Source organism: Oncorhynchus gorbuscha, linkage group LG08 (genome assembly GCF_021184085.1).
Source record: "Oncorhynchus gorbuscha isolate QuinsamMale2020 ecotype Even-year linkage group LG08, OgorEven_v1.0, whole genome shotgun sequence".
In the NCBI taxonomy this organism is placed as follows: Eukaryota; Metazoa; Chordata; class Actinopteri; order Salmoniformes; family Salmonidae; genus Oncorhynchus; species Oncorhynchus gorbuscha.
The window spans coordinates 25,122,104-25,194,192 of NC_060180.1; the positions used below are offsets into that span (position 1 = coordinate 25,122,104).

General features: G+C 42.5%; 1 protein-coding gene across 1 annotated transcript; it reads left to right on the forward strand.

The window, feature by feature from the left end:
• The first annotated feature begins 42,389 nt into the window (after positions 1-42,389).
• Positions 42,390-59,589, forward strand: LOC124041398 (vertebrate ancient opsin). Its single transcript, XM_046358925.1, has 5 exons — positions 42,390-43,268; positions 45,082-45,292; positions 45,587-45,704; positions 45,902-46,135; positions 57,171-59,589. The coding sequence occupies exons 1-5, from the start codon at positions 42,902-42,904 to the stop codon at positions 57,405-57,407; spliced, it is 1,167 nt and encodes a 388-aa protein (XP_046214881.1). The 5' UTR covers positions 42,390-42,901; the 3' UTR covers positions 57,408-59,589.
• Positions 59,590-72,089: the final 12,500 nt, after the last annotated feature.

Here is a 72,089-nt window from a genome sequence, read left to right on the forward strand (position 1 = left end):
GCACAATTAGACCCAACCAAATCAAGAGAAAACAAGAAGATAATTACTTGACACATTGGAAAGAATTAACAAATAAACAGAGCAAACTAGAATGCTATTTGGCCCTAAACAGAAAGAACACAGTGGCAGAATACCTGACCACTGACTGACCCAAACGTAAGGAAAGCTTTGACTATGTACAGACTCAGTGAGCAATAGCCTTGCTATTGAGAAAGGCCGCCGTAGGCAGACATGGCTCTCAAGAGAAGACAGGCTATGTGCTCACTGCCCACAAAATGAGGTGGAAACTGAGCTGCACTTCCTAACCTCCTGCCCAATGTATGACCATATTAGAGATACATATTTCCCTCAGATTACACAGATCCACAAAGAATTCGAAAACAAATCAAATTTTGATAAACTCCCTTACCTACTGGGTGAAATTCCACAGTGTGCCATCACAGCAGCAAGATTTGTGACCTGTTGCCACAAGAAAAGGGCAACCAGTGAAGAACAAACACCATTGTAAATACAACCCATATTTATGCTTATTTATTTTCCCCTGTGTACTTTAACCATTTGTACATTGTTACAACACTTTATATATATATATATATATATATATATATATATATATATATATATATATATATATAATAATAATAATAATATATGCCATTTAGCAGACGCTTTTATCCAAAGCGACTTACAGTCATGTGTGCATACATTCTACGTATGGGTGGTCCCGGGGATCGAACCCACTACCCTGGCGTTACAAGCGCCATGCTCTACCAACTGAGCTTATATATATATATTTGACATTTGTAATGTTTTTATTGTTTTGAAACTTCTGTATGTGTAATGTTTACTGTTCATTTTTATTGTTTAATTGAATTTAAATGTATTTTGCTTCCCTCCAGGACTGAGAACCACTAACTTTCCTATAAGGCTTAGATTGAAGAGATATCAAATAGGAGTGGCAGTGTCGTTCGTTATCATCCTCAGTCATTTTCCATCCAATTTGTCAGACCTGGTGGCTTGTCATTGTTAATAGACAACAATACTTTTTTCACCTCTTCCATACTCCCTTTATGGAATTCAAAATTACAATGCTTGTCTTTAATAATTTGGTCATTTATGCATGGTTGTGTAGGTTCATCATTTGTTTTTGGTATGTCATGCTTAAGTTTGTTAATCTTGCCAATGAAAAAAATAATTAAAGTAGTTGGCAATATCAGTTGGTTTTGTGGCTCCATTGAAAGATGGAGCCAAATTCATCTTTTTCCCTAACATTTCATTTAAGGTGCTCCAAAGTTTTATACTATCATTCTTTATATAATTTATATTTGTTTCACAGTACAGTTTATTCTTCTTTTTGTTAAGTTTAGTCACATGATTTCTCAATTTACAGTACTTTTGCCAATCGGGTGTTCAGCCAGACTTATTTGCCATTCCTTTTGCCTCATTCTTCTAAACCATACAGTGGGGCAAAAAAGTATTTAGTCAGCCACCAATTGTGCAAGTTCTCCCACTTAAAAAGATGAGAGAGGCCTGTAATTGTCATCATAGGTACACTTCAACTATGACGGACAAAATGTAAAAAAATTTAACAGAAAATCACATTGTAGGATTTTTTATGAATTTATTTACAAATTATGGTGGAAAATAAGTATTTGGTAAATAACAAAAGTTTATCTCAATACTTTGTTATATACCCTCGGTTGGCAATTACAGAGGTGAAACGTTTTCTGTAAGTCTTCTCAAGGTTTTCACACACTGCTGCTGGTATTTTGGCCCATTCCTCCATGCAGATATCCTCTAGAGCAGTGATGTTTTGGGGCTGTTGCTGGGCAACACGGACTTTCAACTCCCTCCAAAGATTTTCTATGGGGTTGAGATCTGGAGACTGGCTAGGCCACTCCATGACCTTGAAATGCTTCTTACGAAGCCACTCCTTCGTTGCCCAGGCGGTGTGTTTGGGATCATTGTCATGCTGAAAGACCGAGCCACGTTTCATCTTCAATGCCCTTGCTGATGGAAGGAGGTTTTCACTCAAAATCTCACGATACATGGCCCCATTCATTCTTCCCTTTACACGGATCAGACGTCCTGGTCCCTTTGCAGAAAAACAGCCCTAAAGCATGATGTTTCCACCCCCATGCTTCACAGTAGGTATGTTGTTCTTTGGATGCAACTCAGCATTCTTTGTCCTCCAAACACGACGAGTTGAGTTTTTACCAAAAAGTTATATTTTGGTTTCATCTGACCATATGACATTCTCCCAATCTTCTTCTGGATCATCCAAATGCTCTCTAGCAAACTTCAAACGGGACATGTACTGGCTTAAGCAGGAGGACACATCTGGCACTGCAGGATTTGAGTCCCTGGTGGCGTAATGTGTTACTAATGGTAGGCTTTGTTATTTTGGACCTAGCTCTCTGTAGGTCATTCACTAGGTCCCCCCGTGTGGTTCTGGGATTTTTGCTCACCGTTCTTGTGATCATTTTGACCCCACGGGGAGAGATCTTGTGTGGAGCCCCATATCGAGGGAGATTATCAGTGGTCTTGTATGTCTTCCATTTCCTAAAAATTGCTCCTACAGTCGATTTCTTCAAACCAAGCTGCTTACCTATCGCAGATTCAGTCTTCCCAGCCTGGTGACGGTCTACAATTTTGTTTCTGGTGTCCTTTGACAGCTCTTTGGTATTGGCCATAGTGGAGTTTGGAGTGTGACTGTTTGAGGTTGTGGACAGGTGTCTTTTATACTGATAACAAGTTCAAACAGGTGCCATTAATACAGGTAATGAGTGGAGGACAGAGGAGCATCTTAAAGAAGAAGTTACAGGTCTGTGAGAGCCAGAAATCTTGCTTGTTTGTAGGTGACCAAATACTTATTTTCCACCATAATTTGCAAATAAATTCATTGAAAATCCTACAATGTGATTTTCTGGATTTTTTTTCTCTCATTTTGTCTGTCATAGTTGAAGTGTACCTATGATGAAAATTACAGGCCTCTCTCATCTTTTTAAGTGGGAGAACATACACAATTGGTGGCTGACTAAATACTTTTTTGCCCCACTGTAATTACTGCATACAATAGCTATAGGGTTGACAGAGGTATTCTGTGGAGTTATAAATCAAATCAAAATCAAATCAAATTTTATTTGTCACATACACATGGTTAGCAGATGTTAATGCGAGTGTAGCTAAATGCTTGTGCTTCTAGTTCCGACAATGCAGTGATAACCAACAAGTAATCTAACTAACAATTCCAAAACTACTGTCTTATACACAGTGTAAGGGTATAAAGAATATGTACATAAGGATATATGAATGAGTGATGGTACAGAGCAGCATACAGTAGATGGTATCGAGTACAGTATATACATATGAGATGAGTATGTAGACAAAGTAAACAAAGTGGCATAGTTAAAGTGGCTAGTGATACATGTATTACATAAGGATGCAGTCGATGATGTAGAGTACAGTATATACGTATGCATATGAGATGAATAATGTAGAGTAAGTAACATTATATAAGGTAGCATTGTTTAAAGTGGCTAGTGATATATTTAAATCATTTCCCATCAATTCCCATTATTAAAGTGGCTGGAGTTGGGTCAGTGTCAATGACAGTGTGTTGGCAGCAGCCACTCAATGTTAGTGGTGGCTGTTTAACAGTCTGATGGCCTTGAGATAGAAGCTGTTTTTCATTCTCTCGGTCCCAGCTTTGATGCACCTGTACTGACCTCGCCTTCTGGATGATAGCGGGGTGAACAGGCAGTGGTTCGGGTGGTTGATGTCCTTGATGATCTTTATGGCCTTCCTGTAACATCGTGTGGTGTAGGTGTCCTGGAGGGCAGGTAGTTTGCCCCCGGTGATGCGTTGTGCAGACCTCACTACCCTCTGGAGAGCCTTACGGTTGAGGGCGGAGCAGTTGCCGTACCAGGCGGTGATACAGCCCGCCAGGATGCTCTCGATTGTGCATCTGTAGAAGTTTGTGAGTGCTTTTGGTATAGGGACACGAATTAGGATACTTACATAATGACTGCCAATGCACATGGGACAATCTACATTTGCAGTAGTGCTACGACAACTCAGCGACACAATGCAGGGATTGTGTTAGACAGGTCCACCAAACAAAGTGTTAGACAGGTCCAGTTCCTGTCATGTTTTGTCATATATTGTCTTGTCATTATGCTTTCCCTTCTGTTCGTTTTCCCCCTGCTGGTCTTTTTAGGTTCGTTCCCCTTTTTCTCTCTCCCTTCCTCTCTCTCTTCTCTCTATCGTTCCGTTCCTGCTCCCAGCTGTTCCTATTCCCCTAATCAATCATTTAGTCTTCCCACACCTGTTCCTTATCTTTTCCCCTGATTAGAGTCCCTATTTCTTCCCTTGTTTTCCGTTCCTGTCCTGTCGGATCATTGTCTATTGTTCACCGTGCTGTGTTTGTGTATCGCCCTGTCGTGTCGTGTTTCCCTCAGATGCTGCGTGGTGAGCAGGTGTCTGAGTCTGCTAAGTTCAAGTGCCTTCCCGAGGCAACCTGCAGTTCAAGATCAAGTCTCCAGTCGGTTCTCGTCATTACGAGTGGAAATTGTTTTATTTGATTGTATTTTTACTTTACTGGATTAAAGACTCTGTTTTCGCCAAGTCGCTTTTGGGTCCTCATTCACCTGCATAACAGAATGATCCGACCAAGAATGGACCCAGCGACTATGGATTCTCTCTACTCTACTCTCGAGTTCCAGGGAGCGATGCTCGGCAGACACGAGCAGGAATTGTCTGCTGCTCGACATACCGTTGAGACCCTGGCCGCTCAGGTCTCCGACCTCTCAGGACAGTATCAGAGTCTTCGTCTCGTGCCACCAGCTACTTCCGGGTCTTCCGAGCCTCCGGAACCTAGGGTTAATAACCCACCATGTTATTCTGGGCAGCCCACTGAGTGCCGCTCCTTTCTCACCCAGTGTGATATCGTGTTCTCTCTCCAACCCAACACATACTCAAGAGAGAGAGCTCGGATTGCCTACGTCATATCACTCCTTACTGGTCGGGCTCGGCAGTGGGGCACAGCTATCTGGGAGGCAAGCGCTGAGTGTACTAACAATTATCTGAACTTTAAAGAGGAGATGATAAGGGTTTTTGATTGCTCAGTTTTTGGGAAAGAAGCTTCCTGGTCCCTGTCTTCCCTATGTCAAGGTAATCGATCCATAACGGATTACTCTATAGAGTTAAGCACTCTTGCTGCCTCCAGTAACTGGAACGAGCAGGCGTTGCTCGCTCGTTTTCTGGAGGGACTCCACGCTAAGGTTAAGGATGAGATTCTCTCTCGGGAGGTTCCATCCAGCGTGGATTCTTTGATTGAACTCGCTATTCGCATTGAACGACGGGTAGATCTTCGTCACCGAGCTCATAGAAGAGAGCTCGCGTTAACTGTGTCTCCCCTCTCTCCGACACTACCGTCTTTCCCCACTGACTCAGGTGTTGAGCCCATGCAGCTGGGGGGTATTCGCATCTCGACTAAGGAGAGGGAACGGAGAATCACCAACCGCCTCTGTCTCTATTGCGGTTCCGCTGGTCATTTTGTCATTTCATGTCCAGTTAAAGGCCAGAGCTCATCAGTAAGCGGAGGGCGACTGATAAGCGCTACTAGACGGTCCTCTCCGTCAAGTACCTGTACTACCTTACCGGTCCATCTACGCTGGACCGGATCGGCAACTTCCTGCAGTGCATTAATAGACTCTGGGGCAGAGGGCTGTTTTATGGACGAAGCCTGGGCGCGGGAACATGACATTCCTCTCAGACAGTTAGGGAGCCCACGGTCATGTTTGCCTTGGATGGTAGTCCTCTCCCCAGTATATTATGTGAAACACTACCTTTAACCCTCACTGTATCTGGTAACCATAGTGAGACCATTTCTTTTTTGATTTTTTGTTCACCTTTTACACCTGTTGTTTTGGGTCATCCCTGGCTAGTGTGTCATAATCCTTCTTTTGATTGGTCTAGTAATTCTATCCTTTCCTGGAACGTTTCTTGTCATGTGAAGTGTTTAATGTCTGCTATTTCTCCTGTTTGTTCTGTCCCCTCTTCTCAGGAGGAACCTGGTGATTTGACAGGAGTGCCGGAGGAATATCATGGTCTGCGCACGGTCTTCAGTCGGTCCAGAACCAACTCCCTTCCTCCTCACCGGTCGTATGATTGTTGTCCTGTTCTCTTCAAGAAGCGTTTTGCATCCGCTCCTATCCTTGTTGCACCTGACGTCACTAAACCGTTTATTGTTGAGGTTGACGCGTCGGGGTGGGCGTGGGAGCCATTCTGTCCCAGCGCTCCGATACTGACGATGGGGTCCACCCTTGTGCGTATTTTTCTCATCGCCTGTCACCGTCGGAACGTAACTATGATGTGGCTAACCGCGAACTGCTCGCCATCCGTTTAGCCCTAGGCAAATGGCGACAGTGGTTGGAGGGGCGACCGTTCCTTTTGTCGTTTGGACTGACCAAAAGAATTTTGAGTACATCCGTTATGCCAAACGACTGAATGCGCGTCATGCTCGTTGGGCGTTGTTTTTCGCTCGTTTCGAGTTCGTTATTTCTTATTGCCCGGGTACTAAGAACACCAAGCCTCATGCTTTATCCCGTCTCTTTAGTTCTTCTGTGGCTTCTACCGATCCCGAGGGGATCCTTCCTGTTGGGCGTGTTGTCGGGTTGACTGTCTGGGAATTGAGAGACAGGTTAAGCAAGCACTCACGCACACTGCGTCGCGCGCGCTTGTCCTAGTAACCTTCTTTTCGTTCCTGTTTCTACTCGTCTGGCTGTTCTTCAGTGGGCTCACTCTGCCAAGTTAGCTGGCCATCCCGGCGTTCGGGGTACGCTTGCTTCTATTCGCCAGCGGTTTTGGTGGCCTACTCAGGAGCGTGACACGCGCCGTTTCGTGGCTGCGTGTTCAGACTGCGCGCAGAAGAAGTCTGGTATTTTTTTTTCTGCTTCTGCTCCTGGTCTTGCTGGGTCTCAGTCTGTTCCCTGCCATCGCATCTCTCCTGTTCTTGTTCCTGCCCTTGCTGTGTCTCAGTCTGTCCCTAGTTGTTACTCTCCTGGCCTGTTTGGTCCTGTTTGCTCTAAAGTTTTCAGTTCTCTACCCGTGTCTCATTTTTTTTAGAGTAGTACCCTAGTTTCCCTTTTTATCGTTTTCGTTACGGTCCTGAGGAGAGGAGTTGGGTTCTTTCTCGGGACGTGCTGGACCGTTTGATCTATGATTTCCTCCGTTGCCGCCAGTGTTCCTCCTCGAGAGCGCCAGGAGGCGCTCGGTGAGTGGGGGGGTACTGTCATGTTTTGTCATATATTGTCTTGTCATTATGCTTTCCCTTCTGTTCGTTTTCCCCTGCTGGTCTTTTTAGGTTCGTTCCCCTTTTTCTCTCTCCCTTCCTCTCTCTCTTCTCTCTCTCGTTCCGTTCCTGCTCCCAGCTGTTCCTATTCCCTAATCAATCATTTAGTCTTCCCACACCTGTTCCTTATCTTTTCCCCTGATTAGAGTCCCTATTTCTTCCCTTGTTTTCCGTTCCTGTCCTGTCGGATCATTGTCTATTGTTCACCGTGCTGTGTTTGTGTATCGCCCTGTCGTGTCGTGTTTCCCTCAGATGCTGCGTGGTGAGCAGGTGTCTGAGTCTGCTAAGTTCAAGTGCCTTCCCGAGGCAACCTGCAGTTCAAGATCAAGTCTCCAGTCGGTTCTCGTCATTACGAGTGGAAATTGTTTTATTTGATTGTATTTTTACTTTACTGGATTAAAGACTCTGTTTTCGCCAAGTCGCTTTTGGGTCCTCATTCACCTGCATAACAGTTCCTGCTTGAAGTGCAGTGCAGGGAAAATCTCAAGTTTATCCATTTGGGTATAGTTTTAGAGCTTCATTGCAAGTCGCCAGAGTTAGATTTTCATCCTCAGAAACTTCTAGAAGCGACTGACTAACATTGGCATAATTGAGGCATAATGCTTTTGTGGCTTGTTCATGGGCAGACCACCTCATACCGGAAAGAGTTTTGAGAGTTTCAATTCGACTGTTTTCATTTGGTTGTAAACCAAATGTAACAATCTGCCATTGCCAAGTGGTTTTGGTGGAAAATGTTGTATTTGTATTTATTATGGTCCCTCTTCCAGGTCCAGCATAAGGGGTCCAGAGTCAGAGCAGACTGTTGACACGGTCCCAGAACCCATGGGACTAAGTGTCTTTAATTTATCAAGCCCTGCCCATGTCTCCTTGCTTAATACAGGATTGTCTTTTGTGCCTACAACTCAGTGTAATGATTTCGATGTTAAGGTGGGCACGTAAAAAACAAAATTAAACATCCGTTTAAGGGAATATTTTAGCTCCCCCTAATCCTGACATTTCAACTGAAGATGTAGTCTTCACTCCTGCATGTACTTCGACTCCTTTTTTAGAAGTAAGAGTTATTTTGTACCTCCAGCCAATCACAATCACTCTATTGAGACGTATTGTAGACTTGTTGAAAAATATGTTGGTAATCTCCTTAATAAGAACAAACATGCGTACATATCTTTCCATCATTTACCTAAGGAAGATAAACAAGCTTTGCTTGATTTACAATCCGATACGTCAGTCGTTACCTGATAAGGGTGGGTCGGTTGTACTCATGGATAGGACAGTTTATGTAAATGAGTGTCAGACTACTGCTGGACATCGCCTTTTATAAGAAACTCAGAAGTGACCCCCTTTGCCAATTTCAAAACCCTTTCTTCACTGTCCTAGATGTGTATTTAAGTTCTGGTCAAACCACCTAAAAAAATAACACAACTTTTTGGATATACAACGGCCTAAAAGTTCTACTTTCAAAATGACATAAGAATGTTACAAAACCTCCAGGGCGCCCTATTGCTATTGTAGTGGGCATTGATGCAGTAACGGCCCCTTCATCGACTTGTTGAATCTTTTATTAGACCACTTGCAGAACAGCTCTCCTCCTTTGTAAAGGACACCAGCAGTATGATCGCTTCTTATTTAATCCCTTGATCATCTCCCTGAGAATACTTTGTTAGTTGTGGGTTACAAATAGAAACAGTCATTTCTAAATCCTCAACCCAACATTATGTTTTGCCTAACATTATTTCTGCAGAAAAATTACACCAAATAAACTTCAGTTCGTGCTAAATACGGCTGCTAGAATCCTGACTAGAACCAATGTATTTTTATCATATTACTCCAGTGCTAGCCTCCCTACACTGGCTTCCTGTTAAGGCAAGGGCTGATTTCAAGGTTTTACTGCTAACCTACAAAGCATTACATGGGCTTGCTCCTACCTATCTTTCCAATTTGGTCCTGCCGTACATACCTTCACGTACGCTATGGTCACAAGACACAGGCCTCCTAATTGTTCCTAGAATTTCTAAGCAAACAGCTGGAGGCAGGGCTTTCTCCTATATTGCTCCATTTTTATGGAATGGTCTGCCTATCCATGTGAGAGACGCAGACTCGGTCTCAACCTTTAAGTCTTTATTGAAGACTCATCTCTTCAGTAGGTCCTATGATTGAGTTTAGTCTGGCCCAGGAGTGTGAAGGTGAACGGAAGAGCATTGGAGCAACGAACCGCCCTTGCTGTCTCTGCCTGTCCGGTTCCCCTCTTTCCACTGGGATTCTCTGCCTCTAACCCTATTACAGGGGCTGAGTCACTGGCTTACTGGTGCTCTTCCATGCCATCCCCAGGAGGGGTGCGTCACTTGAGTGGGTTGAGTCACTGATGTGGTCTTCCTGTCTGGGTTGATGCCCCCCCTTGGGTTGTGCCGTGGCGGAGATCTTTGTGGGCTGTACTCAGCCTTGTCTTAGGATGGTAAGTTAGTGGTTGAAGATATCCCTCTAGTGGTGGTGGGGGGGGGGGCTGTGCATGGCAAAGTGGGTGGGGTTATATCCTTCCTGTTTGGCCCTGTCCGGGAGTATCATCGGATGGGGCCACAGTGTCTCCTGTCCCCTCCTGTCTCGGACTCCAGTATTTATGCTGCAGTAGTTTGTGTCGGGGGGCTAAGGTCAGGTTGTTATATCTGTCTCCTGTCTTATCCGGTGTCCTGTGTGAATTTAAGTATGCTCTCTAATTCTCTCTTTCTTTCTTTCTTTCTTTCTTTCTTTCTTTCTTTCTTTCTTTCTTTCTTTCTTTCTTTCTTTCTTTCTTTCTTTCTCTCTCTCAGGGGACCTGAGCCCTAGGACCATGCCTCAGGACTACCTGGCATGATGACTCCTTGCAGTGCCCAGTCCACCTGGCCGTGCTGCTGCTCCAGTTTCAACTGTTCTGCCTGCGGCTATGGAACCCTGACCTGTTCACCGGACGTGCTACCTGTCCCAGACCTGCTGTTTTCAACTCTCTAGAGACAGCAGGAGCAGTAGAGATACTCTTAATGATCGGTTATGAAAAGCCAACGGACATTTACTCCTGATGTGCTGACCTGTTGCACCCTCGACAACTACTGTGATTATTATTATTTGACCATGCTGGTCATTTATGAACATTTGAACATCTTGGCCATGTTCTGTTATAATCTCCACCTGGCACAGCCAGAAGAGAACTGGCCACCCCTCATAGCATGGTTCCTCTCTAGGTTTCTCCCTAGGTTTTGGCCTTTCTAGGGAGTTTTTCCTAGCCACCGTGCTTCTACACCTGCATTGCTTGCTGTTTGGGGTTTTAGGCTGGGTTTCTGTACAGCACTTTGAGATATCAGCTGATGCAAGAAGGGCTATATAAATCAATTTGATGATCCTCAAAAAGTTTTACAGCTGCACCATCGAGAGCATCGAGTGGTTGCACCACTGCCTGATATGGCAACTGCTCGGCCTCCGACCCCAAGGCACTTCATAGGGTAGTGCGTACAGCCCAGTACATCCCTGGGGCCAAGTTTCCTGCCATCCAGGACCTCTATACCAGGTGGTGTCAGAGGAAGGCCCTAAGGACTCCAGCCACTCTAGCCATACTGTTCTCTTTGCTACCTTACGGCAAGCGGTACTAGAGTGCCAAGTCTAGGTCCAAATGGTTTCGTAACAGTTTCTAACCCCACGCCATAAGACTCCTGAAATACTAATCAATACAACTTTTTTCCCAGACTATTTGCATTAAACCCCCCCCAACCTACATGTACATATTATCTCAATTACCTCGACTAAGCTGTGCCTCCACATTGACTCTGTACCAGTACCCTCTGTATATTGCCTCACTAGTGTTATTTTATTGTTGCTCCCTATTTTCTTATTTTTTATTTAAAAAATATATTTTATTCATTTTTTACCTCTGTTTATTTGAGTAAATACTTTAACTTATTTTTTCTTAACTGCATTGATGGATAAGGGCTTGCAATGTGTCAAATACATTTAGATTTGATTTAATCCCATCAGCTCTAGCTAAGTGTTCATATGGTGGAGGAGAGCATCCGAGTGAGAGGGGGAAATAGGCAGACTTCCTCCGCACAAAGAGCGTGATAGAAATCCTGATGAGAGTGCTGAAAGGGCAGCAGAGTGAGGTAGGAATTATGGTCCCTTTGGTCTTATTCCTATTGTAGTGAGTCAACAGTTGAAGGTTGGGACCAGAGAAACACAGTGTATGTTTGTTTTTTTTTGTCCAAGGTACACCAATGTTGCTTTTGCAAAACAAATGTAAAAAAATAAATGGTGAAACAAACTGAAATATTCGTTGCACATCTTAAACGTGGCCCTTTTCAGTTCAGTTGATACAGTAAACACGCCTTCGCAGAGAAAAGAGACCTGAACATGACATGTTTAAAGGACATACGCTTGACTGCTTCATTAGCCTTTCATATGGTGTCTACTCTCAAACTCCAAGACTGGGGTTGTCAATGAGTTACACCATTTAGCTTCTTCTCCTTCCTTCAAATTGTCCATTGGCTCTGATATCATGTGAGAAACATCTTTAAAGGTCATCAATTTGATCAGATTTTGTCTTAGCTGTAGGATGGCATTTAGGAGATTGACTTATTATTGTTGACCGAGTGTTGATCATGTAGGGAGTAAAGGACACTGCCATGCGATGGAGCAGACCTCGGTTCAAATTAGAATGAATTTAAAATACTTTATCTATGCTTGACTGAACTTGCCTGGCGCAATGAAACCAATATAATAATTGCAAATACGCAAACCGTGCCTATCTGACACTCCAGGCAAGCTAAAGTTAACTAAACAATGTCAAATAGTATTTGTGATAGAGGGAGATCGGACATACAATACAGTACTGAGAATCCTGTCTGATTTGATCCCCATGTGGCATCAGTGGGATGACAGGGGAGGGTCTGAGGTGCCATAAGGGTGAAATCAACAGAAACACGTCAACATCTCCTGAACCCATCTTTAAAGTCTCCAGGCTAACAGCTGGGACTGTCCTGATTTTCCGGAATCGGTCTTCACTGCCCGTCCCTATGCCTTCTGTGTCATTGCTCATATTGCATCTCAAGCTGTGTTTTCAATATAGTTTAACAAGGTGATGCATGTTGGAATAGCTTTCAGTGTCTGGAGTCTGAATGGTTCTCAAATGCAGCATCAGTATTTGTCAGGGGATTCAACATTTCAGAAAGTGGAAGCATATGATGTGTTTGCTACTATTCAAAGTCACAGGAAAAGTTAATATACATTTCCTACATGATTAGATACCTATCAGTGGACTGTGTCCTCAATAGGACACATGCGCACACACACACACGCACACAAACAAAAACTCTCTGGGAGCATGTTTGTGGGCAGGATTTGCATTCGAGGGCATACGGCTGTGATTCCAATGGCTGTGAAGGTCCCTACAGACAGCCAGCTGCTCCTCAGCCTCACCCAAGGCCATTCTCATTTACCAACAATTAGAGCTGCCCCAGACACACACGGCTCTCTGTAAAAAATAAAATAAGGCCATGATGATACTTCGCCTTCCTGGATAGGATCATGATGGGTCACCAAGACCCAGGCACGTGCACAGATAGAGCCCTAGGGTTACTGGAGCACCTGCCCGTTTGCCCTCCTATGAAAAAAAGTCCCCTTTTTATTGGTGGTGTTTAAAAATAAAATAAAATACTTTTTATTGTATTTTTTAAAATCGCATGCAGGAGGTGAGTTTTAAATGAATACCGCCATTATGTTACTTTGGAGTTGCCAGCATGTGTTGTCTCACGGTCAGGGTAGGAGGCAACTGCAGTTTGACTTTGTCCGTAGCGGAACAAATTCAAATCAAGTGTAGACTAGTTAGCTTGTCAAGATGGAATAGCCTAGCTAACTAGCTGATTCATCGGCCCTTAACCCCAAATGATTTTCTCCTGATTATTGTTGACTAACCTCATTCTGCACATATTTGAACAACCGAGACAATCAAATGAGGCTGCAATGAAACCTAATGGGACTATGGGGACTGTGTTGGCAGCCAAATCTGGGGTGTGAACTACGTTTGTATTGAAGCGTTAATTGACATGGTAATGGCCCGATAGAATTGGAGAGATGTTTTTTTTAAACTGACCCCTCTGACGCTGTACGTTAAATTGTGACGTGTCATGGCGTAACGTACAGCACGCATAATGCAACTCATTCTGTGTCGTACAGCCTCTCTCCACCACGTGTAGCGCTTCTCTCTCGGTTTAAAAACAAGAAAGGGGACAGGGATAGGGTAAGGGGGGATACCTAGTCAATTGTACAACTGAATGCATTCATTTTTGCGTCATCACTGACGTTGCTTCTGAAGATAACTTTAGCGCTGCCCTAAAAATCTGATTCAAATTCGACACAAACCTTCAAATAGGTATGTAATGACACATTATATGAATTCTTTATCATGTTTTCTTTACATTTTAGAAGTGACGTTGGAAAGATGGAGTGAAAAAAGCCGTTTCCCCACACGGCTAATTTCCGTATCGCACATTAGGTTTCGCTTCCCCATCTGACAGCGCTCATCGCCTTCTTAAATCATTTAGAGATGGGCAGCATCAATGTCTCATCATTGATTTTTCTGGAAAGGGGAGAAATTGTGCTTTACAATGGTATTCATATTACAGTTGACCTGGAAGTGTTACGTTTTTGGAGCACTAAAATAAGGTCAAATGTACATTACAGCGCGATATACAAAAGTGCGTTAGCTAACTATAACCTGTCAATGGGAGCTCTTGCTCATATTCTTTTATCATTTGCCCTTGTTTTTGAACAGGTAAGTTGACTGAGAACACATTCTCTCTTTAGAGCAACTCTCACCATCTCAAACGTTCACATCAGCTGACACAAACAAAAAGTTCAGTAAAGGTGCGAGATTAAACCAAGTCTGCAACATTATATGATATAAAACCAATTTCCAAAATCCAAGGAATTAGATGGTAGAGATGAACAAGATACCAATAAAAAGAAGCGAGGCGACATTTGCTTGAGTACAAGCAGCATGGAGCTCTTTGGAAAGGTTAAGCCACTATGGGTGTCAGAGCATCCTTCCAATGAGAAAGGCTGTGCGATTGTCATTTTATACCAAATGAACAGTTTAGCACAGAAGGATCCATTCCAGCATGATCATTAAAGGTTATAACAAATGAACAGTTTAACGCCAAAGCTCCAGTCCAGTGTGCTCATAAAAGTTACTACAGCTTCTATGGGACGTTTGCATGTTATCAGTATGTCAAGGCACGTAGTTGTATCAGATCACAGAGAAGTAATTAGCATACATATAGGCCATGAATAGCATGGAATAGCATTCAGATGACTTCCATTGAAGCACCATTGTTACTGGGAAGTGTGAAGACAGACCTATGATTACTTCTGGCATGGGTGGTTCATGGTGTGTCCCGATTATCTCTTATATCTACCGTAGTGTGCACTTGCTCACTTCCATTCACGGATTTGAAAGGAAATGACTAGTAGTATGTATTGAAACTCCCATTAGACCATGCCAACACCAATCAACACGATTTAAAATTTGTGGAGAGTAGTGAACGAGTGCACACTTCAGAAGAAAGGAGATTATTGGGACACACCCATGAAAGCATTTAATCATCATTCATTTTGTCCATGGTCTCTCCAAAAGAAAAAGACATACAGTGCCTTCAGAAAGTATTCACATCCCTCGACTTCTTACACATTTTGTTGTGTTACAACAAATTGTCATTTTTGGTCAACAATCGACACCATTTTTTTTCTCAATAATTATGAAAAATACAACACCACTATATCTTGATTAAAGAAGTATTCAAACCCCTGGGTCAATATACATGTTGGAATGACCTTTGGCAGCGATTACAGCTGTGTGTCTTTTTGGGTAAGTCTCTAAGAGCTTTCCACAACTACAGTGAGGCAGGTAGCCTAGTGTTTAAAAGCGTTGGGCCAGTAACTGAAAGGTTGTTGGTTTGAATCCCCAAGAGGGCTAGGTGAAAAGTCAGTTGATGTGCCCTTGAATAAGGCACTTCACCCTAATTGCTCCTGTAAGTTGCTCTGGATAAGTGTGTCTGCTAAATGACTAAAATGTAAATGATTGTGCAACATTTTCCCATTATTCTTCAAGTTCTGTCAAATTGGTTGTTGATCATTGCTAGACAACCAATTTCAGGTCTTGCCGCAGATTTAAGTCAAAACCAACTCGGACAACCAGGAACATTCACTGTCTTCTTGGTAAGTAACTACAGTGTAAATCTGGCCTTGTGTTTTAGGTTATTGTCCTGCTGAAAGATTAATTATTCTCCCAGTGTCTGGGGAAAAGCAGACTGAACAGATTTTCCTCCAGGATTTTGCCTGTGCGTAGCTCCATTCAGTTTTGATTTTATTCTGAAAAACTCCCCAGTCCTAATCAATAACAAACATACCCATAACTTAATGCAGCCACCAATATACTTGAAAATATGGAGAGTAGTACTCAGTAATGTGTTGTATTGGATTTGCCCCAAACATAACACTTTGTATTTTGGACAAAAAGTTAATTGTTTTGCAACATTTTTTTTCTAGTATTACTGTAGTGCATTAGCTGTCAGAGCAGCTTACATAGCCCATCTGTAAATAGCCCATCCAACTACATACCTCATCCCCATATTTGCTTTTAGTTTTTTTGCTCTTTTGCACACCAATATTTCTACTTGCACATCCTCATCTGCACATTATTACTCCAGTGTTAATTGCTAAATTGTAATTACTTCCCAACTATGGCCTATTTATTGCCTTACCTCCTTACTTAATTTGCAAACACTGTATACAGATTTTTCTATTGTGTTATGGACTGTACGTTTGTTTATTCCATGTGTAACTCTGTGTTGTTGTTTTTGTCGCACTGCTTTGCTTTATCTTGGCCAGGTCGCAGTTGTAAATGATAACTTCTTCTCAACTGGCCTACCTGGTTAAATAAAGGTAAATAAAAAATCCAAATAAAAAAGTGCCTTGTTGCAAACAGGATGCATGTTTTGGAATATTTGTTCTTTGAACTCTGTCAATAAGGTTAGTATTGTGGAGTAACTATAATGTTGTTGATCCATCCTCAGTTTTCTACTATCACAGCCATTAAACTCTGTAACTGTTTAAAGTCCCCATTGGCCTCATGGGGAAATCCCTGAGCGGTTTCCTTCCTCTCCATCAACTGAGTTAGGAAGGATGCCTGTATCTTTGTAGTGACTGGGTGTATTGATACACCATCCAAAGTGTAATTGATAACTTCACCATGCTCAAAGGGATATTCACTGTCAGAGTTTTGTTTTATCTTTTACCCATCTACCAATAGGTGCCCTTCTTGGCGATGCATTGTGGAACCTCTGTAGTTTTTGTGGTTGAATCTGTGTTGGAAATTCACTGCTCGACTGAGGGATCTTACAGATAATTGATTGTGGTGTAAAGAGATGTGGTAGTCATTCAAAAATCATGTCAAACACTATTATTGCACACACGGTCCATGCAACTTATGTGACTTGTTAAGTCAATTTTTCCTCCTGAACGTAGTTAGGGTTGCCATAACAAAATAGTAGAATACTTATTGACTCAAGACATTTCAGCTTTTCGATTTTTATCATTTGTATACATAAAAAAAAAAACATAATTGCATTTTGACATTATGGGGTATTGTGTCTAGGCCAGTGCCAAAACCAAATCTAAATTTAATACATTTTAAATTCAGGCTGTAACACAACAAAATGTGGAAAAAGTCAAGTGGAGTGAAAGTTTCTGAAGGCAATATGTTAGGGAGCATTATAAAGCACATGGGTAAATGGGACAAGATGGCAGGGAAGAAAACATAGAAATGTCCTGCATTTGTGGCTTTTCAGATTTTTATTTTATTTAACAGCTAAAATATATGAATATACACATTTGAAAGGACAATGGTGCACTCTTGTGGTCTGTAGTAATGGTACCATGAAAGGGTTTGGTTGCTGTCCTATTTCCAACCAGGCCCTGGTTCTCCCTCCTTCTTTGGCACTACCATTAAACTAATAGGGGTTTAAATGTCGGTCTATTTCCCTACCTGCACTTCCTGGAAAGGTGTCGCTGACAATTATCTCTGTTTCATGACAGGTGGTAGTCTGGATGTCTCATGTGGCAGATAAGAGAAATGCAAATGAGCTGAACAAGCATCTGCTGCCCAGGGAGAGGGAGTCGTTTAATGCCAACCAGAGGCGGGCATAAAAAAGGTCCTGGGATGAGTGTCATCAAAATGACTCACCCAAACCTTATCCCCCAACACACACACACACACACACACACACACACACACACACACACACACACACACACACACACACACACACACACACACACACACACACACACACACACACACACACACACACACACACACACACACACACACACACACACACACACACACACACACACACACACACACAGGCTCACCCTGGCTGTTTGATGTTGAAAAGGTCCACAGAGCAGGCGAACATTTGCTGGGGTTGGAGGTGGAGAGAGGACGTTGATGTTTTTTTCATAGGTCATCTCTTCATTACACACCTGGGGGATGGAATTCAACAGGCATTTATTCAAAGAGGAAAGTTAGACTGTTTTGCCTCAGCACTAACTCAATTCCAAATCCAATTGTACTAATGCACCAAACATAAACAGAGAGAAACGGTTTCAGTTTGTGGAACAACATGTGAGGAGAATGTCAACATTTTCATCAACTTTATCTGGGTTATAGGCCCATTGAAAAGACTGCAGTTGGTAGAAGAAACCAAGAGAGAGACACACATACACACACACTGGTAGGTCTATTTAGTCGTTATTTCCTCATCTTAAGCCTCATATTTCACAAAGCTATACATGGTGTCTGCTGGTTGGCGGCAATAATGTGTCTGCTGGCTGGCGGCAATAATGTAATTACTTGTTTAGTACATAAAGTTAGAAATTCAAACATTGCAAATTGTTAAATTCATTTCCAATGCAAAAGCCTACTAATCAGCTACCAATATATATGTTTGAATATACAAATGTCATGTATAGCCTACCTGAACCTGCATGACATGAGCCATCCTCATGCACTCTCCCAGCTTGGATAGAAAGTTGTTGTGCATAAAACCACTCTATTAATGCCAAATAATACAATCAGTCCACCCTCAAAACACTGGCTTACTTGGGATTGTTTCATTATATATTGTGGCCTACCATCTATAGCTATACAGAATACTGGATTTTGGTACTATTTATAAACATTTACTACAAATTACACATCAAATAGCCTAACAATCATGAAAAGGGTAGTCGGCTTGAGGAAAAATTCAGCCACTATTTATTGATGAATGAATTGCTCTCTCTGTATTTCGACATAAAGATTAACTTTATCGAACAAAACAAACATTTATTGTCTAACATGGAGACCATCAGATGAAGATCATCAAAGGTAAGTGATTCATTTTAACGCTACTTCTGACTTTTGTGACACCTCTCCTTGGTTGGAAAATGGCTGTATGGTTTTCTGTAGCTAGGCGCTGACCTAACATAATCGCAAAGAGTGCTTTCGCCGTAAAGCTTTTTTGAAATCTGACACAGCGGTTGCATTAAGGAGAAGTTTATCTTTAATCATAGGTTTAACACTTGTTTCTTCAATATTTATGAGTATTTCTGTAATTTGATGTGGCTCTCTGTACTTTCACCGGATGTTTGTTTGACACAATGCATTTCTGAACATAAACGCACCAATTTCAAATGAAGTTTTTGGACATAAAGATGAACTTTATCGAACATAACACACATTTATTGTCTAACATGGAGTCCTGGGAGTGCCATCCGGTGAAGATCATCAAAAATTTGTGATTCATTTTAACGCTATTTCTGTCTTTTGTGACACCTCTCCTTCTTTGGAAAATGGCTGTATGGTTTTCTGTGGCTAGGCGCTGACTTAACATAATCGCAAAATGTGCTTTCGCCGTAAAGCCTTTTTGAAATCAGACTGTGGCTGGATTAACAAGAAGTGTATTATTAAAATGGTGTATAATACTTGTATGTTTGAGGAATTTTAATTATAAGATTTCTGTTGTTTGAATTTGGCACCCTGCAATTTCACTGGCTGTTGGCGAGGTGGGAAGATACCGTCCCACATATCCCAGAGAGGTTAAACAATACTTTTCTTCTGTCCACTCTTTTTTTAACATTTATTTTATTTCACCTTTATTTAACCAGGTAGGCAAGTTGAGAACAAGTTCTCATTTACAATTGCGACCTGGCCAAGATAAAGCAAAGCAGTTTGACACATACAACAACACAGAATTACACATGGAGTAAAACAAACAAACAGTCTCTAATACAGTAGAAAAAAACGTCTATATATAATGTGAGCAAATTAGTTGAGATAAGGGAGATAAAGGCAACAAAAAAAGGCCATGGTGGTGAAGTAAATACAATATAGCAAGTAAAACACTGGAATGGTAGATTTGCAGTGGAAGAATGTGCAAAGTAGAGAGAAATAATGGGGTGCAAAGGAGCAAAATAAATAAATAAATAAATGCAGTAGAGGGAGAGGTAGTTGTTTGGGCTAAATTATAGATGGGCTATGTACAGGTGCAGTAATCTGTGAGCTGCTCTGGCAGCTGGTGCTTAAAGCTGGTGAGGGAGATAAGTGTTTCCAGTTTCAGAGATTTTTGTAGTTCGTTCCAGTCATTGGCAGCAGAGAACTGGAAGGAGAGGCGGCCAAAAGAAGAATTAGTTTTTGGGGGTGACCAGAGAGATATACCTGCTGGAGCGCGTGCTACAGGTGGGTGATGCTATGGTGACCAGCGAGCTGAGATAAGGGGGGACTTTAACCAGAAAGGTCTTGTAGATGACCTGGAGCCAGTGGGTTTGACGATGAGTATGAAGCGAGGGCCAGCCAACAAGAGAGCACAGGTCGCAGTGGTGGGTAGTATATGGGGTTTTGGTGACAAAATGGATGGCACTGTGATAGACTGCATCTAATTTATTGAGTAGGGTATTGGAGGCTATTTTGTAAATGACATCGCCGAAGTCGAGGACCGGTAGGATGGTCAGTTTTACAAGGGTAGGTTTGGCAGCATGAGTGAAGGATGCTTTGTTGTGAAGTAGGAAGCCAATTCTAGATTTAACTTTGGATTGGAGATGTTTGATGTGAGTCTGGAAGGAGAGTTTACAGTCTAACCAAACACCTAGGTATTTGTAATTATCCACATATTCTAGGTCAGAACCGTCCAGAGGTGTGATGTTGGACGGGCGGACGGGCAGGTGCAGGCAGCGATCGGTTGAAGAGCATGCATTTAGTTTTACTTGTATTTAAGAGCAATTGGAGGCCACTGAAGGAGAGTTGTAAAGCATTGACGCTCGTTGGAGGGTTGTTTACACAGTGTCCAAAGAAGGGCCGAAAGTATACAGCATGGTGTCGTCTGTGTAGAGGTGGATCAGAGACTCTCCAGCAGCAAGAGCGACATCATTGATGTATTCAGAGAAGAGAGTCGGTCCAAGAACTGAACCCTGTTGCACCCCCATAGAGACTACCAGAGGCCCGGACAACAGGCCCTCCTATTTTATGCACTGAACTCTATAAGAGAAGTAGTTGGTGAACCAGGCGAGGCAATCATATGAGAAACCAAGGCTATCGAGTCTGCCGATGAGGATGTGGTGATTGACAGAGTCGAAAGCCTTGGCCAGGTCAATAAATACGGCTGCACAGTATTTTTTCTTATCGATGGCGGTTAAGATATTGTTTAGGAACTTGAGCGTGGCTGAGGTGCACCCATGACCAGCTCTGAAACCAGATTGCATAGCGAAGAATGTATGGTGGGATTCAAAATGGTCGGTGGAAACCATGGCCAGTCGTAGAAAAATGCTTATTGAAATTCTTTCTTAAAGCCCAGCTCTGTGGGGTGCATGGCTTAAAGTGGTCCTGTGGACAGATACTTCAATCTCCGCTGTAGAGCGTTGCAGCTGTGTTATCTTTGCAGCTATGTTTGGTCTCTTTTATTGCCTCTCTGATTAATGCACTCCTTGCCTGGTCTGTGAGTTTTGGTGGGCGGCCCTCGCTTGGCAGGTTTGTTGTTTTTTAATAATGGATTTAATGGTGCTCCGTAGGATTTTAAAAGTTTTGGATATTTTTTTATAACCCAACCCTATCTGTACTTCTCCACAACTTTGTCACTGACCTGTTTGGAGAGCTCCTCGGTCTTCATGGTGCCGCTTGCTTGGTGGTGCCCTTTGCTTAGTGGTGTTGCAGACTTTGAGGCCTTTCAGAACAGGTATATATATATATATATATACCGAGATCATGTGACAGATTATGTGACACTTAGATTGCACACAGTTGGACTTTATTTAACTAATTATGTGACTTCTGAAGGGAATTGGTTGCACCAGATCTTATGTAGGGGCTTCAGAGCAAAGGGGGTGTCACGTTTGCTCCACCCCCCCCCCCCCCCGGCTGCCCTGCATCACGCACTCCTATCATCCATTACACACACCTGCCTTCCCTTGTCACGCGCATCTAAGATGTTGGACTCACTCATCACCTGTTATTACCTCCCCTATATTTGTCAGTTCCTCAGCTCTGTTCACTGCTAATGCATTGATTGTTTTTTTGCCTTTGTTTCGTGTATGCTGACGCTGTTCCTGTCTCGTTCCATGTCCATTATTTATTAAATGTTTTACTCCTCGTACCGGCTTCGTCTCTCCAGCGTCAACTCATGTGACAGGAGGTGATAATACATACTATGCACGCACCACTCTTCCATTTTTTTTTATTTTTTAAACAAGGTATCTTTCTCATTTCACTTCACCAATTTGGACTATTTTGTGTATGTCCATTACATGAAATCCAAATAAAAATCCATTTAAAGTACAGGTTGTAATGCAACAAAATCGGAAGCAAATCCAAGGGGGATTGTAACTTCTGCTTCCAACTCACACTATCAAACACGTAGATCTCCTGAACGCAGCACACTTTCCAGATCCCAATCACCTGAATTCTGATAACCTGTTCACACACCTGTATGTCATTATCACACACTATTTAGTTCAGTTCTTTACACCCCATCATTGTGAGGTATAGTTTGTTTTGTGACACATGTCTATTCGGAGCGCTTGGTTTCCCATAATTTAATCCTCCCGTGTATGATAGCTTTGGCCTCCCTCACTAACGACGCCTTTTGCCTATTCGCTGCCTGTACTTTAGCCTATCAGATTTCCTGTTATCAACCTATTGCCTCCATCTGAACAGTCACTTAGTCTGATTTGTCTTCGATACATTTTTCATCACCTTCTGCACACTATTGTTGCAAATCAGGCTAGTTAGTTAACATGTCGATTTCCCAACAGCTCCATCAAGCATCGCATGGATCTTGAAATCGGCAGCGGCAGCAACCATTCATGATGTGTCTAGATATACATGTTTCAATTCTATAATTAAAGGACATGCTAGACATGGTTTGCCTGCTTCATCACAATTTTGTTTTGAAAGTTCTCTTGAGGACTGATGCCCGAATTAACATTCTACTAGTTACTCAATGGCATTCTCTGCTCTGCCATGTGTGATGAAGATTTAGTCTAAAGTGCATTATAGTGACTTGGAAAGACAATTACATTCCTAATGAAAGCAAATCATTATTACGAAAATCTTTTGTCATCACTGTGATGTCACCAGATTATTTTTGGAGTATAACTTTAGCTAGCTAGCTAAGATTGAGGGACAGGACCAGATAGCCATATCTCTAAAGTACATTTGACAACATGATAATGATGGCAAACCAGTTTCCTACTAATTACTTGCCTACTTTAGCAATGTCGTCGTATTTTCAGGCCACTATAGTGTCTCCTCAGATAATGTTACTGTAGCTAGATTGCTAGTTACCAAAGTCTGAGATAAATAATGGTAGCTAGCCTGTTGACTGTTGTTCAAGCTGTCAGTCACCCAGAACAGAACGTGGTAGCCTACTTGATTTAGTTTGTGTCTTGTCTTTTAAAAATTTATTTTCTTTGATGACTGTACAAAATAAAATGCTAAAAGTTACAATTTGAAGAGTATTTGTCATTAGTTAAGTATTAGAGTGAAAACAAACTGGCTTGTGATTGGATTTGTAGCTATTAGTTTGCCAGCCAGTGTAAAGATCTTCGTCTGTTGTTTGTAGAAAGTCAGACCGAAATGCAGCGTGTAGGTTACTCATGACTTTTAATGAAGCTAATACAGTAATTGAAATAACGAAGAAGAAAACAACAAACAAATGAAACTAATACAGCCTATCTGGTGACTAACACTAAGACAGGTACAATCACCCACGAAATACAACGCGCACTCAGGCTACCTGAATACGGTTCCCAATCCAAGACAACTAGAATCAGCTGACTCCAATTAGGAATCGCCTCAGGCAGCCAAGCCTAACTAGACACACCCCTAATAATACACACTCCCAATTAATACAAACCCTAATACGAAAATACAACATATAAACCCATGTCACACCCTGGCCTACCCAAACATATAACAAAAACACAAGATACAATGACCAACGCGTGACAGAACCCCCCCCTAAGGTGCGGACTCCGGGACGCACCTCAAGAGCATAGGGAGGGTCCGGGTGGGCGTCTGTCCATGGTGGCGGTTCTGGCTCGGGACGTGGACCCCACTCCATCAATGTCCTAGTTCCTCCCCTTCGCGTCCTAGGATAATCCACCTTCTCCGCCGACCATGGCCTAATAGTCCTCACCCTGATCCCCACATAACTGAGGGGCAGCTCGGGACCGAGGGGCAGCTCGGGACCGAGGGGCAGCTCGGGACAGAGGGGCAGCTCGGGACAGAGGGGCAGCTCGGGACAGAGGGGCAGCTCGGGACAGAGGGGCAGCTCAGGACAGCAGGGCAGCCCGGGACAGAGGGGCAGCCCGGGACAGAGGGGCAGCCCGGGACCGAAGCAGCCCGGTACTGAGGGGAAGCCCGGTACTGAGGGGAAGCCCGGTACTGAGGGGAAGCCCGGTACTGAGGGGAAGCTCGGTACTGAGGGGAAGCCCGGTACTGTGAGGGAGCCCGGTACAGAGAGGGAGCCCGGTACTGAGAGGAAGCTCAGTACTGAGAGGAAGCTCAGGCAGGTAGTAGGCTCCGGTAAATCCTGGCTGGCTGGTGGACCTGGATGATTAAGGTTGTCTGGCCGATCTAGAAGATCTTGGTAGACTGGCACTTCTGGCGGATCCTGGCAGACTGGCACTTCTGGTGGATCCTGGCAGACTGGCACTTCTGGTGGATCCTGGCAGACTGGCACTTCTGGTGGATCCTGACAGACTGGTGACGCTGGGCTGACTGGCGGCGCTGGGCAGACTGGGAGCACTGGTGGCGCTGAACAGACAGGAGACTCCGGCAGCGCAGGAGAGGAGAAAGGCTCTGGCTGAGCTGAACAGGCGGGAGACTCCGATAGCGCAGGAGAAGAGAACAGCTCTGGTTGTGCTAAACAAGCGGGAGACTCCGGCAGCGCAGGAGGGGAGAAAAGCACTGGCTGCGCTGAACAGGCGAGGCGCACTGGTGGCCTGGTGCGTGGTGCTGGAACTGGTGGTACTGGCGCGAGGACACGCACAGGAAGCCTGGAGCGGGGAGCTGCTACCGGAGGACTGGTGTGTAGAGGTGGCTCTGGATAGACCGGACCGTGCAGGCGCACTGGAGCTATTGAGCACCGAGCCTGCCCAAGCTTACCTGGCTCGATGGCCACTCTAGCCCGGCCAATAGGATGGGCTGGTATGAGTCGCAGCTGGCTCTGCACCCGCACTGGAAACACCGTGTGCTCCATAGCATAACACGGTGCCTGCCCGGTCTCTCTAGCCCAACGGTGAGCACAGGGAGTATGCGCAGGTTTCCTACCTGGCATAACTATTCTCCCTTCTAGCTCCCCCCCAATAATTTTTTTGGGCTGTTTTTCCGGTTTCCAACCGCGTCGCCGTGCTGCCTCCTCATACATACGCCTCTCCGCTTTAGCTGCCTCTATTTCCTCCTTGGGACGGCGATATTCTCCCGGCTGCTCCCAGGGTCCTTGACCGTCTAATTCCTCCTCCCATGTCCAAATCTCCAAATGATGCATTCTCTCCCATTGCAACTGCTCTTCACGATTAACAGGGAGAGTAGGCTCAGGTCTGTTTCCTGACTCAGCCACTCTCTCTCTGCTCTTTCCCCTGTTACCTTCAGTTTTCGCTCTGTATAGCAATGCTTTCCTTCTCGATTCCATCCGTGTATAGCCCTCTTCGCATTGCTGTAGGGAATCCCAGGCGGGCTCTTGCACTCGCTCTGGGTCGGCTGCCCACCTGTCGATTTCTTCCCACGTCGTATAATCCCATCTTCTGCCATCCATAGCGTCCTCCTTCAGATCCTGCCAGTTCACACGCTGCTCGGTCTGTGAATCGTGGTGGGTGATTCTGTAATGATCTTCGTCTGTTGTTTGTAGAAAGTCAGACCGAAATGCAGCGTGTAGGTTACTCATGACTTTTAATGAAGCTAATACAGTAATTGAAATAACGAAGAAGAAAACAACAAACGAATGAAACTAATACAGCCTATCTGGTGACTAACACTAAGACAGGTACAATCACCCACGAAATACAACGCGCACTCAGGCTACCTAAATACGGTTCCCAATCCGAGACAACTAGAATCAGCTGACTCCAATTAGGAATCGCCTCAGGCAGCCAAGCCTAACTAGACACACCCCTAATAATACACACTCCCAATTAATACAAACCCTAATACGAAAATACAACATATAAACCCATGTCACACCCTGGCCTACCCAAACATATAACAAAAACACAAGATACAATGACCAAGGCGTGACAGCCAGAAGAAAGAGAATAGCTATTATTATTATTATGAGCTAGCTAGATATCTCATTAGGCGTATGTTCATCTGTGATATGATTCCTAAAAAATGGTCAGCCTTCTGAATGCAAAAATGAATGTATAACCCTTATGATGGATCATATGACTTCTGAAAGCTCAAGCTGGAGGTCTAGCTGGTTTGACTCTGCTACATGATCACATTATTGGAGTTATGGACATATGGAGATATGACATTTTTGCGTTTTCTCAAATGTAACTTTGTCACTTTACCAACAGGTTGATAACTTGTAGCTACACAATTCCCTTCCATTCATGATTCCCTTTCTTATGGGCTAAATGGTCATCACTGAAGACGGCCTGCAGGATGAGGAGGACCATGAGGTCATGGACTTCTTGGAAGAAGATGCTTTTGATGAGCAGTTACTTGGTGAAGACTAGGACGAAAGGTATGAGACACACACAGGACAGACAGATGACCATCGACTTGCAGAGAAGCAGCTAAACTGGTTCACCCCCTAACCCTCCTAGGTTGATGCTGGTGGTGCCTGCTGTACAGACCAAGCTGGTGGTGCAGGTCATAGAAATGCTATAGCCTGGTCCCAGTTCTGTTTATGCTGTCTTGCCAACTCCTAATTTATGATAGATGTCGTGCCATGGTACCATAACAGTTGGCTTGGCTTTACATAGGAGTTAGCTGTATAGCACAAACAGATCAAAGACCAAGCTAACATTTGGCTGGTTGCCAGAACAGAAAGAGTGAAACTTAAAATGTGCTACTCTAGAAATGGTCGCCTTTGTTACAGGAAAGATAGAACGGAGAATATGACGTGGTTTGCGTGTGTGGCACCTGAATGTAAGGGCAAGCATTTGTGTATGATGTTATGGTTATGATGTAACTTGTACTTTGTTTTCCGGTTTGAATGAGACAATATACTCCCCTAACCTTATTCTTTCAATAAAGTTATTGTTTTATTAATATTAAATTACTTGTATAATGTCTTTCTTATCATATGTAAGACTCAATGCTTTCTGAAATTTGTTTTGATGCGCACAAATGTGTTTCATTTACTATCCCCATGAGAAAGTGTCTGATCACGGAAAATTCCATAGACCTTTTGAGAAATACCGTCAGTCACTAAAACAGGTGTTCCTTATTTTGTAAAGGTTTCAAATAGAAATAACTATTACTGTGAACGACTTATACCTTGAGTTGTAAAGATCAATAACTTGAAAAGATACTTACAGTACATGCCATGGTTTTAACTTTCATTATAACCTTGTTGATGACCCGAGATCCATGTAGACAGTTTCATTTACACAAATGCATGTGCCACAATGGAGCACTCTGGCAGTTTACAATGAAGAACACATCATAAACAGACGCGCTTGCATTTCCGTTGTGTAAATAACTGACAAGAGAATTTATGAAGAATGACAACCTTTCATTGCAGTTCTGGTTTCTTTATTTACTTTCAACAACTTAATTCAAGAGTGTTTACTCATTAGAATTGAAAAAAATAATATATATCCAGTATCATCACAAAGTCTATTTTGCAAAATGATGAAATAGACGTTGTGATGACACTGAAGATTCTACCGTGGGCCATTGTATCTCAGATGCCTAACACAGCAAGCAATACTAAGTATCCAGTACTTAACAGTACTTAGTATTGCTTACTGTGTTTGGCCTCAGAATCCGAGGGCCTTTTGTCTTCCCTGTATATAATCATGGAATTCTGCAATGAATAGATGGCAGACAGGCTGTTCTGGTCCTGCATCTTCTGGTGACCTATTGAAAACAGCACAACAATGACATAGAAAATGATGATGCATTATGTATGCCTATTGTTTTTAATGACAAAACAAAGTATCATGCACACCTGTACAGCGGAGGTTTGTTGCTTTCAGGGTCCAGCTCCAGCTCCAACTGACCGGTTGAATAACATGTGCCTTTGTTGTTTTTTTTGAAGGGGTAAGGGCTCTAGACCATCCTATCAGCCAATCAGGCTGTGTATGTAGTTTTCTAATGCCCACACGATCAGGCTGAGCATTTCAGTGGCACAAGGAGGCTCGGGGAAATAAAAATATATATTTTGGAGTTATATAAAAAAATTAACAGTGATTTATTAACAGTGATTTATTAGACATAAGAGATCATTAAAATATTTAATTAAAAAGACTGCAAAGGGGCTTTAAATTGCTTAGATCGTAAAAGCCATTGTGCTGCCTCAGTTATAGACCTTTCCAAGGCCTTCGACACTGTTGACCACTGCATTCTCATTCAAAGGCTGACTGAAATAGGCCTGGATCATGTTTCTTGCAAGTGGTTTGATAATTATCTGTCAGATAGGACACAATGTGTGATTTCTGTTGGTGTCAAGTCTAGTTTCCTGGATATTAAAACATATTGGGACCTGTCCCTGTACTATTTACTGTATATAAATACTATTGGTCTATCTTTTAAAACTTGTAATATTCATCTGCATGCAGATGACACTTATGTATGCCATTGCCCCAACTGTTGATCAGGCTATGTTGCCTTACAGAAAAGCCCTAGATGGTTTAAAACTGGTAACGCGGGCAATACTAAATATACAGTATCTTGTTCTTAAATTCTCACAAAACAGTTTCAGATGGACAACATTCATTGGATGGTTCTCCCATCAATCTGGTTCCCGCCTATAAATATCTGGGCATTAGGATTGACAAAGACTTCATGTTTTAGAAGTGAGCTTTTTTAGAAATAGATCTTACCTCTCCTTAAATAGCAGGAAGCAGATTGTACATGCAGTTCTTGACTATGGTGACACCATTTACCAGATTGCAGCAGCCACGTACTACTTGTAAACCTTTGGATGCAGCCTACCGTAGCTCCCTTCACTTTATCACAGGTGACTGTTTTAATAATCACCACTGCATCCTGTATCAAAAGGTCGGCTGGTCCTCATTAAAAATGTGTAGATCACTTCACTATTCCCTTTTTGTTTACAACGCTCTACTACACAACTTTCCGACTTACCTAACTTTGCTGTTAAAATATAAAAACACGAGATACCAAACCCATTCCCACGGCTGGTTAACTCTTGAGGTTCCTCAGGTCTCCACCGAACTAGGAAATTCCACTTTTAGTTTTAAAGCACCTCATTGCTGGAACCAACTACAAAATACATTACAATTGGATGTTTGTTTGACCACCGGTAGGTCCCCATCTACAATTGGATGTTTTTTGGACTTCCAGTAGGTCCCCATCTTATGTATGTATGTATGAAATGAATGTATTTGTTTCTCTTGAATATTTGTGTTGTGCAGTGTTTTACTTGTTTTATATTGTATTTTATTTTTGATTTTGTCGTATGAAATTGTATATCCAGGGTTCCTTTGTGAAAAAGACCCTGGTCTCAATGGTGACTCACTGCTTAAATACAAAAAAAGCGGCGGACTGGCATGATGGATCCCGCCAAAACCCAGAGCAAACTGATATGTGCCCTGACACAACAATAGAACGTCAGAACTCAGGCACATACAACTAACTATCCCACTCACCTCACAGTTCCTTGTACTCAGGGAAACACACAAAGTCTCTGAAGTGACCCGGTGTCACGACTTCTGCCGAAGTCGGTTCCTCTCCTTGTTCAGGCGGTGTTCGGCAGTCGACGTCACCGGTCTTTTAGCTATCGCCAATCCATTTGTTTTGTCTTGCTTTCACACACACCTGGTTTCAATTCCCTAATTACATTACATTGTATATTTTCCCTCTGTTTCCCCCCATGTCCTTGTCAGGAATTGTTTATTTTGTAAGTACTATGTGTTACTGGTGCGCTACGGGTTTTGTACCCATGTGTTTGTTGTTTTGTACGCCGTTAGTTTTATATATTAAACTGCACCCCTTACACCCGGAGGTCTCCTTTGTGTGGTTGTGATGGGGCAGAATGTTCCCCCATGCCACAAGGTGCTCAGTCTGTGGAATGGGGCTGTCCTTCTGGGCCACAGGGGATGAAGGCAGGGGATACAGGGGAAAAGGAAGAAGAAACAGGGGATACAGCCCTTGGCTCTGGGGAACCATTCAGTGACACAGGAGAGACTGGATGAGTGGGTGGTCTGGAGACCTGTCTGCGAGGCCTGTGTGGGTTTGTGGGGAATATCATTGCCACATGGAGGTGTTGTGGGGGTCTCTGGAGTTTATGGAGGAAAAGCGGCTCCTCTGTATGGGGTTAACCTGTTCCGGTGCAGTGCCACCTTTCTCCCCCTGGGAGACAGCTGGACCCCCCATCCTCTACAAGACCCTGCAGAGACCCACACAGTGACTGTCCATCTTGGAACAGCACCCTTTCTTTCTCGGGGAGCTGTAGATCCAGACCAGCTCCCTAGCCTCAAAGTGCCTCCCCCGGGTTTAGATTACTATCATTAATCCTGGGTCAAGTGCCTCCCCCGGGTTTAAATTACTATCATTAATCCTGGGTCAAGTCTCAAATGTGGCTAAATTGTAATGTACCGGCACAGATAGAACAAGGAGCAATGACCACTGGTGATCACAGATCACAGATAGATAAAACATGCTACCGGTAACCAAAATATACCTGGGTTTAACACAAGACTGTGTTGCAGTACTCAAGACCTGTCTCGAGACCACATATTGAGTGTCTTTTTCTTGTCTCGACGTCGGATACAATTTTCCTTGGTCTTGACTTGGTCTCGGACAATAAGGGCTCGTAATTTCATCTGAAGACCAGCTGAGACCAGTGGAGTAAAAACCTAATAATTATCAGCTCCCATTCAGTCAGTGCATAAAACCACTTTGCCAGGCCAAATATCCACACACCAGTCGTGACACATTAATATCAAATTGTGGGCTCCCTACTTCACTTCATGTCCTTTATTAACATTAATGTCCTTCACTTTCGTGGAAAAATATCCTAAAACTTTGTCAGTCTTTTCAGAACTTCCTTAATTCGTTGGTAGGGAAGAGTGGAAGAAATGATTTGAAGTTGCATGCTCACTATTAATAAGGTGAGACCGGTGGAAGTTGTAACATATTTTGTATTTATCTATTATAGACCCGTTTGGGTTTGTGATAATTTATAGTGGGTCTCTATTTGCCCTCGGCAAGTCTTTCTGAAAGTATGGGTCGTAAATGCTAATGTGTTTATCTTTGTTATTTTTTACTTTTGAAAGTTATATATTGTATGCCATTCAGCAGATGCTTTTATCCAAAGCGACTGACAGTCATAAGTGCATACATTTTAAGTATGGGTGGTCCCGGAGATCGAACCCACTATCGTGGTGTTAAAATCGCCATGCTCTACCAACTGAGCTACAAAAGACCACCAATTTCATGTACAATAGTAGAATACCCAAGGTGCAATTTCAAAATTTGGTTGTGCACCAGCAGTTTCTCTTATGTCAGAACGTGACAGTCACTCAATTAGTTATGTCAGCTAACAATTTTTCGATTGGTAAGTTAGTCTAGCCAACTATATATACTTTTACTAATCATGGTTGAATACCAACCGAGCAAGCAGGGCACGTGCCCAGGGTGCCCCCCCCCCCCCCTCCCCCCACACATATTAACAATCACCTTTGGCAGCATTACAGTTGTGAGTATTTCTGGGTAAGTCTCTAAGAGCTTTTCACACCTGGATTGTACAATATTTGCAAATTATTATTATTATTATTTTTTAAGTCAAGTTGGTTGTTTATCATTGCTAGACAGTTATTTTCAGCCCAATTTAAGTCAAACTGTAACTAGGCCATTCAGGAACATTCAATGTCGTCTTGGTAAGCAAATCCAGTGTATATTTTGTCTTGTGTTTTAGGTTATTGTCCTGCTGAATGATAAGATGTGTCTACCATTGTCTGTTAAAAATCATACTGAGCCAGGTTTTCCTCTAGGATTTTGCCTATGCTTAGCACCGTTTTCTCCTCTCACAGCCATTAAATGCTGTAACTGCTTTAAAGTCCCCATTGGACTCATGGTGAAATCCCTGAGCAGTTTCCTTCCCCTCTGGCAACTGAGTTAGGAGAGATCCCTGCATCTTTGTAGGGACTGGGTGAATTGATACACCACCTAATGTGCAATTAATAACTTCACCATGTTCAAAGGGATATTAAATGTCAGCTTTTTTTTCTTTACCCATCTACCAATAGGTGCCCTTCTTTGCGAGGCATTGGAAAACCTCCCTGGTCTTTGGGATGAATCTGTGTTTGAAATTCACTACTCAACTGAGGGACCTTAAAGATAATTGTATGTGTGGGGTAAAGAGATGAACCAGCAAACCTGTTTTCAAAAAACAGATGAAACAACACCTCAAAGCACAACGCCTCTCCCCTATTTGACCTATATAATTTGTGTATGTTATCATATGTAGGCTACATTTTTTAAATGATGTTGCTCTGTCCTTGTCTATTAAATGTCCTGTATTACAGTGCCATCGGAAAGTACTCGGACCCATTGACTTTCACATTTTTTTATGTTACAGCCTTATTCTAAAGCGTATTTTAAAAAAAAATCCCCTCGTCAATCTATTCACAATAACCCACAATGAAAAAGCAAAAACAGGTTTAGATGTTTTTGCTCATTTATAAAAAAAACGGAAATATCACATTTATGTAAGTATTCAGACCGTTTACTCTGTACTTTCTTGAGGCACCTTTGGCAGCGATTACAACCAACAGTCTTCTTGGGTATGACACTACAGACTTGGCACATATGTATTTGGGGAGTTTCTCCCATTCTTCTCTGCATATCCTCTCAAGCTCTGTCAATTTTGGATCGGGAGCGTTGCAGCATAGCTATTTTCAGGTCTCTCCAGAGAGTCCGGGCTCTGGCTGGGCCACTCAAAGACATTCAGATACTTGTCCCGACGCCACTCCTGCATTGTCTTGGCTGTGTGCTTAGGGTCATTGTCCTGTCGGAAGGTGAGCCTTCACCCCATTCTGGGGTCCTGAACGCTCTGGAGCAGTTTTTCATCAAGGATCTCTCTGTACTTTGCCCCGTTCATCTTTCCCTCGATCCTGACTAGTCTTCCAGTCCCTGCCACTGAGAAACATCCCCACAGAATAATGCTGCCACCACCATGCTTCACCGTTGGGATGGTGCCAGGTTTCCTCCAGATGTGATGCTTGGCATTCAGGCCAAAGAGTTGAATCTTGGTTTCATCAGACCAGAGAATCTTGTTTCTCATGATCTGAGAGTCTTTAGGTGCTTTTTGGCAAACTGCCATGTGCCTTTTACTGAGGAGTGGCTCCTGTCTGGCCACTCTACCATAAAGGCCTGATTGGTGGAGTGCTGCAGAGATGCTTGTCTTAAGAAGGTTCTCCTGAGCTCTGTCAGAGTGACTATCAGGTTCTAGGTCACCACCCTGAGCAAGGCCCTTCTCCCCAATTGCTAGAAATAGTCTTGGTGGTTCCAAACTCCTTTCATTTAAGAACAATCGAGGCCACTGTGTTCTTGGGCAGCTTCAATGCTGCAGAATGTTTTAGGAGCTCTACAGACCTTCCTTCAACCTCATGGCTTGGTATTTGCTCCTGACATGCACTGTCAACAGTGGGACCTTTATATAGACGGGTGTGTGCCTTTCCAAATAATGTCCAATCAATTGAATTTACCACAGGTGGACTCCAATCAAGTTGTAGAAACATCTCAAGGATGATCAATGGAAACAGGATGTAACTGAGCTCAATTTTAAGAACTCATAGCAAAGAGTGTGAATATTTACGTAAATAAGGTGTTTTTTATTTGGAATAAATTTGCAAAAAAATCTAAAAACCTGATTTTGTTTTGTCATTATGGGGTATTGTGTGTAGATTGCTGAGGATTTTTCCCCAATCCATTTTAGAATAAGGCTGTAACGTAACAAAATGCAGAAAAAGTCAATGGGTCTGATTACTTTCCGTATGTCATGTTTCGTGTGGACCCCAGGAAGAGTAGCTGCTGCTTTTGCAAAAGCTAATGGGGATCCTAATAAAATACAAATACCAAAATACTAGGAGTGAGTCCATGCAACTTATTATGTGACTTGGTAAGCACATTTTTACTCCTGAATGTATTTAGGCTTGCCATAACAAAGGGGTTGAATACTTATTGACTCAAGACAGTTCAGCTTTTCGTTTGTAATTCGTTTGTAAAAATTTCTAAAAACAAAATTCCACTTTCACATTATGAGGTATTGTGTGTAGGCTAGTGACACAAAATCTAAATTTAATCCATTTTATATTCAGGCCATAACACAACAAAATGTGGAAAAAGTAAAGGGATGTGAATACTTAATGCACTTTATGTTCTTCTGAAATATCAATACAGAAATACTGGACATATTGAACGCTTATTATGGTGCCGATTTGACAATTATTTTTCTGGCCTTGAGTTGGTCTCAGAACCCTCTCCCCCCTCCTCCCCCCTCCTCCTCCCTGTCTTGGTCTCACCGCCCCTCCGGTCTTGGTCTTGTATCGGACTCTTTGAATCGTCTTGCTTTAGATGGTCTCGAACACAACACTGACACAATGTTAGTTGACCAATGTATCAGAAAATGTCTAGATATATTATAGCTAAGGGCATCGCAGGGTATGTTGCAAAATCAATGGGAGCACCAAGCACCCCCCTGGCGCTTGAGAGCGCAAAGCTGCCCTGCATCATGCACTCCTGTCATCAATTGCGCTCACCTGCCTTCCCTCATCACGTGCATCAGCTATATTGGTCTCACCTGGACTCACTGATCATCTGTTTATTACCTCCCCTATATTTGTCAGTTCCCCTGCTCTGTTCCCTGCTTGCTGATGCTGTTCCTGTCTCGTTCCATGTCCGTTCTCTATTAAATATTTTACTCCCGTCCCTGCTTCATCTCTCCAGCGTCATTCCATGTGACAGAATGCATCAGCCCTCACACGAAGCATCAGGGAGTATTGGCCTGTTGGTATGGTGGCATCGGCTCTGGGTCGCCACCGATGGAACCGGGGGTGCCTAGCCAACTCGTCAGGCTTCCACACCCTAGCTGGCTCAAGAGGTTTCCTTGCCCCGGTTGGCTCGGATGGCGCCCATCAGCCGGATCGTCAGTTCATGTTCGCCCAGCCGGTCCAGGACATTTTGGTGACGTCGTGGATTCCGCCGCCGATGGATAGCGCCCCAAGAGGGGGGAGGGGTACTGCGCTTGAGAGCGGCAGGCTGCCCTGCATCATGCACTCCTGTCATCAATTACGCTCACCTGCCTTCCCTCGTCACGCACATCAGCCTGGCAACGGGGAGTATCCATCAGTGCTCGAGACCTCCAGGGCGCCTCCACGGTCCGGTCTATCAGGTGCCTCCTCCATGCATCCGGCCGGTGGCAGCCCCACACATCAGGCTGTTTCTCCGTCTCCTTCCTCCAGGTGCTAAATTTAACAAACATTCATTGAAGAAAGGTCCATTAATGTGGTGAAAAATATTAACGTGCAAAAAAATATAGAAACCATGAACCTATTGTTTGAGAGCCATGACAACAAAGAGCCTTTGATCACAAGCTGGAAGAATACATTGAGCATGCATCCTCTCTCACTGGAAAAATGATATGAAAAATGAAAAAGACATACACCATGCGTAGAACTAGAGCATAGCTTCAAAATATCAATCATGAAGTTTCAAGAGGGTGGATACGGAAAAAGTCTCATATGATAAAGTGTGGGTCTTTTTTCTCAAATCTGTTATCAGTTATTAGGAGGGTGTTCATTGGATTATAACAGTGATAAACGGTACCCACAAACTGTTAGGGCCTATATAAGCTGTCCCAACTGCAGAGTTTTCTTTTCAGCACCATTTAGTGAATCCTTTCCACTGCTACACCTGGCTATCAGCAGAGCCTTGTCCTGCAGCGAAACAGTTCATTCAGCCTCATTTACTGCCTTCAAAAAAACATAGCTGATATGGCTGACTGCTTAAACAAATGTTGATTCTACTGACAATTGAGATGTATAAACTACGGCATAAGGGGACAACGAGCGGATAAGAGGAAATCCTTAATTTGGATTAAGACATTAATGAGCGAGCTAGGACGGACATTTGTTCAGCACTTTTGAAATATACAGCAACATAATTCAGAACACTGTCCGTTCTTACAATATTTTCCCTGTACACCAAGTCAGAACCGTTGGATAAATAAAGGGGGCATATAAGCAGACAACGAAAGCTCTTACATGTAGCTATAGGCTATAGCTATAGGCTACATGCGCACCACCAAGTCAGAACATTATCCTAAATTATGAGCGGGAAGGGACCAAATTATTAGGGTCAGGCACATTGGTTACTAACAGCTTACTACACAACATACTGTAAGCTTAGTATTACTTAATTAGCTAAAGTATACATATCTCCCTGACAAATTACATAAGTTATGCAGCATACAATACCTTGTTGTGCTCACTTGAACAGGAAGGTGGTGTGGCAGTCCTTCATGTGGGCTCTAGAAAGAGGTCCAAAATCCCGACTTGGAATTCCGAGTTGTTAAAAATTATTATTTTCCCAGTCGGAGCTAGTTTTATACAAGTTCCCAGTTGTCTTGAACTCCCTGATGTTTGAGATTTCCCAGTTCCAAGTTTCCAGTTGTTTTGAATGTGGGAGAAGTCATGATGGATTGATAGCATGGCCAATGTATTCAAACTTTTCTGTCCCATGGCGTTACCCCCTTTTTCGTGATATCAAATTGGCGCCTCTGGTGTGGGGACCCTCGCCACCGACCCTGGACTGGGACACCTGAATGGTAAAGAAGGACACCTGAATGGAGTAACAATAACTCAGTTCCAGGTCAGTATGAAAAATAAATGGAATGGAGCTAAGCACAGGCGAAATCCTAGAGGAAAAGCTGGTTCAGTCTACTTTCCACCAGACACTGGGAGATAAATTCACCTTTCAGCAGGACCTTAATCTAAAACACAAAGCCAAATATACAATGGAGTTGCTTACCAAGAAGACATTGACTTTTCCTGATTGACTGAGTTAGTTTTGAGTTAAATCTTCTTAAATCTATGGCAAGACCTGGAAATTGTTGTCTAGATTGATCAGCAACCAATTTGACAGAGCTTGAAGAAAGACTCACAGCTGTAATCGCTGCCAAATGTGCTTCTACAAAGTATTGACTCAGGGGTGTGAATATTTATTTAAATTAGATATTTCTGTATTTAATTTTCAATACATTTGCATGCAAATCCAATACAAATGTCTAAAAACATGTTTTCACTTTGTCATTATGGGGCATTGTGTGTAGTTGGGTGAGAAAAATATATATTGAATACATTTTGAATTTTAACACAACAAAATGTGGAATTGTCACACCCTGATCTGTTTCACCTGTCTTTATGTTTGTCTCCACCCCTCTCCAGGTGTAGTCCATCTTTCCCATTATCCCTGTGTATTTATACCTGTGTTCTCCGTTTGTGTCTGTTGCCAATTATTTTTTCCCCTGTGAAACCTACCAGTGTTTATTCCCCTGCTCCCGTCTGTTCTTGCTCCGGTTTTCTAGTCCTTCCTGGTTTTGACCATTCTGCCTGCTCTGAGCCTGCCATTCTATACCTTGCTGGATTATTGACCCCTGACCGCCCTGACCCTGAGACTGCCTGCCGTTCTGGACCTTTTGCACCCTCTCTGGATTACTAACCGCTGCCTGCAGATTCAGACCAGCTCCACAATGCTGTCTCCCTGCAAGGAGCCACCCTTGGAAGACACAAGGAGTTACTTCAAAGTCTTATGGAGGGACTCCATACCCTGACAGGGCGCCATGACCAGGCATCCTATACCTTACTGGAGCAATTCCGTGGATTTCCCACTGGGCAGCAGGTCACACCTGTAATCTCCCAGCCTACCCCAGTGTCCCGAGAACCCAGCGTACCTCCTCCGGAGCGCTACACTGGAGATAATGGAACCTGCTGGGATTTTCTCTCCCAGTGCTCCCTCATTTTTGAGCTGCAGCCTTCTTCGTTCCCCACGGACTGCTCGAGGATAGAGTACATCATAACGCTGATGTCTGGGAGGGCACTCGCTTGGGCCACGGCGGTGTGGGAGCAACAATCCATCTTCCTCAGTCTGGAGGAGTTCATGGAGGAGGTTCGGAAGGTGTTTGATTGTCCGGGAGATAGGCAGCCGCAAGCTGCTCCAACTACGTCAAGACTCCCGTAGTGTGGCAGACTACGCTGTGGATTACCGCACGTTGGCAGCTGAGAGTGCTTGAAACCCAGAAGCGCTGTTCGACATGTTCCTACACGGTGTATCTGAGAAAGTAAAGGATGTGCACGCAGCCCGGAAACTACCGACGGATCGCCTTGACCATTCAGATCGATGGAAGGAGAGGAGATTCGATTTCACTCGCCCATCCAAAGATTCCACCTCGCCTCCAAGATTTCCTGGAAGTCCCCTACGGCTCCATTGCAGAGAGAACCTGAGGCTACCCGAATTCCCCCGAGCCTCCGAAGACTGCCGACTCACCTCTTCCCGAGCCTATGCAACTAGGCAGAGCTAGGCTGTCTCCAGCTGAACAGCTATACTGGCTTCACACTAAGAGCTGCCTGTATTGTGGGACTACTGGTCATTTGTCCACTAAAAGACCAGGCTCACCATTATGAGTGAGTACTCTGGTGGGCCACACTGAGAATTTCTCCTCTCCCCTTACTCACATCCCTTTTCATGCCATGTTGCTGTAGGGGAAACAGTTGAAATCTCTCCGGGTCCTCATCGACTCTGGGGCCGATGAGAGCTTTATGGACGCTACCCTGGCTTCCCAGCTGGATATCCACACTCAGCCCCTCTCTATTCCCATGGACGTTAGAGCACTGGCCGGGCGCTCTATACCACCCTTATCAACCTATGTGTCAGGGAACCACACGAGACGATCCAGTTCCTGCTCATTAAGTCTCCTCAGGTTCCCGTGGTATTGGGATTCTCCTGGCTCCAGTGACACAATCCCATCATTGAATGGTCTGGCCTGGTCTGCCATCATGGGCTGGAGCCCGTTTTGCAACGGCCATTGCCTGAAGTCAGCGCAGCCAGCCCCGGGACTTTTTCCTGGGGGCTCTGAAGTTGCCCCGGACCTCTCCGCCATTCCTGCGGAGTACCAAGACCTCTGGGAGGTGTTCAGTAAGGCCTGAGCCACTTCGCTTCCACCGCACCGACCATATGACTGTGGGATTTACCATCTCTCAGGCACCACTCCACTCGAGCCACTCCAGGGGGCCACGTGTTCTCCAAGCTGGACCTACGGAACGCCTAGCACCTGGCGCGGATATGGGAAGGGGACGAGTGGAAGACGGCCTTCAACACGGCCAGCGGTCACTATGAGTATCTGGTCATGCCATTTGGTCTTACTAACGCCCCTGCTGTGTTCCAGGCTCTGTTTAGTGATGTTCTCCACGACATGTTGAACCGGTTCTTGTCTTCTCCCGTTCCACCCAAGAACACAGGCTCCACGTCTGGCAGGTTCTCCAACGCGTCCTGGAGAACCAGCTTTTTGTAAAAGCAGAGAAATGTGAATTCCATTGCTCCACCATCCCTTTTCTGGGTTACATCATCGCTGCAGGGAGTGTACAGATGGATCCTGGGAAGGTGAGAGTGGTGGTGGATTGGCCCCAGCCTACACCCAGAGTGCTGTTGCAATGCTTCCTGGGGTTTTACAACTTTTATCTCCGCTTTATCCGGGCTACAGCACCCTGGCTTCCCCCTGTCTGCACTCCCCTCTCCCAAGGTTTGGTTCAGGTGGTCCCCAGCTGCTGACCGGGCGTTCTGCGATCTTAAACACGGCTTCACCACAGCTCCCATCTTGGTACATCCTGACCCGTTCCGCCAGTTTGTGGTGGAGGCCGACGCTTCGGATGTTGGAGTGGGGGCTGTCCTTTCCCAGTGGTCTGCCCTGAACCTCAAGTTTCATCCCTGCGCCTTTTCTCCCACCGCCTCAATGCCACGGAGAGGAACTATGATGTGGGGAATCGTGAACTTCTTGCAGTGAAGATGGCGTTGGAGGAATGGAGGCACTCGCCAGAGGGGGTGGAACATCCTTTTATGTGTGGACCGACCACAAGAATCTGGAATATCTCCAAACCTCCAAGTGTCTCAATTCCAGGCAAGCTAGGTGGGCCCTACTGTTCACCCGGTCCAACTTCTCCCTCTCATACCGGCCGGGATCCAAGAATGTCAAGCATGATGCATAGTATGCATAGTGACTTTACCCCTACCTACATGTACAAATTACCTCGACTAACCTGTACCCACGCACATTGACTCGGTACCGGTACCACCTGTATATAGCATTGTTGTTATTTTATTGTGTTACTTTTTATTACATTTTTTACACAAGTTTCTTTAGTAAATATTCTCTTAACCAACAATACAGTTCAAGAAATGGAGTTAAGGGCTTGTAAGTAAGCATTTCAAGGTAAAGTCTATACCTGCTTTTTTCGGTGCATGTGACAAATAAAATGTGATTTGATAAATATTTAATTTGACCAACAAATTCCAAATACAACTTCATAATTACATTATACAATGCTGCCTGCAGCTACAGTCACTGGATGCGTGGAGAGTAGGCTAATCTTCAATGAACCTGTGCTACAAAGTGAGTTACAAAACCTGGCCAGATAACTTCAAGTCATCAGTCTCAAGTCAAAGTCGAGTCCCAAATCTTGAGTCTCCAAGTGTGAGTCAAGTTATTTTATTTTCTATCCAGTCCAATCAAGTCATCAAATTTGTCACTGGAGTTAGACTCAAGTCAAAGTCATGTGGCTTCGGTCCACAACCCCTCTCCCGTAAATGATGATGCATTATGGGAAAATTGTTGTATTGCAAATGGTAATGTAATTCCACCCCATCAGAATAAAGTATCATATAGTATCTTGGGAGCACCAAAACCCTTTTGAGCACCAGTGAGTGAATGGTAAGGTTGTTGTATTCGGCGCATGTGACTTGGAATTGTTGTTTCGGGCCTATTAACACATTTTGAAGCGTGCCTTGTAAGATGCTTTATTTGTTGCACCGGTGAGGGAGAATACTGTAACGATGTAACTCCTATGTGATTATAGTGCCCCATCAATTTAAAATGTATAGGGGACAGATTAGATAACCGTGTATGTAGCCAAGTTTTCGCTACTCATTGTGTATTTATTCCTTGTGTTATTATTTCTACATTATTGAATTTTGGGGGGCCCGTTAGTAAGCATTTCACTGTTATTCTTCCCCTGTTGTTTATGAGGCAAGATTGGAGTTGCAGCTAGTCTTGCCATGTCATTTTTTCCTGTTGTCGATGCCAGTTTGGAAGACTTTGTTAGGCCTCTAGAAGTGCAAGTGATATAAAACACCAAATATGAAATAATATGCTGTAATGTGTAAATACTTTACCTATCAGCCAACCTGCTTGCACCAATCCCTTGTAGTTACAGTAAAAAACTGAAATACAAGCCCCTCCCCTTGATACATTTCATTCATCCATTCCAATTACAGTAGCATTATAAAAAAAAAAAGTATAATACAGTACATTTTATGGTATTGTACTGTGTGTCATTACACAGTACTTGCTTCGATACCATCTTTATATTACAGTAGATATACTGTAATATTAAATACAGAATAGTATTTACCACCGAGCTGCCTGTAAACCACTGTCAATTCAAGGTAACCTCTTTACAGTGTAACTACTGTCAAAATTACAAATATATAACTATTTCAGCAAGACATTGCCTTGTTGATGCAATGGTAGCCTCCGTGAGAGTATACAAGCACAGCCAGCGCAGGCCCATATTTATGGATTAAGGAATTAAAATAATGATTTCTTAAATGTGGTAGTACCAAATACTATAGACAGATAAAATAATCAAAAAATCCAATCTGTTTGTCATTCAGTTTTAAATTAAAACGGAATGTTTTGTTATGTGATGGCAATGAAAACTGCAGAAACGTGTTTTGAAAACGGAGTAAAATGTATTGTCGAATAAAATGGTCACAGCCAATATAAGTTTACGGTTCCTCACAAAATGAGAAAACTATTTCAATTGATGAAAGTATTTTCAAGAAACATTAAAAAAAAAAATAGAAATGACCAAAAATGCCTGTAGTTGCAAAATTACGCATAAAAAAGCATATTCAAAATATGAAAGTGAAAGTCAGCGGATTTGTCGCAAACCGACCTCATTTGCACATCTGACAAGTAGCTAGGTTTTGCGTTTCCTCGAGGGCAGGAGTTGTTGGAGCGAGTCGACTACCGGCTATATAAGCGCATACAAGATGCTGCTCATCAGTCACCTATTTAGTTGTTGGTGTGCCTTCTCAAGACTTCGATTCTGCCCCCACACATTCATTTATAAAGTGTTCGTTTATTTGCAGCACTGCTTTTACCCTTTTGGTTTACCGTTGCTGTTTTCGAGAATGCAGGCGCACTTTGATCATCTTTGAACTCTGAATAACTGTGGATTCGTCGCTTTGGTCCAAAATAGGTTATTTCATACAAAATGCGGATATCAAGATCTGAAGTTCAACCTACTCAATGACAAGTAGTCTATTACAGATTTCAAGCGATGGCTGTTGATCCAGTCATTTTTTTTCAAACGAATGTTTTTTTACGCGCGACTCAGAGGATGAGAGTCCAAATTAAGTTGTGAAAATGAGACATATGGACCACAAAATCTCAGACCCTTTACATAACCCCCAAGTGCAATATTAATATTACTCTAAGGTCGCGTGCAATTATTTGGACATGGACAATGGATACTTTAAGAATTGCAGTAAATGGTGTTTCTTATACCGAGGCATCAGAGATCTACAAACCACACGCTGATCCGTTCACTGGTCCAATAACAAATCTTGCACCTTGGAATTTCGCAGTTTTGGCTACCTTGATGTTTGTTATAACATCTCTGTCTCTCTTTGAAAATTTCACTGTTATGTTGGCCACTTACAAGTTCAAACAACTGAGACAGCCCTTAAATTATATCATAGTTAATTTATCTCTCGCTGACTTCCTTGTGTCACTCACCGGTGGAACCATAAGTTTTCTAACTAACGCCAAAGGGTATTTTTTCCTTGGAAATTGGGCTTGCGTTTTGGAAGGTTTCGCTGTCACCTATTTCGGTAAGTTCAGCATGGTTCATGGTTATGTATCTGAATAAATTGGATGCTGGGGTAATTTCACACTTACTGTAGGTGTCAGTGTTGGAGCTGTTTAGTTTCCAAAATGTTGCAAAAAGAATAACATTTGAAAGTCAAAGACTTGATTGACTGTTTATTTGTTAGATTGGTTTCTTAGACAGTTTTTTTTAAAGACAGCCGAAAAGAAGGCATCCATCATTTGCAGTGCATTTCGCAGTTCTTTTAAAGCATTGTGTTACGGTGAAAAATGTACCTAAAACTTATGCCAAAATGACAAACAGATGTGGATCGCGTGACAACATTATCCAATTTAGGAAACACACACTTTTTTTGTTGCACAACATAGCCTTATAGTCAACAGTGAAAACACGTTGTTGCTGGGAAGGTAGGCTACAGTAGCTACTCATTACATCAGAAGGCAGTAATCTGTTTAGTATGACGCCTTAATCCATTTGTTTTTGAGCTGGTTTGTATGTAAGACATGCTGAGAGAGGTGAGGCCCCTGGAGAGAGTATGTCACAAACGCAGTAGTGGATTATTTCCATGCTGGTCCGAGTATTTCGACTTCAGAGAACATGCTGCCTGCCCAGTTTCATATGTCTTTGGGGATTAGTGTGTATTAGTTGATCGTGATGGAATAGAATCGAGATAGACTATACACAAGTTGCTGCTCTGATCCAACAGGATAAATAGTTGTCAGTCATAGTTAAAAACAATTGTGATCCTCATTGAGAAGATCCCAGCTGGACATTTTTGGGGTCAAAGAAGGTTCAGTAAATGCACACAGCTGTATGAATTATTAACATAGTTGTATCCAATTTTCTAATAAATCAAAGTGATTGTAGATACCTTTGTAGCATTCTCAAACAATTATTTGAAACAAAGGGCAGTAGGGCAATACTTTATAATAAGTATACCTGTGTAATATCACTGTCATTACACTAGTAACAGCATTGCATTAACATTAGCAGATTATTAGTATAGCAATGGAGTTGAGCAGTTTCATAATTACACAAAAGGAATAGGGCCTGCTCCTTATTTCACGTGTGACCCAAATAGCACTTATTTGGGTCCTTTATATGCTATTCTACAACAACAATTCTGAGACTGTAGTCTTGCCCCAGAGACTGTAGTACATAAGCAAACCTTTGAGAGTGAATTATACTGTAATTAAGTACAGCTTTTTCACTCTATTAAGGAGGCAGCTTAATGTACCTTTACTGCATCATTAGTCTATTTGAGGTAAGTGTACCTCAATATGTACCTCTTACATGGATTATATATATCCTGAAAATTGCTGTAGCTATACCCCAAGTGCTGTAACATTTGCATAACTCTTGCTGAGACTGTAACTCAAAATCCTATTGTGGTTGGAATCATAGTGCTCTGCCTATTCTCTGACATTGTCACAATGCTATGTGAATATCATGTACATGCACTCTTTGAAAAAGGAGCTACCTAGAACCATAAAGTGTTCTTCCGCTGTCCCTGTGGTAGAACTGAACCCTTTTGGTTCCCGCTAGAACCTTAACACTGAAGGGTTATTTGAGGGTTCTTCCTGGAACGAAAAAGTGCTCTATCTGGAATCAGACAGGGTTATCCTACAGGAACAGCCTAAAATCCTTTTAGGGTTCTAGTTAGCCCCTTTTCTTTAATTTTCCATGCATTTCACTGTTAGCTTCTATATTTCAAAGGGAGCCCTCAATCCTGTTTATAAACTTGTACATTTGACTCTATGTTCCACAATAAAACATATTTGAAACAGTATTTACCCTTCATAATACCCTTCTTTCAGGGATTGTGGCTATGTGGTCCCTGGCGGTCCTGTCCTTCGAGCGCTACTTTGTGATCTGCCGGCCTCTGGGGAATGTCCGTCTGAGGGGGAAGCATGCAGCGCTGGGCCTGCTGTTCGTCTGGACCTTCTCCTTCATCTGGACTATCCCTCCTGTGTTCGGCTGGTGCAGCTACACCGTCAGTAAGATCGGCACCACCTGCGAGCCCAATTGGTGAGAGGCAACAGAGAGAGCAGAGGGCACACATCCTATAGTAAACATACTGTGGATGTACAGCAACATCAACCTCCTGTTTGTATCATACACGCAGTTAGGTACACACGGGTCATTCTTGAATAGCATTGGGATTTTCGAATTGCAGTGGCATTTGGACATGGCAAAAAATGGTTGTGTGAACTACAGATATCCCCTTTAAAGGAATAGTTAACATTGTCATATGACTGGGCCATGTAGAAAATGGTGGAAATGTAATTCAAATGTTTATGATCTACTTTCCTCTGACCTCAGGTATTCCAACAATATTTGGAATCACACCTACATCATCACCTTCTTTGTGACCTGCTTCATAATGCCCTTGGGGGTGATCATCTACTGCTATGGGAAGCTCCTACAGAAGCTGAGGAAGGCCAGTATCCATGTATAGAATACTGGCACTACTGGCAGAGGATGCAACTGAACCAAAGTAGTCCTTGGTTGACTAGCAAGCACATGCTTGGGAATATTTTTTTGTAATTGTCTTGTCATTATGTCCTTTAAATAAACTTACATGACAGACTTTATAGCTCAATAACCTAAGCTGTTTGTTGTCACGTCAATCCTCAGGTGTCCCATGGCAGGCTGGGTAATGCCAAGAAACCGGAGCGCCAGGTGAGCCGCATGGTGGTGGTGATGATCGTCGCTTACCTGGTGGGCTGGACACCCTACGCAGCCTTCTCCATCATTGTCACAGCCTGTCCCACCATCTACCTGGACCCCAGACTGGCTGCCGCGCCCGCTTTCTTCTCCAAGACGGCCGCAGTCTACAACCCAGTCATCTACGTCTTCATGAACAAACAGGTATCTCACTCTTTCCCCCCTGAACGCATGGCTACTTATGACATTCTCTGAGTTGTTAATTACATTGAAGGCTTACACCGTATGGAACTGTGATATTGCTGTTATTATTGTTGTCCAAGGTTTTAGACAACCATTCCCAGGTGTACTGTGAATAAGGCCAGGATACAATCAGATCAACAGTAACATAGTTTGTGATGGCTTTTGTTTCGGTGGTGTCGGAGGTGTAACTGTGTTAGAAGCTGTCATATCCACAAGCTGCTCCTGGCATTACCTATCGCGGACATGCCATTGGATGCACTGAATTGCATTAGTAGAAATCCCATGCAGCTACATTACAAAATTTGAAGACTGGAATTGTAAGGGATTTCCTCCTCCTCTTCCGAAGAGGAGAGGCGAAAAGGATCAGAGGACCAATATGCGGTGTGGTAAGTGTCCATGGTTCTTTTAATATGTAAATGTACACATGAACAACTGAATACAAAAACGTGAAACCCCAAAACAGTCCTATCTGGTGCAAATACAGAGACAGGAACAGTCACCCACAAACACACAGTGAAACCCAGGCTACCTAAGTATGATTCTCAATCAGAGACAACTAATGACACCTGCCTCTGAGAACCATACTAGGCCGAAACATAGAAATACCCGAATCATAGAAAAACAAACATAGACTGCCCACCCCAACTCACGCCCTGACCATACTAAATAATGACAAAACAAAGGAAATAAAGGTCAGAACGTGACAGGAATGTGTGATATAATCTACACCTCGGTCAGGCTTCTATAAATCCCTGTTATTGGTATCGTTATTTCTATGTAGCCTACACTTTCTCATTCTGAACATCTAACACGGGTTGGATTTAAGGACAGGTGTGGTTTCATGACAATTACCACAAGAGCAGCCAATTACCGATTTGACAGCTCTAACGCAATGACACCGCTGACACCGCCTAAACAAAAGCAATGATAAATGATGCGTTTGTTGGCTAACATGGTTTACTGCTGATCTGATTTAATCCTGGCCTGTTGCTTATGAATTCTCTGAATTCTGCAATGTGAATGGAAATACAATTTGGCAGTTTTCAGGAGGAAAAATGCCCACCAGTTCTCTGCCAGGTTGTGGCAAGTCTCACTCAACTGACACAGAGCTGAGAGGCATCATCAATTGTTAGTCGTCGGATGAAAGCCTTTGAGGAAAACTCAGCTGACAGTTCTTTTTTGTTTGTTTTTGGGTGTTAGCCTGTCCTTAAATAATGTATGGTGTATGAATAAATGACGTGAAATATAGAATGTAGAACTGTCCATGCTGGCTGGCTGCTTTAAAAATGCATCAGCTCCTCGATCCGCAGGGAGGTACCAGTTTTTCTTGCAATTACCAAAAGATATTCTGCACATTGAGAATGGGATATGCGTTAAACAATGTATTATTCTTATTATCCTGAGTGGCGCAGCGGTCTAAGGCACTGCATCTCAGTGCTCGAGGCGTCGCTACACACCCTGGTTTGATTCCAGGCTGTATCACAAACGGCCATGATTGGGAGTCCCGTCGAGCAGCGTAAAAATTGGCCCAGCGTCGTCCGGTTTAGGGTTTGGCCGGGGTAGTCCATCATTGTAAATAAGAATTTGTTCTTAACTGACTTGCCTAGGTAAATAAAGGTTAAACAAAAAATATATACATATTATTATCAGGGGTTCTTGATTTCTCTCTGCTCATTTAAAGAGAGATATACAGAGTATTCAGACCCGTTGACTTTTTCCACAATTTGTTACACTACAGCCTATTTATAAAAACAACATTTTACTCATCAATCTACACACAGTACACCATAATGTCAAAGCCATTTTGTTATGCAAATGTATTAAATTTTAAAAAACAATTACATAAGTATTCAGTCCCTATACTCAGTACTTTGTTGAAGCACCTTTGGCAGTGATTAGAGCCTTGAGTCTTCTTGGGTATGACGCTACACACTTGGTACACTTGTATTTGGGGAGTTTTTCCCATACTTCTCTCCAGATCCTCTCAAACTCTGTCAGGTGGGGAGCGTCACTGCACAGCTATCTCCAGAGATGTTAAATCGGGTTCAAGTCCGGGCTCTGGCTGGGCCACTCAAGGACATTCAGAAACTGGTCCGAAGCAACTCCTGCGTTGTCTTGGCTGTGTGCTTAGGGTCATTGTCCTGAAACTTTGCCTCAGTCTGTGGTCCTGAGCACTCTTGAGCAGGTTTTCATCAAGGATCTCTCTGTACTTTGCTCCGTTCATCTTTCCCTCGATCCTGACTGGTCTCCCAGTCCCTGCCGCTGAAAAACATCCCCAAAGCATGATGCTGCCACCACTATGCTTCACCGTAGGAATGGTGGAAGGTTTCCTCAAGACATGACCCTTAACATTCAGGTCAAAGAGTTCAATCTTGGTTTCATCAAACTAGAGAATCTTGTTTCTCATGGTCTGAGAGTCCTTTGGGCTGGCATGTGCCTTTTACTGAGGAGGTGCTTCCATCTGGTGGAGTGCTGCAGACATGGTTGTCCTTCTGGAAGGTTCTCCCGCCCTCATATTGCCAACAAGTGCTCAGCATATGTGGGAACTCCTTCAAGACTGTTGGAAAATCATTCCAGGTGAAGCTTGTTGAGAGAATGCCAAGAGTGTTCAAAGCTGTCATCAAGGCAAAGGGTGGCTATTCAAAGAACCTCAAATATAAAATATATTTTGATTTGTTTAACACTTTTTTTGGTTACTACATTATTCCATATGTGTTATTTCATAGTTTTGATGTCTTCAGTATTTTTCTACAATGTAGAAAATAGTACCAATAAAGAAAAACCCTTGGATGAGTAGGTGTTCTAAAACTTTTGACCCGTAGTGTATGTAAATAAGTCATTTCAGTTTTCATTTATTTTTTAAATACATTTGCACAAATTAAAAAAACTTTTTTTCACTTTGTCATTATTGCTGTAACGTAACGAAATTTGGAAAAAGTTAAGGTGTCTGAAAACTTTCCGAGTGCGCTGTAGATTTAGATTTACACAAAGCCACAATGAATTTGGTCAATGAAAGGCATTAAATAACACATTTTTCCTTTTTTTTATACCAAATCTATATTTTTGATGTAAATGGATGTTAGCACGCGCATGAGACTTTGTTTCTCGTTCCCATTGTGGTGATACTGTTGGTTTCTCAGGATTGATGGCTTCTATGACAACCAAAATAAATAGTATTCTCTCTGATATAGGTCCATCTGACTGGCTGCTCCACTTTAGATCTGTCCTGTAAATAGGTCACTGTATTTATAAAAGAGCAGGGGATGTAAATAAATATAAATAAGGACAGCTAGCAGGCAGATCCTGGCATCAACATACCTAAGATGTAGGACAGTTGGAAAAGTCAACTGACCTTAAGCAATGGGGTCTGTGTGGAAGTTACACAATAGTGTCAGAGAGACATAGGAGGATTCCTACAATGGATGACTTCTGTACAGTAAAGCAGATTTATACCATAGACAGGTTCAAAGTATATCATACACAGGTCACAGCAAGGTCAAGGGGGAACGTTCTACCATTATCCTTTGATATTTCTTAAAAGAACGAGCTTTGATCTTACAAGGTCAGTCCCACAAAATACAAATGGGGAACCACAGTCCCCAAAGATCACAGTTGTCAGGCAGAAGTTTTTGATTAATAATTGAGCAAATTAAGTTTTGTCTGTGGATGTGTGATGAAAGGTTGGCATGCCATAGTCTCTCTCTTGTGCCATATCAAATCAAATCACATTTTTCTTTGTCACGTGCCAAATACAACAGGTGTAGAAATGCTTACGTACAAGCCCTTAACCAACAATGCAGTTAGGAAAAATAAGTGTGAAGTTAAAAATAGAGGAGTAAAAAAAATAATAATAACAGTAGTGAGGCTATATACAGGGGTTACCTTTACAGAGTCAATGTGCGGGGGCACAGGGTAGTCGAGGTAATTGAGGTAATATGTACATGTAGGTAGAGTTAAAGTGACTATGCATAGATAGTAAACAGGAAGTAAAAGAGGGGGGACAATGCAAATAGTCTGGCTAGCCATTTGACTAGCTGTTCTGGAGTCTTATGGCTTGGGGGTAGAAGCTTTCGGTGCGGTAGCAGAGAGAACATTCTATGACTATGGTGGCTAGTCTTTGACAATTTTTAGGGCCTTCCTCTGACACCGACTGGTGTAGAGGTCCTGGATGGCATGGAACTTGGCCCCAGTGATGTACTGGGTCGTATGCACTACCCTCTGTAGTGCCTTGCGGTCGGAGGCTGAGCAGTTTCCATACCAGGTAGTGATGCAACCAGTCAGGATGCTTTCGATGGTGCTGCTGTATAACTTTTTGAGGATCTGAGGACCCATGCTAAATCCTTTAAGTCTTCTGAGGGGGAGTAGGTTTTGTCATGCCCTCTTCATGACAGTCTTGGTGTGCTTAGACCATGTCAGTTTATTGGTTATGGGGACACCAAGGAACTTTAAGCTCTCAACCTGCTCCACTACAGCCCCATCGATGAGAATGAGGGCCTGCTTGGTCCTCCTTTTCCTGTTGTCCACAATCATCTCCTTTGACTTGATCAAGTTGAGGGAGAGGTTGTTATCCTGGCACCACACGGCCAGGTCTCTGACCTCCTCCCTATAGGCTGTCTCATCATTGTCGGTGATCAGGACTACCACTGTTGTGTCATCGGATAACTTCATGATAGTGTTGGAGTCATGCCTAGCCATGCAGTCGTGAGTAAACCGGGAGTACAGGAGGGGACTGAGTACCCCTGAGGGGCCCCCGTGTTGAGGATCAGCACGGCGGATGGGTTGTTACCTACCCTTACCACCTGGGGGCGGCCCATCAGCAAGTCCAGGATCCAGTTGCAGAGAGAGGTGTGTAGTCCCAGGGTCCTTAGCTTAGTGATGAGCTTAGAGAGCACTATGGGGTTGAACGCTGATATGGAGTCAATGAATAGCATTCTCACATAGGTGTTCCTTTTGTCCGGGTGGGAAAGGGCTTTGTGGAGTGCAATAGAGATTGCAACATTTGTGGATCTGTTGGGGCAGTATGCAAATTGGAGTGGGTCTAGGGTTTCTGGGATAATGGTGTTGTTGTGAGCCATGACCAGCCTTTCAAAGCAATTCATAGCTACAGATGTGAGTGCTATGGGTTGGTAGTCATTTAGGCAGGTTACCTTGGTGTTCTTGGGCACAGGGACTATGGTGGTCTGCTTGAAATATATTGGTATTACAGACTCAGTTAAGGAGAGGTTGAAAATGTCAGTGAAGACACTTGCCAGTTGGTCAGCACATGCTCAGAGTACAAGTCCTGGTGATCCGTCTGGCCCTGCAGCCTTGTGAATGTTGACCTGTTTAAAGGTCTTACTCACATGGGCTACGGAGAGTGTGATCACACAGTCATCTGGAACAGCTGATGCTCTCATGCATGCTTCAGTGTTGCTTGCCTCAAAGCGAGCTTAGAAGTAATTTAGCTCATCTGGTAGGCTCATATTATTGGGAAGCTCACGGCTGTCCTTCCCTTAGTAGTCTGTAATAGTTTGCAAGCCCTGCCACATCCGACGAGTGTCGGAGCCGGTGTAGTACGATTCAATATTAGTCCTGTATTGACACTTTACCTGTTTGATGGTTCGTCAGAGGGCATAGCAGGATTTCCTATAATCTTCCGGGTTAGAGTCCTGCTCCTTGAAAGCGGCACCTCTACCCTTTAGTTCAGTGCGGATCTTGCCTGTAATCCATGGCTTCTGGTTGGGGTATGAATGTACAATCACTGTGGGGATGATGTCATTGATGCACTTATTTATGACTGATGCGGTGTACTTCTCAATGCCATCGGAAGAATCCCAGAACATGTTCCAGTCTGTGCAGGCAAAACAGTCTTGTAGTTTAGCATCTGCGTAATCTGACCAGTTCTTTATTGACCGAGTCACTGGTACTTCCAACTTTAGTTTTTGCTTGTAAGCAGGAATGAGGAGGATAGAATTATGGTCAGATTTGTCAAATGGAGGGCGAAGGACAGCCTTGTATGTGTCTCTCTGTGTGGAGTAAAGGTGGTCTAGAGTTTTTTGTTCCCCTCTGGTTGCACATTTAACATGCTGGTAGAAATGAGGTAAAACGGATTTAAGTTTCCCTGCATTGAAATCCCCGGACACTAGGAGTGCCACCTCTGGATGAGCGTTTTCATCAAATCAAATGTATTTATATAGCCCTTCTTACATCAGCTGATATCTCAAAGTGCTGTTCAAGAAACCCAGCCTAAAACCCCAAACAGCAAGCAATGCAGGTGTAGAAGCACGGTGGCTAGGAAAAACTCCCTAGAAAGGCCAAAACTTAGGAAGAAACCTAGAGAGGAACCAGGCTATGAGGGGTGGCCAGTCCTCTTCTGGCTGTGCCTGGTGGAGATAACAGAACATGGCCAAGATGTTCAGATGTTCATAAATGACCAGCATGGTCAAATAATAATATATATGCCATTTAGCAGACGCTTTTATCCAAAGCGACTTACAGTCATGTGTGCATACATTCTACGTATGGGTGGTCCCGGGGATCGAACCCACTACCCTGGCGTTACAAGCGCCATGCTCTACCAACTGAGCTACAGAAGGACAATAATAATCACAGTAGTTGTCGAGGGTGCAACAGGTCAGCACCTCAGGAGTAAATGTCCGTTGGCTTTTCATAGCCGATCATTAAGTTGTATCTCTACCGCCCCTGCTGTCTCTAGAGAGTTGAAAACAGCAGGTCTGGGACAGGTAGCACGTCCAGTGAACAAGTCAGGGTTCCACAGCCGCAGGCAGAACAGTTGAAATTGGAGCAGCGGCACAACCCGGGGGGGGGGGGGGGCAACTCGCTGCTTATCTTGAGATACTCTACCTCGGGTGAGCAAAACCTCAAGACTTCCTTACTATTAGATTTCGTGCCCCTTGTCTTACCGGAGGCGGCTGTTCTATCTTGCCGATGCAGTGTAAAACCCACCAGCTGTATGTTATTCATGTTGTCGTTCAGCCACGACTCGGTGAAACATACAATATTACAGTATTTCATTGTTGAACATATTTGATCGTAGTTCTATTTTGTTATCCAATTATTGTACGTTGGCTAATAGGACTGATGGTAAAGGCAGATTACTCACTCGCCGATGGATCCTTACAAGGCACCCCAACCTACCTCCCCGATATCTCGGTCTCTTTCTCCTTCGTATGATGGGGATGAGGGCCTTGTTGGGTGTCTGAAGTAAATCCTTTGTGTCCGACTCTTTAAAAAAAAATCTTCTTCCAGTACGAGGTGAGTAATCACTGTCCTGATATGTAGAAGATCTTTTCGGTCATAAGAAATGGTGGCAGAAATGTTATATACAAAATAAGTTATATGGCATCTTGGGACTGTAATCTACCCAGTCCTACAGAGGGGCACGTACACATGATTTAAGCATTGTGAAGCCTGAAGAGAATTAACATTTGGGAATGACTTGATTGACAGGCCTGCTACTAAAGTAGTGCATTATCAAGGAGCATCCCCTTCCCTTCCTACTCTCTCCCATCTCTCTCTCTTTCTAAGCTGATTGGGGTGTGCTTTGTTCAGCCCTGGCTCTGTTGCACGAAGACCCGTGAGCCTTGTTGTGAAGGCTATTATAGTAGGTTAGAGAGAAAGAGAAAGTTATTAGAGAAAGAGACATATAGGTCTTTATTTGGTCCCAGCACAAGATTCACTGTACACAAGCAGCTACTGCACTGAGAAAGGGATCAATGCAGAGGAATGCTTGACTCAGTACACTCTGTTAGCATTACATCATGTGTACTCATGTCCCTGGCCATACAGTGGCTTGCGAAAATATTCACACCTCTTGGCATTTTTCCTATTTTGTTGCCTTACAACCTGGAATAAAAATGTTTTTTGGGAGGTTTGTATCATTTGATTTACACTACATGCCTACCACTTTGAAGAAGCAAAATATGATAAAAAAAATCTAATAAAAAATGAATTCACCATTATTATTCACCCCCCCCCCCAAAGTCAATACTGTAGAGCTACCTTTGCAGCTGTTACAGTTGCAAGTCTCTTGGGGAATGTCTCTATAAGCCTGGCACATCTAGCCACTGGGATTTTTGCACATTCTTCAAGGCAAAACTGCTCCACCTCCTTCCAGTTGGATGGGTTCCTCTGGTGTACAGCAATCTTTAAGCCATACCACAGATTCTCAATTGGATTCAGTTCTGGGCTTTGACCAGGCCATTCCAAAACATTCAAATGTTTCCCCTTAAACCACTCGAGTGTTGCTTTAGCAGTATGCTTAGGGTCATTGTCTTGCTGGAAGGTGAACCTCTGTCCAGGTCTCAAATCTCTGGAAGACTGAAACAGGTTTCATGGTGTTCTCAAGGGTGATGAGAGGTGTTGGGTTTGCGCCAGACATAGCGTTTTCTTTGATGGCCAAAAATCTCAATTGTAGTCTCATCTGACCAGAGTACCTTCTTCCATATGTTTGGGGAGTCTCCCACATGCCTTTTGGCGAACACCAAACATGTTTGCTTATTTGTTTCTGGCCACTCTTCCTTAAAGCCCAGTTCTGTGGAGTGTACGGCTTAAAATAGTTCTATGGACTGATACTCCAGTCTCCGCTGTGGAGCTTTGCAGCTCCTTCAGGGTTTTTTTTGTCTCTTTGTTGCCTCTCTGATGAATGCCCTCCTTGTCTGGTCTGTGAGTTTTGGTGGGCGGCCCTCTCTTGGCAGGTTTGTTGTGGTGCCATATTCTTTCCATTTTTTAATAATGGATTTAATGGTGCTCCGTGGGATGTTCAAAGTCTCTGATATTTTTTTCATAACCCAAAACTGATCTGTACTTCTCCACAACTTTGTCCCTGACCTGTTTGGAGAGCTCCTTGGTCTTCATGATGCTGCTTGCTTGGTGGTGCCCTTTGCTTAGTGGTGTTTCTGACTCTGGGGCTTTCAGAACAGGTGTGTCTATATACTGAGATCATGTGACAGATCATGTGACACTTAGGTTGCACACAGTTGGACTTAATTTAACTAATTATATGACTTCTGAAGATAATTTGTTGCACCAGATCTTATTTAGGGGCTTCATAGCAAAGGGGGTGAATACATATGCACGCACCACTTTTCCGTTTTATATTTTTTGAAACAAGTTATTTATTTCATTTCACTTCACCAATTTGGACTATTTTGTGTATGTCCATTACATGAAATCCAAATAAAAATTACTATATGTGGCAAGATGAAAAACAATTTTTTAGGAGAATGCCAGTACATCCTGCTCTGTACCATAATACTACTAAATGGCATATTATTATTATGAATATTAGTAATAATAATATATGCCATTTACCAGAAGCTTTTATCCAAAACAAGAGTCATCATGCATACATTTTACATGGGTGGTCCGAAGAATCGAACCCACTATTCTGATATTGCAAGTGCCATGCTCTACCAACTGAGCTATACAGAACCACTGTACCACTCAGCAAAGCTCTTCTGACACACAATCCTGCTGTCTATGTCCAGTGCACAGAAATACGGGAATTGAAATGTGTTGTCCATTTAGCTGAGTGGTGTGAAATGTTATGATGTTTGCCTTCTTCATTTTGGAAAACCATCTAGCCTCCAGAATAGCCTTTCAATGGGACAGAAAAGGTGTTGTTGATGTTATTTTGCTCAAGCCATTCATAGTTCCATTAAGTTGACACATTTATGACCTTATGCTTGGTATGACACATACTGTGCCATAGTTGCTTTCTTGTTGGTCTATTTTGGAAGATCAAGCGAACACATTTGTCAAACAAACAATCAAATGTATTCTCTGCTAAAGCCTTAAAGATTTCAAGGTCAGTGGACAAAACACTGCGAATCTAAAGTGAACATCCATTTGAGAATAGGACAGGATCCAATCCGATCGTGGGTTGTAGTCAATGCAACTTTTCAAGGCAATGTTCCCACATTCGCAGAGATTGCTTTCACTGCAAAGGCAGCATCCCACTGGGCAAAAACTGGTTGAATCAATGATGTGATGACGTTGAATCAACATTGAAAACTGATTGGATTTGCAACAAGTAACCAAAGTAAGGGCATTTTGTCTTTTTTCACCCAGCTTTTATCATACATCCAATGACATGGTGATTTTTTAATCAAATGTATTTCACGTTGAATTTACATCAGCTGAAAACTCAACCAAATGTACATCATAACTAGAAGTTGAACTGACGTCTGTTCCCAGTGGGATATGTCGTCTCAATGTGAAATTCCCTTTTAATTCCCTTTTAAAAGCAGCATTGTCTACAACCCGCGATTCAGCAGCCTTTGGGAAAGTAAAGAAGTGAGAAGCATTAGCTTGGACTTTATGTTGAAATGGAAACTTCAATAGTGGCACAGGTCATGCTTGAATTTGCTGGGGGGCGATGCATTGAGGGTTTTCCTGGAATCTGCTTTTGGGACAGAAAAAGCTTGCAAAAAAAGGTCAGTCACGTAACAGTTTTATCTGCAAGGTAATGTGGAAACAAGTAATGATTCAGAGCTTTTTAGAGTTTTTTTTCTCCCACCCTTTTAGACACAATTGGCATGCCATTGATGTGTTTTCTTCAGCAGGAGGATGATGGTCAGTACTCCATCCTATCTGTCTTTTAAACAAATAGCAAAAAAGCAATGGCAGTATGTTGCAATATGTGCTGAACATCTATTGATAAGTATGATGCATATCTCCTACCTGCACAGCCATGTAACTGTCTACCGCGTATCTGCTTCTTTTTATGAGGAGCTACAGTATCCTGCCCGTTCAGATATCACACTGCAAGGCAATAAGTGACTATCACCTTATCACCTGGGTACTGTTCATAAGGCACTAATCAGAAGCCTACATGTTAAGAAACAATGAAGGTGCTTTAAGAACTTGTCCAAAAATAACATTTATTTCATTCCCGTTTAAAAATGTTTTTATCCCCCTTCTTACTGAAGGAACACTGGCTTTCTGACATTTTCTTTTCAATTGGCTGTTCTAATGCCCTTTGACCTTTGTCCAGTTCAGGAAGTGTCTGATCCAGCTCTTTACCGGCAAGCCTGCGCCAGAGAACATGAACGCAACATCGCAGCGACCGGGAATGACGGGGGAGAGCTGCACGGGGGGCGAGATGTCAGCCATCGCCGCCCGCATCCCGGTCTGCGGCAATGCTCAGCCTAAGAATGAGGAGGAGTCCCCGAGCGAGTGCAGCTCCGTCGCCCAGCTACCGATCCCAGAGAACAAAGTCTGTCCCATGTAGGCCAACAGAAGACTCCCCTCCCCCCCACCTCCAGTCCACACTGCCTTTCCATCCTCCCTTTCCATTCTTATACAGATGCATCTTCTCTTACTCACAAACTTCTTGTGATAATTGTTAGTTTAAAGATGCCAGCTGTAACCACAAAAGGTTCTCTGGTTAATTTTGTATGTATTAGTAAAAATAGAGGAAACTTGTCCGAAACCGGAGCACAAAAGAGGGACATAATACTTTAATGTATGGCAAGCAGACAGACTACCCTGACTGCCTCTCTCTGCTGGCTTTCATCTGAGCCTAAGCAGTGTCAGGCCTGATTGATGTCTAGGTAGGAGACCAGATGCTGTTGGAAGTGGTGTTAGAGGGCCAGTGAGAGGCATTCTTCCCGCCTCAATTACCTTAGGCTGTGATGGGGACACTGCCACCCAAAGGGTGCCCTTAAACCAAGGTCCTGACTCTTATACAATCATGGCCAGTCAATCCTCCCGTTAGCCCTCTCTCCACTACAATACAAGATTCTTTCAGCACGAAAAACGCTAATTCTTCTAAGTCTCCTCCATCATTACTTATCATTATTATGACAAGAACATTAAATGTTTGTTGACAGTGATTAAATATGAACAATTCAGCAAGCTAGAAATCGTGGCTGTAGATGTTCTATTTGCTTGTGGGATTCCCTCCCACTTTACTTGAGTCGTGAGTTAGTTTTGTTCTGATAGGCCTAATTGTCATCAGCTACCTAACAGTGTGTTGTATTAGAGGGGGTCCGTACACACTCAGCTTGTACAACTGATGTACTCTGTTGTATCACAACTGCTGTGCCAAATGCGCTGCACATCAGTTGTACAACTCGAGTGTGCACCACCTGCATTATCACCGTTGTCAGAGGGGGCAGGTGTCGAGTCCTACTCTCACCCAGAAAAGCCAGACTTAGAAGATGAGAGCTGGCTACCGTCAGAATGCTTTAATCTGTAGCTCTTTTCCCCTTTGAAGCCCCTGTGATGGCAACTGCTGAGAGGATATTGCTTTCTATGTTTCTGTACATTTTTCTTTCTCTTCTTGAGCAGAGTCGATGGCGAAGTTTCCATTCAAAACAAAGACAGTCAATGAGGCTTGGTGCAGCTGGCCCCCTGCTGGCTCTGCTGGGACACTGAGGGACTGTATATTTATGATGAGTCCACAAAAAAAAATCTGTTCTTTCTTCAACACACTGTGACTGTACATTGTATGTCGAGAAATAATGTATATGGGACTCTGTGAAGGGGTCCAGTGAATCCGAGTAGCTCTGCTCATCATTATCGCCGATAAATACTGTAGCAATGTACACAAAAGCATTGTACATTGAGGATCACATCAAAAAACGTGACTCTACAGTCAGCAATATTGTAGCACAAGATACTGTAACACTTGACTTTAGAACTGGTTACAGTAGATGTAGTAATACGTTTCAGGTGTATTCAAACTTATGTAAATGTATCTTGACAATGTCTCTTGTTCACCATTCTGTGCAGCACCATCATTGAATAAGTTGAACAGTAATAATAGTAATGTGATAATATCCATAATAATATGTGATAATATCCATTTGCCGGGTACAGCAGAGACCCTGATCATATTGCATGAGTCAGTCTCAACAAATACATACATGTACAAATTCATCTCACATTGCCACACTTCATGGTCTTGTTCACTGGTCTATCGGAACGAATGTAACAAAGCCGGAAAATGAAGGTTTGTATGAATAAGGGTCGAGTCTCCACAAGGATAGTAAAACCAAGACACACACACACAAACTGTAGGACTATACACGTTGCACACACAAACGCAATATGACAATGTTCCGTTTTTTGAGGATACATGAGCAGGTAGTAGGGGTGGTAACCTCGCCTTCGAGAATACAGGGAGAGGAACATTTTTAAGAACACATCAGAGATTTGGACAGGAATCAGACTGCTATACTAGTTGAGGAAGCAGTCCAAATGTGGACGAATAAGTATAATTTATATATTTTTCTCATTTTTGCCTGGACCATCATGCACCTCCGACAGTGTTTGTTGTATTGTACTTACAGTGGCACGTTGAGAATTGTTCTGCTGTGTTTTTAGTGTAACTATTTCGTCATGAGTTGCAGGTCATGCATGCTAGTTGTTAGAAAAACTAATGTCTGTACTGGATTAAAATGTATTTTTTAAAAGCAATTATTGGTGGTGATGATGTCTGGGTCTCTGAATCATGACGTACAAAACCACAGGGCAAACTCAGCAAGCATTAGCACCTGTGAGATGACATAACGTGGTACATCCACAGGCTATACAAGGAAAACGGTTGATTATTTTAAGATGATATCTTTTTAAAAGGAGTTTTCTGAGTTTCTGAATCAACGTGAACGATACCATTGTAAAGGAGGAGATACACAGTAAGCACATATAACATAAGCACATCCACAGACATTACAAGGAAAACATTAGATAAGATAGTCTTAATCCCGTCTCAATTTTTAATTCTCTGAGAAAAGCAGTTCCACGGTCTCTATTCTTTCTTTTCCATAAACTATAACAATCATTATTCAATCTGTGTTTGTGTTGATATATACATTTCTCCATGCATGTATCAGTGAGCCAATCCCACCCTTATTAGCCCAGGTTGCATTGAACCAGATATTATGGAAAGTATGGGATGTCACAAGGTCCCATTACTTCCTTCATTATGACTATATTACAGAGCGTGTCCCCTGCACCATATTGTATTTATGCTTTAACTTGACAGTGGACTATTGCTGTGGATTAAATTGGCCTGTATAGCCACCAGGTACACCTGGGTCGCATTAGACCTTGATGAATTCGATTCACTAAAAGGGTAGAGAGAGACAATGAGCGAGAGACAGAGAGAGTGAGAGGCCTCCCTCCTCCTCTCCCCGCCTTCACTCCTGCACCATGTCTCCCTCTCAGCTCTTACCTCTCACAAGTTTCTGTGAACCAGAGGCGAGGGGAGCCAGACTGCCGTGGTCAACATGTCACTTTCAATCTGCCAATTGTTCAACGGGACTTGGTCTCTCTTTCACCTCCCCACTGCTGTTCACCAGAAGCACAGCAACACATGTGGGATCAAATGGAGTGTAAACTCCCCGCAAAAATAACGCAAACAGTATTACAACAACTAGTCCTCAGGCCACAACTATTATTGATTTAGACTGAGAATGAATGCTAGACTTGTGATCCCTTATTTAGTATTGATTCATTCAACACAACTGCTTGGACAAATGTTGCTTTCAGAAAGACATTTAACATTCGGACAATGTTCTAGGTCAGATGATAGAAGCTGTGTAGTGGGAGGAGGTGACATACAGTGACACAGAAGATCAATACGTGATGTTAGAGAAAAATAACAACGTCCATACATACTTGACTTTTTTATTTCACCTTTATTTAACCAGGTAGACTAGTTGAGAACAAGTTCTCATTTACAACTGCGACCCGGCCAAGATAAAGCAAAGCAGTGCGACACAAACAACCACACAAAGTTACACATGGGATTAACAAACATACAGTCAATAACACAATTGGTGAAAAAAGCCTATATACAGTGTGTGCAAATGAGGTAAGGTAACTCCCTCATCTCACCTCATTTGCACACACTGTATATAGGCAATAAATAGGCCATAGTGGTGAAATAATGACAATTGAGCAATTAATCACTGGAGTGATACAGTAGATGTGCAGAAGGTGAATGTGAAAGTAGAGATGCTGGGGTGCAAATGAGAAGAAAAAATATACTGAGGCATGATTGACCACACCATTACATTAGACACCGATTTTGATTCTGTTTCTATTATTATAGTCCCTTACCATTTTGTACTTACACAAATGGGGTTAGCAATAGCTTAAACATGATCCAGACAGACAAGAGGCGGGTTCGTCAACAATGCTGTTGATATCTATGTGTGTTTCTTTTGTCTGCCATGGACATATGCGGCCAATGATGCAGCAAAACAAAACAAGCCCCTTGTTCGACTCTCATTTAATAATTCACCGATGGATCTTTTTTTAAGTGACCTTCCATAAATAATCAGAGCAGTCTGCACTCTCATCGAGTCCAAACGCTGACAGGTGCTGTCCATCACCCCCGTCTGTTTATCGTGTCGAGGTGCGGTAAGGCTCAGGGTGATGGACAAATAGCACTGATGGACCAGCTGAATCTCAGTGTGGACATCAGTCATCTTTTGAAAATAACGCCGATCACACACACACACCATGTAGGTTCCTCACAGAGAATACAGGTCACCTCTCCCTAATCATGTCCCGACTCCGTCCTTTTGAGATTGTCACAGTTGCTAGATCTATATAGGGTGAGCGGAGAAACTTAGCCTAAAATAAACTAGCCAACAAGCTGTAAGCTCAGAACTTGTTGGTCAGAACACTGTCCGAGTTTTCACTGCGTTAGGTGCTAGCCTGAGACCACCACTGAACCCTACTACTAGATTATTCTCTCAAACTACACGTCTGTCTGTCCTCTGTGCAGCCATGCTCTTTCACTCTATAGCTGGCTGTAGCCTACTGTATATAGTGACAGCAAAGAGTCAGGGTGAAGACCTGTTGGTGGAGTGTTGTTGGTTAACACCAAACCGGTGCTCCTGGCACCTAGCTACAACCATACCATGTTCAAAGACACATACATATTTTGTCTTACCTATTCAGCCTCTGAATGGCACACATACACAACCCATGTCTCAATTGTCTTAAGGCTTTAAAATCATTCTTTAACCTGTCTCCTCCCCCCTAAACTGATTGAAATGGATCTAACAAGTGGCATCAATATGGGATCTGGGGTCTATTATGGAAAGAGCAGGTGTTCTTAATGTTTTGTACACACGGTGTATGTTTTTTAAATTAAATAACAGTTAGATGAAACAGAAAATGTATTATTTGTCATGGTCTTCATATTTTACAGTGTTTTTATATGGTGTCAACGTCAAGGGACTGCATTTTACCACCACCATTCAAGAATGACCCAGGAGCAATGCTCATTTCCTGTCAGTGTTCCTTTCAATTTGGGTGGTTGTCTTGGTAAAAAAAAAAAGGTCACATATGAAGGATTGGGTTTGTATCAGGATACAGATCCACATGTTGAGGTGGTAAAATCATCAGATTCCATATGTTTTTTTGCTGTTTACTCATTAGGGAAAATATTAGACAGGATACCAGATACACAAATAACTGGCAAAATATCTGAATTGAGCTGCCTATGTAAACACAGCCTCTTTCATGTGTACATTTCTTACTACATTTTGGCGTATTCTAGGATATGCATGGCAACAAATGTGACTCACCACCTGGATTCTGTCTTATGTAGCAAAATTCTAAATTGTGTTTTTTTCTACATTGGATCAACGTAGAGGTACAACCTGTATATCATAATGCATTGTTGAGGAACAATGGGAAAGTTGGTAAACTTGTAACACACTTTTGAGGAAATGGCCTTGGAATGTTTTGTTATCTAGTGAAGAGCTCTTCTTTGTCTACACCCAATCAGCACCGTTCACACCCTCTTAAGCTTTAGCCCCACCCATCTTGTTTCACCCTCGGAGTGTTCAGCTCTGGCCGATGAGTTGTTTACCCATGGATAATACGAAAACAGCGTAACCAACTCTGTTGAAAACAATTTCATTACACTTCTTTGCAGACGTTTACTGACACTGGCCATATTCAACTCATGATGTACACTTAAGACATGTAGCTAGCTTAGTAAACAATGAACATAGCTAGGCAAACAACATGTAAGATCACACACAATTGGACAAGATGTCAGCTAACGAGCCAGCCAGCTAACATTAGCTAGTTAAACAACAATGAACATAGTGGCAAATCATGTCATTACTACACTGTATGAATACCCCGGGAGCTAACCATCCAGGTTCAATGTTAGCTAGCTAACATCAGGCTCTAACTAGCGAAGCAAACAGTTGTAGGATACAACTAAAACTGTCAGCTAGGGAGCCAGCCAGCTAACGTTAGCTAGTAAAACAACAATGAACATTGTGCCAAATCTCGTCGTTACTACACTGCATGAAAATGCTGGGAGCTGACCATCCAGGTTCTTTAGGGAAACCCGTTTCAGTCTTCCAGAGATTTGAGACTGGGATGGAGGTTCACCTTCCAGCAGGGCAATAACCCTAAGCATACTGCCAAAGCAACACTCGAGTGGTTTATGGGGAAACATTTAAATGTCTTGGAACGGCCTAGTCAAAGCCCAGAACTCAATCCAATTGAGAATCTGTGGTATGACTTAAAGATTGCTGTACACCAGCGGAACCCATCCAACTTGAAGGAGCTGGAACAGTTTTGCTTTGAAGAATGGGCATAAATCACAGTGGCTAGATGTGCCAAGCTTATAGAGACATACCCCAAGAGACTTGCAGCTGGAATTGCTGCAGTAGGTGGCTCTTCAGAGTTTTGAATTTGGGGGGGTGAATAGTTATGTCCGCTCAGATTTTCAGTTTTTTTGTCTTATTTCTTGTTTGTTTCACAATAAAATATATTTTGCATCTTCAAAGTCGTAGGCATGTTGTGTAAATCAAATGATACTAACCCCACAAAAATCTACTTTCATTCCAGGTCAACAAAATAGGAAAAATGCCAAGGGGAGTGAATACTTTCGCAAGCCACTGTATAACAGTTTACACTGAACATTTGACAAAAACAGATTTACTGGAAGAACTGTGCAAATGCAAAGTTTGCTAACAGAATTCCAGTAAAAAGTCCCTGTTTTTTATGTGACCACTTTTTCCAAAAACTCTGTTAAATACTATTTCTTCTCCTAATGAAAAATTCTAAGATGCAGGAAGAATAGGGTGTCAGCTATAACATGACACCTTGACATTTATCTATGACATCATAACCCTAACCTTTTTTGGTTATTGAACTACAGTAAGTTAAAATGATTTACACCTGGGACATGCCCTGACCTTAGAGATTCTTTTAATTCTCAAATTTGGTTTGGTCAGGGTGTGACTAGTGTGGGCAATCTAGTTTTCCTATTTCTTTGTTTGGCCTGGTATGGTTCCCAATCAGAGGCAGCTGTCTATTGTTGTCTCTGATTGGGGATCATACTTAGGCAGCCTTTTTTCCACCTTAGTTTGTGGGATCTTGATTTTGTATAGTTGCTGTGTAGCCTGCAGAACTTTAGTTGGTTTTGTATTTTCTTTTTTTTCAGTGGTCATTTTAATAAAAGTAAGACGTTCGCCTACCACGGTGCACCTTGGTCTCCTCATTCAAATGAGCGTAACAACCTGGGAACAGAATAACAGTGACAAAATGTCATCATGGGTCCCAGATCTGTACTACACATAAATGCATAATTGTGGATATGAATGTCATCTTCTTCATGTTGATTTATTCTAAATATACACAACATGTGAAGTGTTGGTCCCATGTTTCATGAGCTGAAATAAAAGATCCCAGAAAAAGCTTATTCCTCTAAAATGTATGTTGTGCACAAATTAGTATACATCCTGTTAGTAAGCATTTATCATTTGCCAAGATAATCCGTCCACCAAACAGGTGTTGCATATAAAGATAAAACAGCATGGTCACTACACAGGTGCACCTTGTGCTGGGGACAATAAAAGGCCATTCTAAAATGTGCAGTTTTGTCACGCACCAAAATGCCACAGATGTTTCAAGTTTTGAACGAATGGTGCAATTGGCATGTACATCCAACAGGCCTCACAACCGCAGAGCACGTGTAACCACAAAAGCCCAGGACCTCCATATCCGGTTCTTCACCTGCGGGATCATCTGAGAACACGGACAACCAAAAAATGGCATTTTATCGATGGCTATTTAAATTCACAGAGACACCGTAACAAAATCCTGAGGCCCATTGTCATGCCATTTGTCCTCCTCCATCACCTCATGTTTCATCATGATAATGCATTTTTTTCAGTGTAGGTAGTCAAAGGTAGCAATATGCAATATCCTCCTTTGCATACGTGGGTATTATTCTACACACAGACAGGACCGGACCAAATCTGAACCAATCAGTAGAGTACAGGACAGTACCGAACAGTACAGTAGAGTTCAGTACTTTTTACATGTACATCATTTAGCAGACACTGAATTACAGTTAATGCATTAATCTTAGGATACAGTACCTTCAGAAAGTGTTAACACCCCTAGACTTTTTCAACATTTGGTTGTTACAGCCTGAATTGAACATTGATTACATTTAGATTGTTTTGTTTTTGGCCTACACACAATACCCCTTAATGTCAAAGTGGAATTTTTTATTTAGACATTTTTACAAATTAATAAAAAAATAAAAAGCTGAAATGTCAATAAGTATTCAACCCCTTTGCTATGGCAAGCCTAAATAAGTTCAGGAGTAAACATTTGCTTAACAGGATCAGTGAGGGTTGGGCTAACGTGGGCTAATGTGATTAGCATGAGGTTGTAAGTAACAAGAACATTTCCCAGGGTATAGTAATATCTGATATGATCAGAAAGCTTAAATTCTCATTAATCTAACTGCATTGTCCAATTCACAGTAGCTATTACAGTGAAATAATAGCATGCTATTGTTTGAGGAGAGTGCACAGTTATGAACTTGAATAAACCAATTAGGCACATTTGGGCAGACTTGATACAATATTTTGAACATAAATGCAATGGTTCATTGGATCAGTCTAAAACTTTGCACATACACTGCTGCCATCTAGTGGCCAAAATCTAAATTGTGCCTAAACTGGAATAATACATTGTGGCCTTCCTCTTTCATTTCAAAGATGATGGTATAAAAAATATATATTTTACCAGATCTAATGTGTTATATGCTCCTACATTAATTGCCAAAATATATGAGAGTGATCCACCCTCGATAGCCCGCATTATCTCCAACAAGGGTGTAGGGAGCCAGTCTGTTTTGATTTCAGTTTAGGTGTTATGAAGAAACGTATAACATTCTTCCAACAGAATTCTCTCCATGACCTTGAGTTGGTGGAGCTTTGTTGTGTCTCAAATATGTTTCATCAGTTATTTCAATGTTACGTTCCTCCTCCCATTTCTGTTCAATATAGTTTGTAATTTGTTTCCTTGAAGATTGAATACCCAAGTAAAGATTTACAATTGTTTTTTTGTTACTCCCTAAGTTGTATGTGTTAGTGAATACTTGGATACATTTTTGAGGTGCTCGCGGGTCAATCACTTTTATCTCCCTTAAAACTTCTTTGGAATAGAGGGCAGCATTTTCACTTTTGGATGAATAGCGTGCCCAGAGTAAACTGCCTCCTACTCAGTCCCAGATGCTAATATATGCATATTATTATTAGTATTGGATAGAACACACTGAAGTTTCTAAAACTGTTTGAATGATGTCTGTGAGTATAACAGAACTCATATGGCAGGCAAAAACCTGAGAAGAAAATCCAAAAAGGAAGTGGGAAATCTGAGGTTTGTAGTTTCTGTACTCAGCCCCTATAGAATTCACAGTGGCATATGGGTTATAAGTTGCATAAGTGGCATAAGGCTTCCACTAGATGTCAACCATCTTTAGAACGTTGTTTCAGGCTTCTACAGTGAAGGGGGGCCGGATGAGAGCTGTTTGACTAAGGGGTCTGGCAGCAGCCTCGTTCTCAGTCATGCACATTTCACATGAGAGGTAGCCCTCGTTCCATTGTTTTTCTACAGAATGGAATTCTCCAGTTGGAACATTTATGATAAAAACATCCTAAAGATTGATTCTATACTTACTTTGACAAGCTTCTTCGACCTGGAGTATAACTTTTTGAACTTTTCGTCCGACTGGACCAGAACGTGCGTTTGTATTTGTTTACCAAACGCCCTAACAAAAGAAGCTATTTGGACATAAAATATGGACATTATCGAACAAAACAAACATTTATTGTGGAACTGCGACTCCTGGGAGTGCATTCGGATGAAGATCATTAAAGGTAAGTGAATATTTATAATGCTATTTTTGGACTAATGTTGACTGCGCAACATGGCGGATATTTCTTTTGGCTGGTTTGGGCTCTGAGCGCCGTACTCAGAATATGCTTTTTCCGTAAAGGTGTTTTGAAATCTGACACAGCGGTTGCATTAAGGAGAAGTGTATCTAAAGTTGCATTTTCATCAACATTTATAATGAGTATTTCTGTGAATTCATGTGAATTCATGTGGCTCTTGTGCTTTTTGTGACTCCTCTCTTTGGCTGGAAAAATGGCCGGAGTTTTCTATGGCTTCGTGGTGACCTAACATAATTGTTTGTGGAGCTTTCGCTGTAAAGCATTTTTGAAATCAGACACTGTGGCTGGATTAATGATAATTTTATCTTTATAATGGTGTACAATACTTGTATGTTTGAGAAATTTAATTTATGAGAATTCTGTTGATTTGTATTTAGTGCCCTGTTCCTGGCGGAACCCCAGTCCTAGACAGGTTGACTTCTTCGAGATAGGGGGCGGTCTTTTCATTTTTGGATAAAAAAAGTTCCCTTTTTAAACAAGATATTTTGTCACGAAAAGATGCTCGACTATGCATGTAATTGACAGCTTTGGAAAGAAAAAACTCTGACGTTTCCAAAACTGCAAAGATATTATCTGTGAGTGCCCCAGAACTAATGCTACAGGCGAAACCAAGATGAAATTTCATGCAGAAATGGTCCAGATTTTGAATGCCCTGTGTTCCAATGTCTCCTTATATGGCTGTGAATGCGTCAGGAATGAGCCTGCACTTTCTGTCATTTCCCAAAGGTGTCTGCAGCATTGTGACATATTTGTAGGAAGATTGACCATAAGAGACTACATTTACCAGGTGTCCGCCCGGTGTCCTCCGTCACAATTATTGCGTCATCTCCAGGCGCGTGCATGTTTCCATTTTGACGAGAGGAGAAACGTAACTGCCAGGAGTGACTTATCATCGAATAGATATGTGAAAAACACCTTGAGGATTGATTCTAAACAACGTTTGCCATGTTTCTGTCGATATTATGGAGTTCATTTGGAAAAAAGTTTGCGTTTTAATGACTGAATTTTCGGGGGGTTTTCTCAGCCAAACGTGATGAACAAAACGGAGCGATTTCTCCTACACAAATAATATTTTGGGAAAAACTGAACATTTGATATCTAACTGAGAGTCTCCTCATTGAAAACATCTGAAGTTCTTCAAAGGTAAATTATTTTATTTGAATGCTTTTCTTGTTTTTGTGAAAATGTTGCATGCTGAATGCTAGGCTTAATTCTATGCTAGCTATCAATACTCTTACACAAATGCTTGTTTAGTTATGGTTCAAAAACATATTTTGAAAATCTGAGATGACAGTGTTGTTAACAAAAGGCTAAGCTTGAGAGCTAATATATTTATTTAATTTCATTTGCGATTTTCATGAATAGTTAACGTTGCGTTATGGTAATGAGCTTGAGGCTATAAATAGGAGCAACACGTTAAGAAATAGTGTCAAACTTGTAGGTATCTGTAAAAATCTTGTTTATCCAAGCCATGTTTTTTACTTAGATCCTGGATCTTCTCTAGGTCCCCATTCCTTTTGATTGTACTAAATGATGTGATGCCTTTCTGCATCCACTGTTGAAATCTGCTATCCTGAATTGCAGGGATGAAGCTGGGGTCGTATGCGGGCCAACTCAGCAGTTTGACCTCTGTCTAAATGATTTTGCTTAACAACCCCTAAACCATGTCTTAAGAGAGAAATTAATCCACAGATGTTGTCTATTGTATATTTCTATTACCATGTCCTTATTTCCCAAAACTGACTGTATGTGTATCTCTGTCAAAGTAGTCTTGATGTCTTTCCATTTGTATTTGGATTCTGAATTGCACCACCACACCGGAGGTCTCAGTTGGGTTGACACAAAATAGGGGGTTTGGTAGTTGTAATGTTGTATATCTAATGGTTGGTCTCTTACTGTTCCAGATAAACCTTGATATCCGTTTATCCCATTCTCTAAACTGTTTTGGCGGGATTTCTATAAGCAGTGATTGGAACAAATACAGTAACCTTGGCCCGGTGTTCATTTTGATTGTTTCAATTCTACTACTAAGATTCCACCTGTCCAGGTCATCATATGTTGTCTTGTTGATGTGATCGTAATTCATGTCATAAAGTTAGGGTTTATCTTTTGGCAAATTTACTCCAAGTTATTTAATGGATGAAGAGGTCCACTGGAAGTTATACCTGCTCTTCAGCTTTTCCTGTGGGGTATAATTATATACTAGGGCTTGGGTCTTGTGTACGTTAAGCACATACCCTGAATATGTTCCAAATGTTTGTAAAACATCCATCAATCTAGGTCCACTTGAGCCTGGGTCTTTAAGGAATAACAGAACGTCATCAGCATACATACATATCTTATGTTCACTGCCTCTTATTGATATTCCCTCTAAAGATGGGTCCTGTTTTATTGCCTGTGCTAATGGCTCGATATACAAGGAGAAGATCGTGGGTGAAAGATTACAGCCTTGTCTTTACCCCTCGCTCTAATTTCATCATTCATGACAAATGTCCAATTATCTTTATTCTAGCAGTCGGACACGAATGCAGTGTTTTGATGCACTGTATCACTTCTCTGTTGAAACCAAATCTTTCCATAACTTGGAATAGATAATCCCATCCCACTGAATCAAACGCCTTTTCAGCATCTACAAAATAGGAAAAATGCAGAGGATGATGAATACTTTTGTAAGGCACTGTAACTAGTATCTTTAATATTGTGTTATTTTCTAGATGGTAAATTGACTAATTTGGCAGCCAATTTTGGGCGCTCAACTTTTGGTAAGCAGTGCAATTATATTGACTAAATTGGGCGGATAATTTTTGGCGCTTAAACTTTGGCAGACAACTTTTGGTATGCAATGCCATGACATTGACCAACAGGACCATCAGCATAATTTTTTAAGCTAATGTTAGCTAACTTGGCAAGTTAGAGATGTGGCTGGCTGGCTCCCATGTCTCAATCCCATCAATGTGTAGACATGATTTTGGAGCAGGTCACAGTCACATGTTGACAAGCTGAATATGGTTGCTAGCTAGAAAAGAGAGGTTATGATGCTTTGGCTAAACTATCTGGTAAATTCTTTTGCAGGCAGTGTAGGCTTGTAATGCTACTAGTATACAGGTAGCAACATTATCAGCTCTAAATGATTCAAATGTTGGAAATCTGTTCCCAGATATTCCCATGCAAAACAGGGAGACATCTGATCGTATACAAATTTAAGCAAGGTTTGATATTATTATGTTTTAGTCAAATATTATATCTCTTTGGGCTTTTTGTGGTCAATAGCTACTAGAAAGAATTGGCCCGTGACTGAATGAAATAGTTGATTCCTGGATTAGAGAATAGAGAGAGAGATTTGACATCATGAAGGCAATTGATTTGTGTCAACAACTTGACCTATACAGTATCTATGCGTCAATCTCATTGAATGCAATGTATTCACCTGGTCATCATGTCTCTGAGGCTTGTCTCTAGGCGTCAATATTGTGACACTAATCTTCCCCCCACTGAATGCAATGTAAGCTTCATGTTCTTTCATTGCTATCTTTTGGGGGGAAAGTACCAGATTTAACCGTTTCTGCTGATAGCAGGCTGCCATTTTGTATGGCACAGAGAAGATCCAAAACAGATGGCTGATGTCTGTGGTGGTGATGGCTCCACTGGTTTTGGGAACTGTGAAATGGGCACAGAGGAGGTGAAATGGGCAGCCACTAGCAGACCAGCCACTAGCAGATCAGACCAGACCAGACATGGCTCTCTCCACATTGCTGGGCCTAGAATGGATTCATCTATTTCACGTTCAACCATCTGTACTATTTAGACTTCATTTGTTAATGTAATCAATCCATTATCACTAAAACACTTAACAAAGTGCTGGAAAGGTAAAATGCTGCTTTCGCTGCAGAGTTCCTGAAAAGAAAGTGCATGACGGTGAAGGATGGTGTGCATTGTTAGCTGCAGTTTCCTAGCCACTAGCCTAGGGGTTAGAACCCAAACAAGCAGTTAAAGAGCTACATGCTTCTCCAGAGCCACACATTGCTGTCCCCTGCCCTATACCCTAGCCCTGGCCTTGCCCATCTCACTAGCTCCTGCAATTAGGCTCCATCATAGGGTCCCGACATTCCTTTCTGTGTAATAGTCACAGCAAGCAACAGAGTGGTTCAAGCCACTGACTCAAGAGGGACATGCGCAAATGAGAGACATCTGTTCGAGCATCTGGTCCATGACTGCAGGAGAACCTTAAAATGACAAAAGTTGAAAATAATACTGAAAGTAGCAAACTTCAGACTTAGGACACTTGGAACTAAAAGTGAACAAAAGAGCACATATACAAGACAAGTCTAGAGTTGAATTGCAGCTGATCTGCCGCACTTAAGCAGTGGAAATGAGGGCCAGTAGTATAATCAATGACACTGTAAAACAAGTTTATTTTAATTTCTCGAAAAGGTGAAAGTATTATATGCCATCTTTCCACTCAATAATACAAAATGAAAAATGTGACACATCCCTTATAGTAGAATCTCTTACTTATATCTGCAATCGTCAATCTATCAATCCATTGTTCATTGATCGAACAACTGAATGCTGCACATCTAAGCCAGAGAAATAACAGTAATCTATTGCACTGCAGAATTAAGGTTGGACATTTCGTCGTCAAGCACTCTCCCATATCCCTTATTTTACCT

What these genes read in the sequence shown, in the direction of transcription:
- LOC124041398 (XM_046358925.1), top strand. Translation starts at nt 42,902, where the DNA reads ATGGATACTTTAAGAATTGCAGTAAATGGTGTTTCTTATACCGAGGCA. An exon ending in TTTCGCTGTCACCTATTTCG is followed by an intron (nt 43,269 to 45,081) that starts GTAAGTTCAGCA and finishes CCCTTCTTTCAG; the next exon opens with GGATTGTGGCTATGTGGTCC. An exon ending in ACGTCTTCATGAACAAACAG is followed by an intron (nt 46,136 to 57,170) that starts GTATCTCACTCT and finishes ACCTTTGTCCAG; the next exon opens with TTCAGGAAGTGTCTGATCCA.